General features: G+C 40.4%; 8 protein-coding genes and 1 long non-coding RNA gene across 10 annotated transcripts; 4 read left to right on the top strand and 5 right to left on the bottom strand.

Annotated features, from left to right (window-relative positions):
• The first annotated feature begins 2,651 nt into the window (after positions 1-2,651).
• On the top strand, positions 2,652-4,126 carry LOC6034804 (protein FAM50 homolog). Its single transcript, XM_001845024.2, has 3 exons — positions 2,652-2,832; positions 2,943-3,838; positions 3,900-4,126. The coding sequence occupies exons 2-3, from the start codon at positions 2,949-2,951 to the stop codon at positions 4,081-4,083; spliced, it is 1,074 nt and encodes a 357-aa protein (XP_001845076.1). The 5' UTR covers positions 2,652-2,832; positions 2,943-2,948; the 3' UTR covers positions 4,084-4,126.
• On the bottom strand, positions 4,109-5,606 carry LOC6034805 (26S proteasome non-ATPase regulatory subunit 6). 2 transcript variants are annotated; one of them, XM_001845025.2, is made up of 2 exons: positions 5,478-5,606; positions 4,109-5,409 (listed from the first exon to the last, which is right to left on the bottom strand). In XM_001845025.2, the coding sequence occupies exon 2, from the start codon at positions 5,364-5,366 to the stop codon at positions 4,197-4,199; it is 1,170 nt and encodes a 389-aa protein (XP_001845077.1). In that variant the 5' UTR covers positions 5,367-5,409; positions 5,478-5,606; the 3' UTR covers positions 4,109-4,196. The 2 variants fall into 2 exon arrangements, with proteins under 2 accessions (XP_001845077.1, XP_038104908.1); XM_038248980.1 differs by having other exon boundaries at positions 4,109-5,412; positions 5,478-5,567.
• A 295-nt stretch (positions 5,607-5,901) lies between these two features.
• Positions 5,902-7,236, top strand: LOC6034806 (abscission/NoCut checkpoint regulator). The gene is made up of 3 exons (XM_001845026.2): positions 5,902-6,080; positions 6,152-6,303; positions 6,360-7,236. Exons 1-3 carry the CDS (start codon positions 6,033-6,035, stop codon positions 7,156-7,158), a joined length of 999 nt encoding a protein of 332 aa, XP_001845078.2. The 5' UTR covers positions 5,902-6,032; the 3' UTR covers positions 7,159-7,236.
• A 13-nt stretch (positions 7,237-7,249) lies between these two features.
• Positions 7,250-9,329, bottom strand: LOC6034807 (nucleolar protein 56). The gene is made up of 2 exons (XM_001845027.2): positions 9,027-9,329; positions 7,250-8,894 (listed from the first exon to the last, which is right to left on the bottom strand). Exons 1-2 carry the CDS (start codon positions 9,027-9,029, stop codon positions 7,383-7,385), a joined length of 1,515 nt encoding a protein of 504 aa, XP_001845079.2. The 5' UTR covers positions 9,030-9,329; the 3' UTR covers positions 7,250-7,382.
• Positions 9,330-11,160: 1,831 nt separating this feature from the next.
• On the bottom strand, positions 11,161-11,562 carry LOC119765145. The gene is made up of 2 exons (XR_005276522.1): positions 11,488-11,562; positions 11,161-11,429 (listed from the first exon to the last, which is right to left on the bottom strand). It is a non-coding gene; the product is annotated as an uncharacterized LOC119765145 (long non-coding RNA).
• A 2,235-nt stretch (positions 11,563-13,797) lies between these two features.
• Positions 13,798-16,528, top strand: LOC6034808 (retinol-binding protein pinta). Its single transcript, XM_001845028.2, has 5 exons — positions 13,798-14,480; positions 15,614-15,818; positions 15,876-15,997; positions 16,055-16,150; positions 16,207-16,528. Exons 1-5 carry the CDS (start codon positions 14,263-14,265, stop codon positions 16,406-16,408), a joined length of 843 nt encoding a protein of 280 aa, XP_001845080.2. The 5' UTR covers positions 13,798-14,262; the 3' UTR covers positions 16,409-16,528.
• A 187-nt stretch (positions 16,529-16,715) lies between these two features.
• Positions 16,716-21,172, bottom strand: LOC6034809 (MOB kinase activator-like 1). Its single transcript, XM_038248365.1, has 3 exons — positions 20,832-21,172; positions 18,139-18,299; positions 16,716-18,074 (listed from the first exon to the last, which is right to left on the bottom strand). Exons 1-3 carry the CDS (start codon positions 20,843-20,845, stop codon positions 17,602-17,604), a joined length of 648 nt encoding a protein of 215 aa, XP_038104293.1. The 5' UTR covers positions 20,846-21,172; the 3' UTR covers positions 16,716-17,601.
• A 4,023-nt stretch (positions 21,173-25,195) lies between these two features.
• On the top strand, positions 25,196-27,539 carry LOC6034810 (FAST kinase domain-containing protein 4). Its single transcript, XM_038248345.1, has 6 exons — positions 25,196-25,381; positions 25,500-25,716; positions 25,781-25,959; positions 26,016-27,075; positions 27,135-27,204; positions 27,265-27,539. Exons 2-6 carry the CDS (start codon positions 25,500-25,502, stop codon positions 27,476-27,478), a joined length of 1,740 nt encoding a protein of 579 aa, XP_038104273.1. The 5' UTR covers positions 25,196-25,381; the 3' UTR covers positions 27,479-27,539.
• On the bottom strand, positions 27,516-41,741 carry LOC6054745 (IQ and ubiquitin-like domain-containing protein). The gene is made up of 9 exons (XM_038248338.1): positions 41,091-41,741; positions 40,822-40,967; positions 40,615-40,677; positions 40,085-40,352; positions 36,598-36,803; positions 36,393-36,533; positions 35,922-36,085; positions 28,146-28,284; positions 27,516-28,088 (listed from the first exon to the last, which is right to left on the bottom strand). The coding sequence occupies exons 1-9, from the start codon at positions 41,498-41,500 to the stop codon at positions 27,544-27,546; spliced, it is 2,082 nt and encodes a 693-aa protein (XP_038104266.1). The 5' UTR covers positions 41,501-41,741; the 3' UTR covers positions 27,516-27,543.
• Positions 41,742-60,948: the final 19,207 nt, after the last annotated feature.

Here is a 60,948-nt window from a genome sequence, read left to right as displayed (position 1 = left end):
GTGGCCATCTGGCCAACGGACGCTGCACCGAGGTAGATCACTAAACGCACTCCACCGTCTTGAACTCAGACTGCGCTTCGTACGTCGAAGCGGTCTGTTATGATGGAGCTCACGAGTTACGGCGAGCAGTTGGTATTGTATTTACCAATTGGTACACTCAGCTTGCACGAAACAATGCAAGAGGGGTCTCTGCACGCCGTCAGTATTTAGTCACTCACTTAAAGTAAACAAAAGTTTTTTCTTCAAAACTATATCGCACTTAAAACGTCCACGTCAGCGATCACGGTCTAACTCCACGAACTGGTGATTCACTGGTGTTCTCTGCTCTGCCGCGTACACGAGTTGTAAAGATAAATTCTAATTCAAACTCCGAAAAATCAACCGAAAGTAGCGTGAGCGGCAATACAGCTTCACTGCATTACAGGTATACTCAAACACCCAATTATTTGTTATTTCAATTGTTTTTATAAGAGTTAAGCAGTTCTGTTCAAGGATGTTACATTTGCAATTCAGAGATTTGGAGAACCTTTCAACTGAGATCAATTCATAAGCCTTTGCAGGGAGGATACATATTTCTACGTTTCGATTTTGCAATAAGCAAACAAAATTGGACTTTTATAATAAATCCTTGACCTGATGCACAGTTTATACTAACAGGCTATCGTAACCAATAAAACAAAAAAAAGAACTCTATGAACTACTGCCTCTATTCAAACTGTAGTCTTGATTCGCCCCAGGTGCCGTATCAGAGGTTTGAAACAAAGAAGTTTAATAAATAAATTAAACACAATCGTTGTTATAAACAGAGGTTAATAAAAGTAGTAACAAAATTTCCGAGATGGGATTTCGTCACAAAACGTTTTCGCTTCGCGAAAATTAAAAATGATACCGCGTATAAGGCTTTCTAGTCAGAAATTTACCAACACATTCAAAGTATGTTTACATGACAGCTGGACGTTTGTTTGCATCAGGTTTCCTATCTCTTTCTAGCATTTTTTTTGTCAAGCGACTTCTAGCTGGTTTATTTGATTGACTGCCCGATATGTCAGCTAACATACTTCGCAGGGCTGTGACAGCTACAGCTCGATCATTGTTTGCATCAGGACACTGTGACGAGGAGTTTGTCGTTTTTGAGTTAAATTATATTTTTTTCACTGGGCCTAGAAAGCCTTATAGAAACCTTAGGACAAAGTTCTATGTCAATAAAAGTTAAAAAACCAACATCAGAAAAAAGTGTTGAAAAAAAAGATTGATTGATTTTTTTTAATTTTCATACAAACACTGCAGAAGAGGTTTTAAAATTTTCAAATCTCGCTCCAGTAAATATCTGGAGTACTCCAAATACACTCAACCCCCGGTGGTTGGTCACTTTTTTGTTTGACACTTTTTTAGTTTGTACCCCGTTGGTTGGTCAAAGTCAAACTAAAAAGTGACGAACTGTCACTTTTTACACGGCGCTCACGAACACCATCAAAACAAGCGTTTAGTAGTGTGTGTGAAGTCCGTGTAAAAGGGGTGTCAACAAGGGTGTCAAACTAAAAAGTGACCTCGTTCGTTTGACAACAGTTAGTGTCAAACCATCGGGGTTTGAGTGTACACCAACTGTTGTCAAACGAACGGGGTCACTTTTTAGTTTGACACCCCTTTACATAGAGTTCACACACACTACCAAACGTTTGTTTTGATAGTGTGCGTGAGCACCGTGTAAAAAGTGACAGTTCGTCACTTTTTAGTTTGACTTTGACAAACCAACGGGGTACAAACTAAAAAAGTGTCAAACGAAAAAGTGACCAACCACCGGGGGTTGAGTAGAGATCCTAAATAGGGAGACTGGACGAAGTGAATTTGACGTACCCAAACAGACGCGAGTTTGACGTATCCAAACGAGCATTTGCCTTTAAGCCCAGCAAAACTTATCAGTGTTGCCAAGCTCAAAACATTCGTTGCCAGATCGATTTAGCAAGCTTAGACCAGTCTCCCTATTTAGGGTCTCTAGCGGGGGGATGGCAACCCTATTCCGATCAAAGCAAACTGACAACAGTCGACATTAGCACGGTTGTCAAATGAGAGCCCACAACAAAAGCACTAGCTGTCAAATGGTAGCCCATAACAAACCATAAGGCTTTCTAGGCCCAGTGAAAAAAATATAATTTAACTCAAAAATGACGAACTCCTCGTCACAGTGTCCTGATGCAAACAATGATCGAGCTGTAGCTGTCACAGCCCTGCGAAGTATGTTGGCTGACATATCGGGCAGTCAGTCAAAAAAAAAAACAGCTAGAAGTCGCCTGACAAAAATTTTTTGCTAGAAAGAGATAGGAAACCTGATGCAAACAAACGTCCAGCTGTCATGTAAACATACTTTGAATGTGTTGGTAAATTTCTGACTAGAAAGCCTTATTGTTGGGTTTGGTTTTTGATTTTGAGTTTAACCAGGATAACACACTTCGTGTTACCAAAATAATATGAATAATACTGATTCTGAGTGTTTGTTTTCTGAACTTCCAAGATGGCGGCTTCTTCGCTACCCCCTGGTCTCTAGGGTTGAGTGTATGCTCTAAAGTAGAAACTTGGCCAGCGACAACCCAAAATAGAGTACACACAAACGGAAACTGATTATAACAACATTTAAACAACATCATCCGCTTCTCACAAACGTGTACCAACGTCAGGTCGAACGTCGAAGCCATTTTTGTTTGTAAATAAGGAAAATTGCTGGAAATTTACGCTGTCTTTTTTATGCGCTGAAGTGGAAATAAATCAAGATTGAAACTATAAAATTATAAAACTAGCGGTGTACTAATCACATTTACAACGTGAACATTATAATCCGTAAGTATTGTGCAAATATGTTTGTAACTTAGTGAAACTTTTTTCACAAATTTGAAAACTATTTTTTACATTATTCCAAAGTTAATTATTAAATTATGTATATATTCCAGTGTAAGATGGCTTACTACAAGGGCGCGGCCAGCGAGGGTGGCCGAGCGATGCAGCTGATGAAGAAGCGAGAAATTGCCCAACAGGAGATCGAGTTCCGGAAGAAGAAAATCGAGGAAGACCTGAAGGTCAGCAACATCGAGAGTAAATTCGCCACCCACTACGATGCCGTGGAGCAGCAGCTTAAAACGTCGACCATTGGGTTGGTCACGCTGGACGAGATGAAGCAAAAGCAGGAGGACATTGTCCGCGAGCGAGAGAAAAAGCTTGCACAAAAGAAGGAGGAAAAGGACCGCGAGAAGCTTCGCGCGCTGGAAGCGAAACAGGCCGAAAAGGATCGCCAGAAGCGGCAGATTCAGGCTTTGTCGTTTAATCCGGATGACGACGAGGGGGATGATGATGGCGACAACGACGAGGAGGATGATGAGAAGGGGGATGAGCAGGAAGAAGTGCTGGAGATTAAGCCAAGAAAGTGGCAGACGGAGGACACGGCAGAGCCGCGGATTAAGAAGATTCGAAAGAATCCCGACGTGGACACGTCATTCTTGCCCGATCGTGAGCGCGAGGAAATGGACAATAAACTGAGGGAGGAATTGCGGCAGGAGTGGGCGACGAAGCAGGCTACACTGAAGGATCAGGAGATTGCAATCACGTTCAGTTACTGGGACGGTTCCGGCCATCGGAAGTGTGTCACGATGAAAAAGGGCAACTCGATCTACCAGTTTTTGCAGAAATGTTTGGAAATGCTGCGGAAGGAGTTTAGCGAGCTGAAAACTGTTATGGCCGATCAGCTGATGTACGTGAAGGAGGATTTGATTTTGCCGCACCATTACACGTTCTACGATTTTATTGTGACGAAGGCGCGCGGTAAAAGTGGGCCGCTGTTTAATTTTGATGTGTACGTATTTTAGATGCTTTATTATTTTGCATATTGTACTAATTTTATTTGTAATTCACAGCAAGGATGACATCCGTATGATCAGCGATGCCACCGTCGAGAAGGAGGAATCCCACGCCGGTAAAGTTTTGTTGCGATCCTGGTACGAGCGGAACAAGCACATCTTTCCTGCCTCCCGGTGGGAACCGTATGATCCGACAAAGGTCTACGACAAGTACACCATCAAGGACAAGTGCAAGAAGTAACAATTAACAATAATAAAACAGACGATTAGTTGTATTTAAGCAAGTTTTTTTTTGTTTATTAATCCGATGCAGTAGGTATGATAATTATAATTTTAAATGAAACTGCAGACTTTCTAGATGTTGATGACTCGGCTGAGCTTCTGCACGCGATTCAGCAGGATGTCGCCCTGCTTGATGGTGGCCTGATATTGCCAGTTCTTGCTATCGGGACGGTTCGTCTCAACGATTCCACCCACGCGATCCACCTTGCAGTGCAAACGGCCCGCTGCAATGAATCTGGACAGCTCGGCGTCGACGTAATCCACACTCACGCCGAACGCATCGGCCATGTACTGCAGCGTCAATGAACGGTACGACTCGAGCAGCTGCGTGTACGCCGAAATTCTCATCTCGCGCACGTAGAAACGGTAATGCGGATGAAACAGGACGTCCTTACGCAGTACAGTCTCGACCAGCGCAAGGTTCTTGAAAAAGTCCGAATAGTGGCAATTGTACAGCGAAAAAAGATACTCCTTGACGTCGGGCAGCTGGTGCAGGACTTCCTGAATTTCCGCCCCTTTGACGACCTTGTCACGCAGCTCGTTCCGCGGGAGGCTGATCATCGACACGTACACCGTATAACGCACAAAGGATGCGTAGTCCATCAGTTCGTAGCTGGTGAAAGTGCTGACCGTGTCAAGGAAGAAATTGGCCGCCGATCTAAAGTCACGAATCGCAACGCAATACGCGCCCTGGTAAACCTTCAACCGGTTACGACGATCCCAGTCGCCACCCTCCTCGATCAATGTTTTGGCCTTCTCGATATTGCGCGTAATCAGGTCATGATCCAGATAGAACAGCCCAATCCGGATGTTGTGGAACACAATATCCAGCCGGTGGCCCAGCGAAACAGTCTTGTCGTACGTCTTCCGGAAGGCAGAAATGGCTCCCTCTTTGTCGCCGATACGGCACAGATATTCAGACTTTTTCAAATTTGCCTCCCGCACTTCCATTTCGCCCAGATTTTTCTCCGCGTCCTCAATGACCGCGTCCAACTCTTCCACCTTCTTCCGGTTGAGCTCCTTCATCTCACCGAGAAGTTTCTGGTCCACCGTCCAGCCCAGATCCTTGCAAACCTCCTCGTACCACGGGCCCATATTGTCCGCCTTGATTGCCGTCAGCAGCTTGTCCACCAGCGCTTTGTCCTGGTTATGTTCCGGCAGAGTCAGCAAAAATTTGATCTGCGACAGCTCCAGGTTCGGGTTCTTCTCCAGACCCTGCTCTTCCAGGTTTTCGATCGGCATTTTGGGCAGAGGTTAGTTACGCACACGCTGTTAACAAAGAAATCTGCTGAAAGTAGTGGAAAAACACCAAATTTAACGTAAAATTCAGGGAAAATTACTTTTGTATCCTACCTCAAATCTTTCTAAATAAGCAATGTCATCGGCATGTTTGAAATTTGGCGTTGCAAAGTTGGCAGCGCTGCACACCAAATTGTTTTCACTGAAATTCAGTAATGCTTTACTGAATTGTCATCAACTGAAATTTCAGTAAAAGGGACTGCCGAATCGCATTCAGTTGATTTTGTTATTAATTAGGCAATAACCATACATTATACACAAAATATAGTAAAATCATAAATATTCCATTCCCCAAACAAGTCTACATGTAGCTACAATTTATTAAATAGGTTATGTTACAATACATTTTTACCTATTTTGCTAGAAAACCTGGAGCGTACTGTACTGCACAATCATGATTTAGGATTTAATATATTATTCTTTGCCTAACCGTGTAGGTCCACAATGAAAAGAAAAGTGCACAAGTTTTGTGAAACGTGTTTGTTATGCTTTGGTCTGTTTTTGAAGGTTCCGGATTTCAAAACAATGAGTCATCCACAAACTACCAAAATCATTCGAGCTTTGAATAAAATTTAACAATTTAAAATTTCTTTAGTCTTTCAAGATTTTATGGCTTGTAACGGGTGTACAAAGAAGTTTGGACTGTTCTTGAAAGAGGTAATTTTAATCAAAACTGAAATGCCAGCTGGCCCAGCATAATTTCAATATATAAATCGCATTTTCAACAGAACGGTTGTCCCTCTTGCAAATACTCATTCTGCTCCAAGTGCCTAAAATTCCGGATCAAATTAAATGGCAAAAATAGGGACGTTTGTCTGCGCTGTTTCGAGTTTTCAAAACTGGATACCAATCCAAACGCCACCAAGAATGTGACCGAAAAGTAAGTTTTGTACTATTTCTTAAAAGTCTTTTCAAAATTATGGTTGTTTTAAACAGAAATTCATCAATACTGGATGCAACAAGTGCTGAAACTGTCCAGCTGCCGGAAGTGATACAGCCAGTGAGCAGCTCGACTTCGCAGCCGGATGCTGACGATCTTATTCGAGAACGGTTAGCGGCCTTGAAGGATCCCCCAGCCGAGGAGGGAACCGCCAGTTCAAGTCCCACCACCAACCCAGAATCTTCGCTCACGGATATCGAAAAGAGACTTGCCGCTCTGAAAGGCGTTGAGTACAAGGATTATTCCGAAGCGAATAAAAAGTTCCTGCTGCAAAAGGACAATCGCACCCAGGAGGAGCAAATTCGCGATCTGATGAAGCAGTTTGCGGAGGAACAGGAAATACACGAAACGGTCAGCGAGTATCGGCTGGCGGCGGTTGACGACATTGAAAAGCGACTGGCGGCGTTGAAGGGGGAACCGGGCGATGCACCAAAGAAACCGAACGAAATCCCGTCGGACGACGAGGAGGAAACCGAGGAAGAAGCTGCGCGAAAGCTTGCGGCACGGTTCCTCGAGGAGGCCGCAATTGACGCGCAAAATCCGGCCAAGGAAGACGGCGAGGACGAGGACGTTTTGAACAATTTGGACATTCCGAAGCCGTTGGACCCGGCGGAGATCGAGGAGGAGCTGCCGTGGTGTACAATCTGCAACGAGGATGCCGTCGTGCGGTGTCTGAGCTGTGACGGGGATTTGTTCTGCCGCGGGTGCTTCCGCGAATGCCACGAGGACGATGAAGACTATCGTGCGCATAAAACGAAACCGTACAAGAGGAAGTCGGTACTCGGGGAAAGCTAATGGTTGAGTTTCGCTGTTTTTTTTTTACGTTGGACGGTATTTTGTTGATGAATAAATGGATTTCGGATAAAAAGCGCACGGAAACAGACTCTTGCTGGCCAGCAATTAAAGTTTATTAGTCTGTCTCTTGCAGAAGATTACTGCACTCTTGCACTAAGCATTCTTATAAAGTATTTATAGGAAAAGATAATATGAAAATTGTACTCAACACGTACTGCCCTCGCTCACTCGTCCGCCGCTTCCTTGTTCTTGTTTTTCTTCTTCTTCTTCTTTTTCTTGGGCTCACCGTCCGCTTCGGGTTCCTCCTCGGCGACCGTACCGTTTCCGTTGGCGGTTTCGTTCAGCGTTTCGTCGGCGGCATCTCCGTTGTTCTCGGCGTCCTCTTGCTTGCGCTTCTTGTTTTTCTTCTTTTTCTTGGTGCCGTTCTCCGTGCCTGCTGGATTGATCAGGGCGGCCGCCTCCATGGCTTCCTTCATCACCTCTAGGTTCTTGCGCGGCGTTTCACCGGACTCGTAGAACTTGAGCCGATCTTCGACCTGCTGTTTGAGCGCCTCGCCGAACACGTTGCTGGGGCTTTCAGTGAAGCAGTCGATACGGGACGCAATCGAACACTTGTTGGCCAGGAATCGTGAGATGCGACCCTTGTTCTTGGCGTTGGCTCGGCCGATGAACGAAGAGTTGAACAACAGACCGTACTTTGGGGTGTTGCTCTTGGTTTTCAGTGCCCGGAAGAGTGCCTTTTCAGCACCCAGGATTTGCACCGTCGAGGCGGGGTATTTGGCCAGATTGGTAAGACTTCCGGCCTTCGAAATGAGCCTGGCTCCAACCTGGTCGCCAATCAGAGACTGTAGATTCGGGGCAACGTTGCCCATTTTAGAGTGAAGATACGCGGCCAGTTGGTGACGATATTCGGACAAGTGAACCACACGCTTGGCAAACATTTCAATGTTCAACAGATCAATCACCGAAATGTCCATTCCCATTGACATTTTCGACGCATCGATTATGGCTTGTGCTTTTTCCGAGTCCATGACGATTTCCTCCAGTGCCTCCAGACTTTCCGCAGACAGTGATTTCCGGTCCTTTACGAAATGGGCAACTTTAGCAAACAGATAATTATCGGGAACAATTTTGACCAGCTCTGGGAAGTGGTAAGAGTACCACTCACGGATCCGCATAGAAAACGTATTAATATCCTTGTCCAGCTGATCGAGCAGAGCGATCGATTGAATAATCATGTTGTCCGAACGGTGCACGTTGAACTTGACCTTGCAACGCGAGTAGCTATGGCCAAGACCCAGCTGGGCCACGCCGGCACTCTTGTCCGAGAACCCTTTCACCAGCTTCGGGAAATGGTGCCGAATTCCGCGCAAAATCTCCGGAACGGCTCCAATGTGCGAGCACTGGATCTTGAGGGCTTCGCCCAAGGCCGCACCCAGCTTGGCATCGGCCACCCCCAGCGTAAACTTGTTACTCTTGGACGCCTTCGGCAGGACACTGTCCAGGAACACGGACAAATCATCCGGCACGATTCCTTCCGAAATGGCGTTGACATTCTCCAGCGCTGCCACTGCGGTTTTGAACGGCGAAAAGCCCAACAGCTTCACAATGGAATTGAACCGCGACAAGTCGGTCACGGACTGCTCTACCTGGGGCAGCAGCATCGCAATCTCCTCAAACTCCTTTACGCTAAACACCGCGTAGCCAGCGGCATGCTCGTAAAGCACGTACAAAGCCTAGGTAAATAAAAAAAATGAGGTTAGATTTAAGAAAACAGTTTTTTACAAAATTTAACAGGATCGATTGTAAACGATTTGTTCGTTTTACAATTTACCTCACCAATTAACAATTAACAAAGAAAAAAATACCATTTTACAAAAGTTTAAAGAAAAACGTTGTTTTGATATCCGCCACACTCAAACTCGACCCGGACTCCCTTCAAAAATAACTATCTCCTCCAACCAAAAAACCAACACACTTTTTCGTAGTTAATGGAACCGACTCGTGGTTTACTGCGTCATTGGAAAGCGAAATTACAGTGACAAAATCGCGAAAATCGATCGGGAAAGGGCGATCGATTCTTCAACAACACATTTTGGGGCCAAACACAAGACGCGAATGCGAGTTTGTGAGCGATTTTGACAGATCGCACCACGGTAGACACCGGAAGCCCACTGAAAAGGATGTGAGCGAGTGCACGATTAAGAGGGGTTGCGTGCAGGCCAAACATTGTACGCTCATAGAAGATAGCTATTTTTGGAGTTATTTTTACATAATTGGGTACTAAAGCCCTATGTCATTTTTTATGTACAACGGTAAAAAACACGATCAAAAACCATTTCTGATCACTTTTTTTCATTTTAATGCAAAAAAAAAAAAAAATAATGACAAGACAACATTTTTTTGATGGATCAACTGTGGTCCCCTTGGAACGAGCTGTCAAGTAGGAACTTTTCTGTCAAGAAGGACCGCGAGGTTAATTTTTCAAAATTGATTTAAAAATCCATTTTAAACTCTATGTGGTCGTACAAAGGGTCATTGTACTCAGAAAAATAAGCTTTATCGCTGTAAACAATCACGAATCTAAGCTTCATTTTAGGACCCAATTGTTGTCAACTTAATTTCTGGCCGCATAAGGCTTTCTAGGCCCACTGCAAAAAATATGGCGAGATAGTAAAATGGGTATTCTTTCGGCAACGTGTACTGATGCAAACAAGCTGATGGGAGCAGCTGTCAGTTTCGTGTGTGTTTGTTTTTGTGTTTAATTTTCGGAATCTTTGTCAATTTCCGGGTTTTTTTCCTTTCCTGTTTGCCGAATCGCAGGGTTACTAAAGAAACGAATTTTACTTGTTGCGTTTTTACTTTTCAACCTTGTACAACACAAGTTATCGAAATTTTGGACCGCTTCACATTTCTTGGTTATGTTTTTTCTGATGCAAACAAACCCGCAGCAGCCATGTAAACATACGTTGAATGTGTTGGTAAATTTCTGACTAGAAAGCCTTATTATAAAAGGGAGCTTTTTTTTATAACGTAACGCAATTTGGGGGAGGGTAGGGAGGGAGGGGTCGGAGGCCATGTTATGCTCTATACAAAAATTTTAAAAATTGTTTGGAAATTTTGTTATGAGGGGGAGGGGTCTAAAATCCGATTTTTTGCGTTACGTAATAAAAGAACGCTCCCATACCACTCCTGTTCTAAAAAATGTCCCATAAGGCTTTCTAGTCAGAAATTTACCAACACATGCAAAGTATGTTTACATGACAGCTGGACGTTTGTTTGCATCAGGTTTCCTATCTCTTTCTAGCAAAAGTTTTTTGTCAGGCGACTTCTAGCTAGTTTTTTTGACTGACTGCCCGATATGTCAGCCAACATACTTCGCAGGGCTGTGACAGCTACAGCTCGATCATTGTTTGCATCAGGACACTGTGAGGAGGAGTTTGTCATTTTTGAGTTAAATTATATTTTTTTCACTGGGCCTAGAAAGCCCTATAAGGCTTTCTAGGCTACTCTCAAAGTCAGAAGTATCCCTCAAAAGGGTACTTTCAATCCTCAAAAAGGATACTTTCTATCCTTTTTTAAAGTTCACCCGGCGTCACCCTTTCAAAAGGGTATGTCAAATTCAGTACATTTTCGATACCCTTTTAAAGGGTGACGACGGGTGAACTTGAAAAAAGGATACTTTTTACTTTGAGTGTAGCGAAAAAGATATAATTCAACTCTAAAATGACGAGTTTCTTTGTCACAGTGTCCTGATTCAAGAATCGAGTTTGAACTACACGCAAAATCCAGATAACACAGATCTGTGTAAAATTTGACACAGATCGCCCAAAACCTGGAATACACAGAATCTGGGTAAAAGCCTTGTACACAGATCCGTGTTCAGCCGTTGTCTGTCAAATCTGTGCAATTTTTCAACCATCAATCTGTCTTAAATTTTACACAGATCTGGGTAATTTTTATCGCACCTGGTTTTTTGCCGTTTTTATAATTAAAACACGATTTTCGATTGATTTTAAAAATAAAACATCATTTATTCTCGTTTATTGACCTAATAAATATACTAACAAAATATTTTTGGCCACATTTGATGCACTTTTGCCCGTTTTGTGACTGCGATTATCGTAATTTTTGGGCTAGAGTTGGCTTCTCCCGATAGCGACGAAAACAACATAACAATGACGACGAGGATGACGTCGTAAAGTGCCACCCAAGCTGGCTTCCGGAACCTGTGGCCACTTTTACTTTTACCAACAAAAATATTCCGGAAACTAAGAAAGAAAAATCAAGGTTAGGTTAGGTATTCAGAGTTTCTAGAAACATTCTTACCAGGTTCCACAAACAATCATTTCATTGAGTACTGGTTAAAGTTTGGAAGATGGCCAAAGTTTGAAATAGTAAACTAATTTTAAATAAAGAAATAACTCAATTAGAGAAATAAAACTTACCAGCTTGACGAAGAACTTTAATGGCGCCTGATAAAAAATGGCAACTGTTTTTTACACAGGTTTGAAAGAACGGCTTTTCAAAAATCTGTGTATTTTTTTGCACAGATCTGTGTAAAAAAATACTCAGATTATGAAAGCTAGAACTGAACAACAATCTGTGTAATTTTTTTACACAGATCTGTGTTATCTGGATTTTGCGTGATCACCGACGACTATCACTGTCTCGCAATTGGGGGAAGGGGGGGGTCGGAGGCCATGTTATGCTCTATAAGGCTTTCTAGTCAGAAATTTATTATGCAGCTTCCACCAAACCGAAGTGCGCATCTCTTCTGTTGCGCAAAACAATCTGTTGCGCCATACAAAAATGGAGCGGTTTATCGTAAGCGTGTACATCAGCCTGTGGCGCAACAGGCTTTGACAGGTTGCGCTCGTGTTTCGATTTTTGTCTGCTTTCACAATACCAACACATTCAAAGTATGTTTACATAACAGCTGGACGTTTGTTTGCATCAGTTTTCCTATCTCTTTCTAGCAATTTTTTTTTGTCAGGCGACTTCTAGCTGGTTTTTTTGACTGACTGCCCGATATGTCAGCCAACATACTTCGCAGGGCTGTGACAGCTACAGCTCGATCATTGTTTGCATCAGGACACTGTGACGAGGAGTTCGTCATTTTTGAGTTAAATTATATTTTTTTCACTGGGCCTAGAAAGCCTTATTAGGTTTTACGCCGACTCAATTTTTAGGTTAGAAATAGCGAAAAAGATATAATTCAACTCTAAAATGACGAGTTACTTGTCACAGTGTCCTAATGCAAGAATCGAGTTTGAACCTCGTGCTGAACAGTAATTTGTTTTAGTGCTGGATGGATACTTGGGCAGTTCGACCGTAAACACGATGCCAAGGCGAAGAACTTCGAGGCCAAAGACGGAGTGTTTGCGAAGGTTCACCACGGCAACGAGTGGAGCTGGGTGTCAGGTCAGGTGAGGTCGTGGAGCGGATCGGGACGGTCATGTACCATGGCTTTCTACCTAAGGTACTCGCGATTGAGTGTGTAGTAGTGCGGTTGTCAAAATCGATATCTCTGACTCTCTCACTCCACTGACACTGACTTTGTTTATGTTTGATATACAGCCTTGGTCATGTACAACGTGTGGTTACCATATCGTCAGCAGTTGATCAGATCCCACAGCAACCAGTTGCGCAAGCGCCACGGAGGTGCTGACGCCACTGAAGCGGAGTCTCAACCAACTATTCCACTGGATCTGCTACTCAACACGTGGGGCATCAAACCTTCCGGGCCATCGGAGTCTCCGGAACCGGCGGGTTCACCGGAAGTTTCGCTGCCGCACCCGGACAGCCCGCTAACGTATCCTGAGGATGAGCAGCTGAACGAGTTGCAGTAGGAGTTCCTCCGCGAGTTGATGCAGCGCCCGAGCGACGTCGTCCAAGACGACCCCAATCGCCAGCTGTTCCTGCGGTGGCTCCTGCCGGACGACCAGTCCACAACCGGAAAGCGCCGAGTCGCTACGAGCCGTACCATCTATACTAAAAAGGGAGGTGTTGGGTGGGCACCCTGCACCACACTCTGCGACAGGGTCGCCCGGACGTCAACAGCTGTCAACACCAGCGAGCGGAAGCGAGCTTGGCTGTCATTACTCGCCCGACAGCCGACAACTACACCACGTGGAAATATTTTAATTTGTAGTTTTACCGTAATAAAAGTAATTAGTTTGTTGTATAGTACCACCTCGCGTTTCACTATTACAACAGAAAGAGATAGGAAATCAGATGCAAACAAACGTCCAGCTGCCATGTAAACATACTTTAAATGTGTTGGTAAATGTCTGACTAGAAAGCCTTATTGGTTTTTTAGTGTAACCTTAAAACTTAGTAATAGAGTAATCTACGTGCGAATGTATGCAAGTACGTATACGAAAATAAAGTGAGGTTAAAATTTGTCAGACAGCAAAACTAGAGAACCTAGAGCTCTAGGTTCTCTTAGCAAAACCAAATGGTGCGATAGTGTGCGTAGGCGAAACGGCATAAAGCTTTATATAAATAAACTGGGTTTTAACCAAAATAGGGTACGACCGTCGCATTTACTTTAACCCAAATCTATAGTTGAACAGAGTAAACGTGCTTCATGATGAAAACAAACTTTTGAAACATTTTGCAAACAATGCAAAAAGTCAGATAGAGTTTAGATAAAATTTGCTTAAAAAATAAAACTGTTACATACTGAATTAGTACTAAATAATCTCTAACCTGAATGTTTATGCTTGATATTTTACTATTATGTTTAACTGGGAAAAAAGGGAGGATGCACATTATGCTTTGCCTACTTCCAGCTCTAGTTTAGTATATATACTAGCCCACTACTGAACCAAAGCACACATACTCTCTCTATCTCTCTCTCAACTCTTCGATTAGTACACAATAGCCCCGTTATCAGTGCTGGCGAATGATAATCTGAACTCAATTTTAGTTGCACAATTCGATAGAAGAAAGGACACTGTCCCGCCGTGTGTTGTCGGTCAGTCAATAATCGCGAGTTTAGTTAAGCGGGTTACACCAGAGCGCAAGCCGTAAGCCGTGCATGATAATCCAGTTGGTCGCTTGAATTAGGAAAGGTGAGGCTTGGCGAGCTGCGCAGCAATGAGACAAATTTACGTACCGTCGTTATCGGAGGAATTTTACGCGAGTGCCGATCAGCTGCTGGGAGAAACGGCCGTAAAGAGAACCGAATCGGTGGCGGAAGTTCAACGCTGGGCTGAGCAAAACAATGTACGAATGCACCGCGATGTGCGTATAATCATCTATTTTTTGCGCACCACAAAATATGACCTCGGGAAGACAAAGAACAAGATTCAAAAGTGAGTAACTTCTTAGACGGCTACAAGTGACTTGTTTTAGTTATAAAATATAACAGTAGGCCGTACAAAGCTTAGCAATTTATGTTAAAATCTCGAAATTAAAAAAATACAGAATTCGAACACTGTTTAAAAGTTTGACCTGAATTTAAAAAAAATGATTTTAGGTTTTATGAATGACGGTACCCTTTGTACATTACCCACCTGAATAGACTGTAGTGAAACGCTTCGCAAAGTATAGGTCGTGGGCGTAATTGGACTCAAAGTTAAACAATAATAATAAGATAAGATTGAGATCACTTTCGACAATGCTAATGGAGATACCGATTAAACGATTAATCAATAGTGCTCGGGCAATTTTGGGTACGCAGCTTGATAAAGTACAATGATAACTAAATAAGTAATAAATTTCCTGGTTTATTCGAGAAACATGTTGCGTCAACCAATATTTCAAGTAGCTGATTTTGTTGTTGCAGCACTTGTTAGATAACTTGGTTCTTTAAAAAAAAAAAAAACATTGTGATTACTTGGGGCGTTTTTTCAGCCCCTCTGGCTTGCTTTCGCTACCGCTGCTACCCAGTTGAAATTTTTCTTGAACAATGCCTTACCATGTGCGTACTCTACTTAAAGAAAGACCGTTTGTATTTGGGGTAAGATATTAAAAATCTGTCAACCCTATCTAAAGTTTCGAGAAAGTTGTGTGCAAAAAATGTCTATGGTCTTCCGATTCACCCCAGATTTAGATTTTTGGAAAATATAATTCAAAAAACCTCCACAACTATTACATTTTGTTGGAAATATTCGGATAGTACGGATAGTGCGGATAAATATCCGGATATCCGCACTTATCATTATCCGGATATTCGGATATCCGAATAAGCGGATAACCGCATCCCTAGTACACGCAATACATGCGCACGTAGGTAACTCTCTTGTATTTATATATGTTTATAGGACCTTCTAAAAAAACTCGAGAATTGGAAAACTCAAGAATTTCAAGTCACTTGTGAAGAAATTTTAAAATGTAAGCTATGAATTAATTTTTGAATATTTTTTTATTGATATTTTATTTAACAAATATACAAGGTTATCGTATCAAATAACGCAACAAAATTAAATTACAAAATGATTTTCAGGTACTACACAATTCGCAGCGCACGCACGGAATGGTTCCAAAACCGGGACCCGTTTCTGCCGGAGATGCAGGAGCTGCTCGACATCGGAGTATTTCTGCCACTGCGCCAAAAGGACACCCAAAACCGGCAGGTGGTCATCATCAGGACCGCGGCCCACAGCCCCAAGTACCACACCCAGGACAACGTGTTCAAATTGGACAAAATGGTTGGTCAAACAAATGATTGCAAAAATTACATTCCGATTAACTGAGCGTCACTACAGGTGCTTGATTTGCTGTTGCATTTAGACGAGACCATTTCCGTGTACGGAATCGTAGCCATTTTTGACATGAAGAACGTGACGCTTGGCCACGCCCTGCAGTTAAATCCGTCGTTGATTAAAAGGTATACTTTTTTTTTTGTTAAAAATGAGTAAATCGTTTATTTCTAACTTGTTTGTAGAACCGTAGAAAGTTGGGAGAACTATCCGTGTCGGCCCCAGGTTCTGGAATTTGTAAACGCACCTGTCCACGTAAACTTCGTGCTGAACGTGTTTAGGTAAACAACTATACATCTCTAAATATTACAGATACTTGAAGCATTCCCCATTGCAGAAGTTTCATGAGTGAGAAGATGAAATCTCGGGTGAAAATTTCCAAGCACGAAATAAAGATGGCAGAGTTTGTGAATTTGCCGTCCGATCTCGGCGGAACCGGCGAAAGCTACGCCGAGCTGGCACTCCACTGGAAGCGAAAGGTGCAGGAGTATGCCGCGTGGTACGCGGAAACCGAGCAGTATCAGAAGCGGCCGGCGTGATAAAAGTGAAATTACTGTTTGCATTTCTTAGGGGTAAAGATGTTTGAACATGAACAAATGTATTTTTTTTGTGTAAATTACGGGGTTTGTCCAATAAATGCATTAAGGTTTTTTTTAAAACAATTTTAATTTACAAGTTGAAGCAAAATCTCTCTTTTTATCTGGTGGCGTGCTGTAGATATTTTTCGAGATGAGTCCACGGATGTTTGCGGCGTGGTTTCCTTCACAGTTGACGCATTTAACGCACAAGCGGTTTGAAAAAATTTACTTGTTATGGATTTCTTTTAGTTTATGAAAGTAGAATTTATTTTTTTGCTTTTATTTTTTACAAATTTATAATTCCATTTCATATTTAATTATCAGTCGTCGTACATCAAATCATGCAATTTGATTCGTTTACACTTGTATAAATGTAGCTGTTATTAGTTCGTAATAATGCCTCTGTTGGTGATCTTAGCAGTCATGTAAGGAGCATTTAGAATTTATTGTAGGTGTATTTGTGTGGTTCAGTGATACTTGCCAAAGACCATCTAGCATGAATAAATAGGCAATTATTGTGAGATCACTAGCAAGGCAGGGCAAACCGTTTTGCAGAACGCTTTGAACCTAAAATGCTACTGAAAATGCTATTACTACTACCGCAGGCAGACTACACCTCGAGCAAAGAAGCATGAGTTGCAAAGGTTTGAGATTTGAGAGTTTAATCAAAATAGACGCATGACGAAATGAATTGGACTGACACCATGACGGCACCCTGTTGTTATTGCATTGCGCGCGTGAGCGTGAACTGTTGCTTTACTTTCAAAGTAAGTTCTCCTCTTAGCCGGGCTGATCTCGTGTACGTTGTCTCAAATAAATATTTACAAATGTATTGTGAATTGTTGCTGTGTATCTTGCTCAAAGGGTTTTTGTTTCGCATATTCACAAAATAACATTTTTTTAATCGCTTTAAAAGTATCGTAAACTAAAAATAACACATTAAATAACTAAACATAAATGTGAAATAGTGGACGAAGTGCTTAATTCTTTCGCGAACCAACGTACAAACATAGGAAATATTTCTGTTGAGTCGAGAAATGAGTAGATGATTGTAAAAACCATGTAAAATATTACAGTATATCGTTTGGGTGATATCGCTAATTAAAAACAATATTCTGATGTTCATGATGTTAGCTCGCGGCTTTGCGGTCGACTTATCGGCCATCTTTCGTGATTAGTTTATCAATCAGATCCTGCAGTGGGGCGAGTTCTCTCCGATCAATGAGATTGAACTCCTGTACAAAATAAATAAAATGCTTGAACGACGTGTTCAAGTGGGCCTCTTCGCTCAGCCGAACTACCTCGGAAAAGTGCTGATGATAAATGTGGGCGTACACCCGGAACAGTCGCTTCAGAATCGTTTTCGCAATTTGAATGAAGTTTTTCGGAAAGGGAACGCCAATCTTTGACGGGAACAGCGTTTCGTCGTCCAGCTGATCCTGCACCCATGTCATCAGGTAGTCGATGTACTTGGGCGCACTGCACTTGATCGGTTTCTTCACCGTTTGGCCATCCGCCCAGTGGTACTCGTACTTCGGCCCCGCGGACATGATACTGCACGAGTCTTCAGTGCAAAACTCCGTAATCGTTCCGTACAGCATGTTGATCTGGTTGAAAAAGTCCACAGCTAACGAAACAAAAATCACAAATTACTCAACATTATAAAACACCCCTCCCACAAAGAAACTTACTGTTTACAGCGACCCACTCGTTGAGATCTTCTCCGTCCGGTAGCTGTACGGCATTACGTAGGTTGCCCGATCCTAGCGTGGCAGCGGCATGTTTCATTAAATCATACTGATGGGTGCCCTCGGGAATATTCTTCTTCGGTTTGAAAGTTTTACTGGAACGACTGGACAAATGGGACGTAAAAAACTTGTTGAAATGTCTTTTTTTTTACTTAATTCAGGGGAAATCCTCTTATGCTTGGCAGGTTTTGACCGAGTCACGTAGCCTAGTGGTAACGCTTCCGCCTTGTAAGCGGTAGATCGGGGTTCAAATCCCGGCTCGGACCAACACAACTGGTGATCGTTTCTTTCTGGATTCGATTGCTTAGTAAAGGGAAGGTAGTGCATCGCCACAAGCTGAACCTTATCAACGACACCTTAGGAAGGCGACCTATGAAATGTTAACATTAACCTTAACATGTTAACATTAGTTAAATTAAAAACTGCCACAGAATCCGCTTTGTAAATGCCGGCCCCGATACTCTTCAAGGGTGTGTTCCCCTCAGGAACAGGGAAAGATTTACTTTTTTTGGCAGGTTTTGGATTGGAATCTAAAAAAGCAAAGCAATCCACTTTTACGACCCCCGGGTCTTTTGTGGTCTCTTTTGTAAGTTTCTGCTCATTTCTAGGCGTCCGAAAGTTATGTGTGGTGAGTAGGGCGTCAAAAAAAAAAAAGATGAAAAGTTGTCAAATCTTTGGTGCTCATCTCTAGAATGATAGATTAGGATGTCAGGAACAATGTTTTCATACAACAAAAAAAAAAAAATGGAGCTCGAATGAAAAAAGTGCTTTTTGCCTTCCTCACCTCAATGAGGAAAGGCTATAAAATCACTCGAAAAATAAACTTTTTTACTTGACCTCTAGCCCACCCACGTTTTTTGGCTCGTTTTGGAGAGTGATTTTTGAAAATTTTCAGCTAAAAAATACAAATTGTTCTCCGTGAAACGCCCTGCCATGCTTAAATACAAGCTTTTATGGACCATGTATGTACAAGAAATTTGTTCAGTGGACATTAAACATTTGACTGACTTTAGTATGATTGTTACGCACATTTCTGAAAAATACTCGAAAAATGCACTTTTTTCATTTATGCTCCGCGCGCGAGTTGTAAACCACTTTTGGGTTTTTTTTTGTTGTATGAAAACATTGTTCCTGACATCACAAGTAACAGACAGCCATCGAAGAAGACTCCGGCGTCTGTGCGGCTTCGCCAACAGATCAGTCAGCCACAGAATCGCATTCTTGAGTTTTGGATCGGTCATCTTGAGGACTTTTGAGGGGCGTTGAGAGGGTTTCAAAAAATTTCCAAGAACCATTTTATCTCGACGCAAAATGTCGTATTCGTTGCCTTAGTAACAGCAAGACTGATTTGCTTGCTAGACTTTCGGCTTTGCATATTACGTCCGACTTGTTGGTTAGCCGGGAACGAAACTGTACTGTGAGTGTTGGTGGTTAGAGTAGGACGTTATCAAATGTCAATAAATATCTAGGTTTTTAGTTCATAATGACCAATAAATTAAAACGTTACTTAATCCACCCTAAGGTGGTTGATGCTTTCCTCACATTCAGAGGGTAATACTATCCAAAATAGATACAAAAGGGCGGACTTTTCAATGGTCTATCAATTTGATTCATTTTTCATACCATCTGATTGGTTAGTCAGATCTCCATAATTCAGGGCACTTATGTGCTTATAACTTTTGATAGGGTTGTCAGATCTGCAATCTATCGAACTCTTTGGAAAGGTCTTTTGATCATGATAGATCCGGACAACGTTTTCATCGAAATATATGAGATCCGGCCTCTAAAAAGTGCATGAATAATACTTAAGTGCGCATAACTTTTGGAACTCGTTGGAAAGGTCTTTCGAATACCTTTCTAAAAATGTATAACATGACAAGGTTTCTTACAAAAACCACCCTTTTCACAATCTTCCGGACTTTTGTTAGATTCGTTTTTTTAGCATATCTTTTGAAGTACTTTACTAAACTTTATAATTTTCAATAGCGACTTATGGGACCCCAAGACGGATCGAATGAGATCAATACGGTCCAAATCGGTTCAGCCAGTGCCGAGATAATCCAGTGCAATTTTTTTTATCAACATCTCACCACACACACAGACATTTGCTCAGAATGTGATTCTGAGTCGATAATATACATGAAGGTGGGTCTAGGAGGTCTAATTAAGAATTTCGTTTTTCGAGTGATTTTATAGCCTTTCCTCAGTAAGGTGAGGAAGGCAAAACCTTTAGCCATTTAGTAATTTGATCATTTAGTTGTGATGAGACGTGCGTTTTTAGGCCTTTATGAAAAATAAGTTCAGTTTAAGTCCAGCATAGGAAAGTTCGGTCAATGAAAAATATTTGTGGTAGAAGAAAATAGACTTCCTTAATAAAAAGTAATTTCGAGTTTGAATCTAACATAGCACCATACAATAAAAAAATACTGAAATGTTGGCGAGGAAATAATTGTAAATATAAAAGTAAGAGGAAAATGTACGTCAACAAAAATAGAAATCTCCCAAAGCCTATTTCTTCCATAATGACCTATTTTCTGCGACATACGGGAAACCTTGGCACTGAAACCGATTAAGTTGCCAGATTTATAAAGGTTTGAAAACTTTTATGGGGATTTTGAAAGATTTGTTTTACTTACAACAGGAAACTCATCTTGTCGTCTGCGGAGCGATGGAACTTTGCAAACTTTTAATATTTTTTCACAGTTCGTCTATCGTTCTTTCTCGAAACCACTATCGGAGTGCTGTGAGAGGACGACGCAGCAACCGAGGGTCAAACTTCGTTGATTCCAAAGATCCCGACGGCGGCAACGAAACAGCGAAATACAAAAACGGATGGACCGCCGATTGTTTTGCTGATTTGTGCTCAACGAATGGGCGTTTTATGAGAAAATGGTGTGAAATTGAAAATAATAATCGCCACAAGTCCAAGACGGTCACTCTCCACTTCTTCTTTGTCGATTCATTGACATTTTTCATTTGACGCTAACGAAAAGTTGGTTAATATCGTGTAATTTTCAAATGCCATAGGGAAGGGATGCCAGATACGCACCTCAATCTGTACATTTTTGGCAGACTTTTGGAAACTTTTTGAAGTTTTTGAAGTATTTAGAGAAAAGGACCCGCATAATCAAATACCAAAGGTGAAACTGTCGAAATCATAAGAAAATTATTTCTGGTATGGTTACCATTTGTGATATTGTTGATATAATGTCACGACCATATAACAAAATTAAAATGGTACTATTTCCCGAATTGTTACACTTATCTTGACATATTCGAATGGTTGATTTTTTTTCCTACAATTTAATGAACGGTATCTATTCGTCATACGATTAGGATGGTTCGAAACAGCTATTGTTAGAACATTAGCCGGTATGATAAAAGTTGTGATACTCGGTATGATTTAGTCAAAGAAACCTAAGCGGAAAATTTCCTAAATTTCCTAAGTCCTAATAATTGAAACAATTGCACAACAATTAATGGTACGATATAATTATTCCTCATATGTTTGGTATTATTTCAAACAGTTTTTGTATGATTGAGCCAAAAATTAATTTTAGCGAAAATTTTCTTAAGTCCCGATGATTTAAACAATTGTTCAACAATTCATGGAGAAATATAACTTTTCGCCATATGGTAAGGATTTTTCGGAACAGCTATTGTTAAAACATAAGGGTACCATAGCCAACTTGAAGCTCAGCGAAAAACTCTAAAGTCCCAATAATCCAAACAATTGTACAACAATTCATGGAACGATATAACTGTTCGCCAAACGCTTAGGATTATTTGAAACAGGTATTGTATGATTGAGCCAATTGAACTACAGCAAAAAAAAATCCTAAGTCCGAATAATTCAAATAATACTTTAACAATTCACGGAACGATATACCTGAATTCAGCGAAAATTTTCCTAAGTCCCAACAATTCAAACCATTGTTCAACAATTCATGGAACGATATACCTGAATTCAGCGAAAATTTTCCTAAGTCCCAACAATTCAAACCATTGTTCAACAATTCATGGAACGATATACCTGTTTGCCATATAGTTTGTATGTAAAGAATTTATTTTCGTGATAATTTTTATAAGTCCAAATAATTTAATCAATTGATTGACCATTATCAGAACGATAACTGTTCGCCATGTGATTGGTCTATAATTTATTTGTATGGTTCTACCATACATGATACGATATATTTATGATAAATTTTGAGGCCACATTTCATAATAAAATGCATTTTAAACCGCCAAACGTAATGTAACTGAGATAGCTCAATTAGATAAGGCGGCAGCACCACGGAAGAATCAACAGGAGACATCATCATCAAGCGGTAACAAATCCCGGACATTACAAAAAAAAAAAAACGCTCACCATTAATAATCATATACTTACCATTCCCGTTAAATCCATAGTTCCCAGAACATTTGTAAAGTTTATTTTTTGGCTCCTCCCTTTTCAAATGGTGTCGGTAAGTGTCGGTAAAGCAGTTCACCATTTAAAATCATATTTTATTAATTTGTGGTACGGTTCACATAAAATAAGAATTGAACAGTTTGGGGTAGGGTATGACTATGATCCACGAAAAAAATCCCTTGTAAAAATGTATTGTAACATTACCTAACGACCTATTTAATAAATTGTAGGATTGTTTGGGGCATGGAAAATGTACGGTTGCACCCTATTTGGTGTATTATTAAGATCATTTAGGAAAAATCATTCGACAAATGGTGACTGTATGGTTGTTGACTATGCGGGGAGAATGTCTAACGCGAGTGTGTTAACACAAAAACGTGTTCGGCTATGTTTGGCTCTGAGAAAACGGAAAGAATATCAGTGTCAGAGGTTTTTTAAAGGTCCTATAATCTATTCTGTTTTATATATTTATAAGACTTATTGTCGGTACCGTGGTAAGCGTGATTGCCTCTCACAGAGTCGGCCTAGGTTCGATCCCAGAAGGTCCCGGTGGCAAATTTTGAGACGAGATTTGTCTGATCACGCCTTCCGTCGGACAGGGAAGCAAATGTTGGCCCCGGTCTAACCTAGAGGTTAGGTCGCACTATGGTACATTGGGTGGCCAAGTTTCAAAAAAGTGACCTTCTCCAAATATTTTTTGGTATTTTTTTCTCGAAAGTAAACATTCTAACTAAGAAAAATCCAAATTTTCAAAGCTCTAAGTTTGTTCATTACGGAGATACGCAAGCTGAAAATCAAAAAATGGAGTAAAAAACTAGCGTTTTTCGTAAAAAAGGCTGATTGTTTAATTTTAACATAGCTCAGCCATTTTAAATGTTTTATTAGGACAAATATACATCGTTGGAAAGGTAATGAGATAAGCTTTGAAACTATTAAGTCTCAAGTTATATGGCATGGACTCACAAAAAGAAACACACAGCAGTAAATAATAAATATTTGACTTAAAATGAATTTATTACGCTTAACAAAATTTTGTTGGAGGGAAGGAGGAGAGGGGGGGGGGGGTAAAAGAAAGAGGAGGGAGGGGTTGTGTCCTTAAAGTGGGGATGTATTAGCTTATCCATAATTTAATAATATAAACTTGCAATACAATATATATGCAATTCTGTTGCACTTGCAAATGTATGAAAAGATTATTTATTATAAACAATCAACTATTGAAAAACATAAAAAGTCATAAAAATCGACGTACACTCAACCCCCGGTGGTTGGTCACTTTTTCGTTTGACACTTTTTTAATTTGTACCCCGTTGGTTGGTCAAAGTCAAACTAAAAAGTGACGAACTGTCACTTTTTACACGGCGCTCACGCACACTTTCAAAACAAACGTTTGGTAGTGTGTGTGAACTCCGTGTAAAAGGGGTGTCAAACTAAAACGTGACCCCGTTCGTTTGACAACAGTTGTTGTCAAACCATCGGAGTTTGAGTGTATATCATTTCAATACTATACAATTACCCAAATTTGTATGAAAAAACATTTAAAAAGCAAAAAAATAATTTGGCCGCCTGTTTGTATGGAGATGGCCCATAGTGGGTCGTTAGCTCAGTCCAGGTGTAGGAGTCGTCTCCCTGGGTCCTGTCTCGGTGGAGTCGCTGGTATGCAGTTGAACTCACAATCCAAAGGTCGTCAGTTCGAATCCCGGGGTGTAAAAAGAGGTTTGCAATTGCATCAAGCCTTCGGACACCTAGTTTCGAGTAGGAATCTCGCAATCGAGAACAACGCCAAGGCAATGCTGTAGAGCGAATAATTTGATTTGATCTTTTTTATTTTTTTTAAGGAATTATTAAAAAAAACTCTAGAGTTGTATTTGGGGCATGATTATTCAGGCTTGAAAATTGTAGCTGATGAGAGCTGATAGTTTGATAATTTTACAGCACTGCTCAGAACCATCTGATGCAGTCTCCAAACGTCAGCTGAACCATTATGCGTCGAGTCCGTGATCGTATCCATGGTTTTCACGCCAGTATCATACGGGTGAGGCACTTCATGGTTCCAATCCGGATTGGTTCAGCTGCCGGAAGCTTTGAGCTCCTGGTCGACAACTGGTTTTACGTGCCTCGGGAAATGCCGCGCGTGGTTCACCTCGGTCTTCTTGTGCGGCCATCGCTAGAAAATCTAACAAAATCTTAAGCAACAATCTTAACTTCTGTCCATTCAGAACCTGGACCGGTTCTCGTCTTTCACGTACTTACCATTTTGAAAACTAGCGATGGTCCGATGATTTTATTGGCAGCTAGATTGGCAGGCATTGAAACTAACGCCTTTTGCTTATCTAAATATTGCCGCCGGAACTGCTACCTCAGTTGACCAACACTAAGTAAAAAAAAGTGCTTCGAAGCATCTTGATTGATTCACGCTTGAGTGAAGAAAAACAGGGTGATCGTGCCCAAATGTCTGTACTAGTGATCTGTACGGTTTGCCGAAACTCTGCTAAAAAGATTATCAACTCCATACAAGAAACGATTTTTTTCTGAATTAAGAGTGTAAAAACCATAAACAAAAGGAGGCGAAACACGCCGACCAGGAAATTTGACGTTTTGCGAAACCGAAAGGCAATGAGGTAAATCGGCAAAAAAAGTCTCGAAGCGAGCATTGTGAAATTTCTGCGATTTTCGGCGTAGATTCCGGTGCATTGGGCCGACGGACGGAAGTAAGCAGCTCTGGATTGTAACGAACTTTAGTGCGTAAACTGATTGGACGGCATTGACAAGGTATGTATCGAGATTTTGGTGGTCATGTATTTCCTCCCCGCGACCAGGGGTTAGATTACATAAAAATCACATCACTTGGAAGTCTTGTCATTAAACACGGCTCCTTCTTGTCTTGCAGATGTTTGGCATAACCAGAATCAGCCGGGGCATCGGTATGGGCATATTCAAGCGGAACTTTAGCGCACCGGTTGCGCCTTTTGCTTCTCATGTGGCGCCCGACGGAGACGGGGGTGGCGCCAAGCCGTCGGACCTGCCGGATCCGCAGCAGCCGGCGGCCGCCGGTCGTGCTAGAAAAAGTGCTGCTAAACTGGCTGCAGAGGGTGGTGTGGCCAAAAGTGGGTGCTTTTTTGAAGATGGTGTAATATGGGGAATAAAACGCTTAACATGGTACTATTTCAGATCCTATCGTGGCTGCCGCGTTTGCATCGTTGTTGCAAGAGGAGAAATCTCTGGAAGGTTCCAAGGGATCGTCTGGGACTGTTAGTGATATCGATGATCGTATTATTAATGCTGGCACCGTAAACGATCTGCTGGGAATTCCGGGACAGTCCAAGATTAACCGGAAGCAGGCATTGAAGGTATGAGCTGATCATGTTGTGATCTTATCTCGCTCAATATGCCTTTTTATCCTCAGATTGTTTCGATTTTGGCCGAATGGAGTTCGATTCAGAAGGTGAAGCTTTCAGACTTTGAGAATGACACTCGCTTTGTCCAGCTGTGCAGCGTGCTGGGAAGGACAAACAATCGCAACAACAACGGCAAAGGCGCGGCGAGCGCTCGTACAACACCTGCTACGTCACTCCACGTGGATGATTTGCAGACTGTGCTCGGTGTGACAGCGAACGATGAAGCCGCAAAGTTGATCGCTGGACTCACGATGCCGCAGATGATTAAGGTGATGACCTCGCTGGCACAAAAGAAGAAGCGGAGTACGCCTCTGCTTAGGTCACTGGCCTTCAACATAAGCAGCAATGCGACCCGGTTAAACCTGAAAGAGTGTGGCGATTTGCTCTACGCCATGGCAAGCCTCAATTTTCGGGATCCTGTCCTAACTGGCCGAGTATGCGTTGACGCTGAAGCCGAGCTGGCAAGTAATACAGACAAGCCGGCCCCGGTTGGGTCAATTCTGACAAGTTTGAGCATGCTCCGGTATCGCGACACGGCCATTCTGGATTCGCTCTCGGAGTGGATGGTGTCAAACAGTGAAATTTGCAAACCTTCCCACATGAGCGCTCTGTTCCTTTCGTTGGCCACGCTCAACCACGAGCCGTCAAACATGGATGCTGTCAAGACAAAGCTGGTAGCCAATCTTTCAGAGAGTGACTTTATCAAATCTACCGACTGGTTGAACATGGTCTGGTCATTCGCGGTGCTAAATTGTGCCTCCAGCAAACATCTGGCGTCGGTGCTTAAGCCTAGCTTTGTCGGGTGCTTAGAGAACGAAAGAAACGGAGAGCTGACCCCGGCTATAAAGATGAAGCTGTTGAACCTGAAGGCTTATGCTGGCATAATTCTTGGTGACGCTTCGGTTTGCAAAGAAATCAACGAAAATGATCCAAAGCTTTTCGTGCCTACCGAAGCGTCCAAAGAAAAGCGAGTGCTCATCGCCGGAATGTTGGACGCCCTCAAGAGTCTACTGCCATCGGAAAGTCACGTCAGCATCAACAAGCGAACACTGATGGGATTTGCCGTTGGTAAGCAATCTGATAAACAATTTCCATCGAAATGATCTCCAAACAATCTTGGTTTGCAGACGCTGAATGTGTCCTGGACGCCAAGTGCTTACCGCTGCCCGTAAACAAGGAACATCCAGGGGCGAAAAGGTACCTCCATCAAATCACTAAAATCTTCACTCTATTTAACCCGCAAACATCCAATTTCAGGATTGCCTTGCTGGTGCACGATTACCACGACATGTGCCAGGGACCGCACACGGCCCTCAACGGTGTTCAAAGCCTCGCCTGCCGACTGCTCCGAGCGGCCGGCTATTCCGTACTATCGGTGCCGTACCACGAGTTCAGCACCGCAGACAAGTTGCTGAAGCGAGTAGAGTATTTGCAGAAGGCGTTCAAAGCTATCGTTAGTGAGAAGCCGTAAGAAAATCCGTATCTAGTTGAATGTTTTACGCAGAGTATAAAATACAGAATGAAACAAAAAGGAATTTATTTGCACGAACCGCCCAGCCCAACCTTCCACCAGGTGCCTGACTCTACGAACACTTGATCAATGTCACGAAGCTGCTTGAACGTGTGTTTGCTCAATGCGTGTTTGTTGGTTATTTCTTTGAAAATGCTCGCCTCATAATACCGGTCTAAATGAACAATCCGTAAATGTGCCCGCGCCTCAGATTCCGTCAGGCAGATACAGTTCCACGGACTCCAGTCACTTCGTATGTCCCAACGTACAAGTCGCAGCTCGGCGCGGTTCGTTTCGTTCGATATCGCAGAATGGCCATGCCAAATACGTTCCACGATGTGCTTTATGTCGTTGTCCTGGATTATAAACGCATAAGACGCCAATGCTCCTCGTTTTTTCTCGTCACGACGAATTGACCGCAGAATCGACCTGTAAATTGCAATGTCCACAGCAGGCCCTTGCAGATCCGTGCAGCGTTCACAAATTGATGCGGAAGTTTGGCGAGTGTCTAGTGGGAACTTGGCTAAGACTTTAACACGGCTACACTTCTTACACAGTCGCGTGTTGGGAGCTGTGAATTAGGAACCCAGTTAGAACGCGACATAAACATCAAAATCATTAACTATACCTTTAGCAGGTGACTCGTTCTTGTCGCTGGTAATAATGTCCATTACAAGGGTCAGCTGTCGTTTTCTGAGCAAGTCTAAGCCATTCTGATTGACGTTGCAGATCAGCAGTTGGCGCTCTCTTTGAAGAAGCGATTCCAGCTAAAATGCAGTGACAAGGTGTTACAACATGACCAATATGACAACGATCAAAGTATGTATCATCAAGCGTTAATAATTTTATTTTTCAGTCCGGAAATGTAACCGACATTATAAGGATTTCCAATTTTTCAATACCCACAATAAAAAAAAATCTCCGGAACGGCTGAACCAATCTTAGCTCGCTAGGTACTTTTCAAAGGATGAAGATAAGTTAAGCTTTAAAAAAGTAATACCAACAAATTTTAAAAACATAGCACAACATAAACATAAAGTACCCCTACAGATCAAATGAAACTTGGTTTGCTCTTTAAACAGGATTCTGAGTTATGTTTTTTTTGGATATAAAAAATTGAGTTTTCAACGCGCCGAAGAAATCCATGATAATTTAAAAATTAGAGTGAAGGTGCAGCTGTTCCGGAATACTTTTGACCTGACAACATGCATATCACAGTTTATGTTTTTCAAAATCAAGCTTATTGAAGAAGCCCAAAACATGATGAACTAATCTAGTCTATTTAGGACGGGTTCTAGGTTGAAGATCCCCAATACTATGTTTAGACTAAGGCTTGATGACTAAAAATCCGTGTGATCCCATGGTATATATATAATAAACGAAATTACAAATTTCACTTTGCTATCAAAGTGCTTATGACTGGCACGTTTAAAAACATTCACAAAATTAACGGTGATTTATCAAATCTTCATGAGCTTCTATTTTTTTTTGTTAAACGTTTAAAAGTTTACGAAATATCAAGTTTCTTCACGAATAATATCGGTCTGAGTATTCTACGAAATCACCACTCGAAATGTACTAGCTCTGATCAAGCTCAAATTTGGTGGATCTATTAATTCTATCAAAACATATAAAAATCCCGATTTTGAATCAAATTGGACCATTCCTTCTTGTTTGGCACCGGCCCAAAGTTTTGCGATTTTTGTATTATTTTCAAAAAGCCTCTTTTGAAATAGTCTTGGGAACGAAAAATGATAGAGCAAAACTCTACAGCTATTTGAAAAGTAAATTGGACGCTGAATCGAATGGCTTCATCTGATTTTCGATTGCAATCAAACTTATGGTACGTTCGTTTGAAGAGCCGGTGCGGCACTGAGTGACGCACTCGTCGGTGCCAGTTTTGGTTCAATCGAACGTCATTTGTCAGTGCGCGTGGAATTCGCATGAAACTGAAAAAATATCGAGTGCGGCACTAGAGTTTAAGTTCCAAGATGGCGGCGAAACTCGTGCAGAACTAGCGCGAGTTGCTTCAAAGAAACACTTCAAGAATCTATGACATTTCCCCGAAACCCATATTACCGAAGGGACATTTCCCCGAATGCCATTTCCCCGAAAAGACACTTCCCCTAATAGTCATTTCCCCGAATTCCATTTACCCGAATTTTCCATTTCCCCTAATCGTCCACATCCCCGAATGCCATTTTCCCGAATGGGCCACAATCCCGAATGCCACTTACCCGATTAGTCATATCCCTGAATAGTCATTTCCCCTAATGCCATTTCCCCGAACGCGGTCAAGCGGAAATGCCCGGTGCCCCGGAGCGCGCGCGCTCCTGGGCACCGGGCATTTCCGCTTGACCGCGTTCGGGGAAATAGCATCTTTTAAGAATAAAATTGATGGCATTTTTATCACATCAAATTACATATAATATTTCTTGAAAGGTTCGTATTGGCTCTGAATGATCAACTTTCTTTTTGGCTTCATTCAGAACAGACGTAGCATTTTTGGGGGGAAGGGGTGTTGAAAGGTTTGGTACTATTCATTCAAATACAATGAATATTGTGATAGAAATTTTTTTTTATATATTCTCAACACAAATACTTTTTTTCTTAAAGACCTGATAATAATAATGCAATAGAAGTTTTGTTATTTTTTATGATTCAAAATAATATACCGTGCGATTTTCGTAGTACAGAACCCCGTTCACACTGATCATTTTATTCACATTGCTGGTTTGGGATTTGGCGAAAAGTATAATCAACAAAAACTTTAAATAAAATTGTACCTATTATTTCGATTTTTGGGTTTTTGAACAAAATTCGAATAAAGACAAATTTCCTTGCAAATTTCTCAAAAACAACATCTAATTATGCGGTTGAATACAAATGTTAATTGCACTAAAAAAAATCTAGTAAAGTCCAGACTCAGATAATCGAACCACTGAAAAAATAATTTTTCGATGTCTAATTTTCTATTGTCGAGCATAAGTAAAACTTTTAAATCCAAGATGGCGGCCAATATGGCGGTGTTGAAATACTGAAAAGATGCATTTTATTATTTAATATGCAATCAACTATTCAAATTTGACTAAAATGGGGTTGCAGAACTCAAATTTGTATTTAAAAGAAGGAAAAAAAAAGAAAAAAAATTGTTCGTGATTCGATTATCCGAAGTCCCATACAAACCTTCGGATAATCGAGTCTGGACTGTAATTGGGTCCTAAAATTAAGCTTAAATTTGTGATATTATTGTTCACAACGATAAAGCTTATTTTTCTAAGTACAATGACCTGGCAGAAAAGCTCCTACTTGACAGCTCGTTCCAAGGGGATCATAGTTGATCCATCGAAAAAATGTTGTCTTGTCAATAACTTCTTTTTTGCATAAAAATGAAAAAAAAAAAGTTATCAGAAATGGCTTCTTACCGTTGTTCATAAAAATTGACAAAGGGCTTTACTACCCAATTTACAGCATACCCGAAAAAGCTGTTTGTTCGGTAAAATTGAGAAAGAAAATAACTGTTATTCATGGAAAAAGGCTTTAGTGAAAATGACGATTAGGGGATATGAAAATTCGGGAAAATTTAAATTTAAATAAACGGCAATTGGCGTAAGTGTCACTTCGGGGAAATTGCATTCGGGGAAATGGCCGATTAGGGGAAATGGCATTCGGGGATATAGCCGATTAGGGGAAATGATATTCGGGGATATGGAATTCGGGGATGTGGCTGATTAGGGGAAATGGTATTCGGGGATGTGGCCAATTAGGGGAAATGATTTTCGGGGAAATGGCATTCGGGGAAATGTCATTCGGGGAAATGAGCTAGACCCTTTGACAGCTCTGAGTGCGGCACTCAGTGCGAAACTAGCCATCAAACGAACGTACCATTAAATGCATGCAATTTTCTCAATATACATGCGATTTAAATTTGAATTAAACTTCACCATCGTGTTCCCTAGACGATTTTACTAAAGAACCAGTTTTTCGAGTACCTATTGGACGATTTTTTAAGCTTGCAGTTGCAGAATATATATATATATATATATATATATATATATATATATATATATATATAAATTAGGTGTTTCATCCAAACAAAAAAGTTCTCAGAATCAGGCAAACCGAGGTTCCCCTAGTAGAGGATACCCATAGGGACTCTCATGCCAAATATCAGCCCATTTGGTTGAGAATTGGCCTGTCCCCAGCGGTTCAAAGTTTACATGTAAATTACTATGGGATTTTTATGCTTTTCGTTCAATCGTTCCTACAGGTCTGGGGACAACCTGGATTCACTCGGAATAAAGACAGGTGTGTAAAGGATGGTCCAATGAACAAATTCCAGAAGGAATTAGGGTTGTCCATTCTGTCCCCAAGGTGCGCATTGGATCGACGTCCGGTGTCTCCAGAATCAACGATTCACCCTTCAAATGTACGCATTGTCCTTAGTATGCTATGACGGCTAGCTGAAAATTACGACGCCCCATGTCAGACGGTGAAATCGTCCAATAGGTACTCGAAAAACTGGTTCTTTAGTAAAATCGTCTAGGGAACACGATGGTGAAGTTTAATTCAACCTCGGTTTGCCTGATTCTGAGAACTTTTTTGTTTGGATGAAACACCCTAATATATATATATATACTATAGTAAACATGGGAAGATGTGCTTGTTCTTTTTTTCGTTAAAAAGATATGCGTCGCATCTCGTAAAAGGAAAAAGAGAGGGCAAACAAACCACGATTTGCTTGTTTGGTGTGTTTGTGTGACAACTGCTCGTGTTGAAGAGAGCGAGTGTGTGAGAGGCAGTCAACGTCGATGATACGACGGTCATCGTCACTGCACCGCCGTCATTGATGACTCTCTTGTTCTGGGCTACGGGCAATGCCCGGCTTATGAGAGAGAGAGCGAGGAGATTGATCGACGAACTGTGGCGCTTGCTGAGGGGGAGCGGGAGGATGAGTTTCGTGTGCAGAGGCTGACTGCTGCCCCACCGTTTCCAGGTGGGAGAGCGACGGAAATTTCTGTTGCGCTTGCCGACTGCATTTGGCGGATGCTGCAATGATGTTAGAGTTCGCTGTTCGCTCGCGTACTCGACAGTTGGTGCCTGCAAGGACTGGGGTCGGAGAGCAAGAAATTGGGAAGGTTGAGGATCAAGGGGGTTTCGCTTCACCTCAGGTATGCTTTTCCTTTTCAGATGTTAAGTCAGCAGTTTTCTTCAAGGTGAGTCTGATTATTTTTGCAATGTATAATTATGACATGTGCACACATGTAAAAATATTAAATAATAATTTTCATGAAATTTTAAACCCACCAGAAGTGGTGATCCATGTTAGTACTATTTACTAAATATTATTTTCTCTACCAACAGGTAGCGAGTTGTGGCGCTATAACCACGGCAAATAGTGTCCAGGGCATTTGTGGAAATACAATGTCCCATCCCCGAGGGTCCCGGAGCACCAAAACTTCTTAGCATGGTGCTCCCAACGATTTATTGCTTAAACAAACAGGAACGTGAGCGGGGGGATCCCCACGTTTCTTCCTCCCCTGTAGATTCAGAATTGTGTTGTTGTTTGAACATTCGTGCTCAAACTCAACCCACTTCAACGAATCATCTTTGCGGTAAACTTTACGCAGTTGGCCTGGCCGCTTTAACTTTTGTGATGTTTCAAAGCAATTTATTGCATTGGGGCACTGCAATTGTTAATAATGACAAGAGGATGCTAGGCGTTAATCAACCTAAGGCATTTTCCAGGATGCCCTCGAAAGACTGGCTGCGCTAGGGTTAGATTAGATTAGATTAGATTAGAAAGATATGCGTCGCATCTCGCGACGCCCGAGACGCATTTTTTTCCGGGATCCACCAGAGAACCTGGAACCGGTCCCAAAGTGGTTAGATTGGTCCAAACATTATTTTGAACATCATAAATCAGCTTAACCCTGTAACGCCCATGGTTACTCCAGAGCACCACTTATTTTTGTCTTCAAAATTAAATATCTTTGTGACTATGCACTTTTTCAACCATGTTCAGCCTGCGTTAGTTTATATAGAATGTTAACTTGTAACCAATAAAATTTATATATATAGAATGTTAGCTTGTTACCAATTAAATTTATATATAGAATGTTAACTTGTAACCAATTAAATTAATATATAGAATGTTAACTTGTAACCAATAAAGTTTCATCCAATTTGGTCGATCCAGTTACGAGTAATGGTGATATAGCTGTTCAATGTTGGAGTTACACCATTTTTCACTTGCTTGGTAGTCCGCGGGATAATTTCGTGGATGGAAGTTAATGTGTTAATAAGTGCTCAAAACTTTTGAAAAAATTGTCAGAACTTTTGGGCTTACTAGAAAGATCTGTCAAGACCTTTCAAAAAATATATAAAAAGGCGAGGGGTTTTTTTTTACAAAACTCACCCCTTTAAAATTATCTAGACTTTAGCCAAAATCATTGCTTTAAGCATAACTTTTGAAGAACTTTACTCAATTTCATAATATCTGAAGCAGCACGAGATAAGGGTGGATAAGCATTTTGCTCCAGGTAACTTTTTCACAAAACTCGAAGTGTATAACAATAGCTGGCCTCCCCAGCTATATTTCAACACTGCGGGTTTGGTAAAATAGGTGCCTGTTGTTTCGGATTTTGCAAATAGTTCAAAAAGGCAAAGGTTGGTGTGAGCACACACTTAATTTTATTAAAAATTTGTTTTCAGGGAGTTAAAATATACATTTTCATCTATTATCAAAACAAATTTTAAGACATTTGGTTGTATCATTGCCAAGGTATAGCTATTTGAAGTTAATAGTTTCAAAAAACGGGTGCCACAATATCTCAACACTGCCTTAACCAAATGGGCTCAAATTTTTGGTGAAGACTCGTTAAACCGGTCCTGTGTGCATGACGAAGGCCGATTTTCAAGAAACTCATTTTATAAAAAGATGGAAATATTGTTGTGTTTTTTCATATAAACAATCGTCAGTTTTTGATTTTTGTATTTTTTTACAAAGCAACATTTCAAAATCGGGCTCCGTCCTGCATACGGGATAAGTCTTGAGAGTCTTCACCCCGAATTTCAGCCAATTTAGCCCATCCCATCTCGAGATATCGTGGCATCCGTAAATCAACTCGTTGTTTAGAGAAAAACTTTCAGACAAATTGACAGCCCGTTTTGCGCACGGCAAAATGTTGAGCTTAAAATCGTCTCTAACTAAGTTTAATATCATCATGAAACTATCAGGAGTAATTGAAAAAAAATTTTTTACTGGATTTAATAAATTTTCTGTAAGTTGAAATTTTGTGAATTTCTACATGTATGTATGAATGAGATTAGAACTATCCAAATCGGTTAAGCCAGTCCGGAGATAATCGAATGCATTTTTTAGGTGGACAGACTCACATCCAGACACACACACATGTTAAGTTTTAGGTGTTCATTTTTCTAGTGATTTTATAGCCTTTCCTAATTGAAGTGCATTTTTTTATCCTTAACTAATCAGAGGGTGATAAAAAATCATCCGAATCATGCCAATTACGAGAGAAAAGGTCAGCTCTTATTGTGCATAAATTTCCCCAACCATGCATTCATCCGTACAAAATGTGTGCCAATTGGCACGTGTGAATGGGTGTGTAATATTGTCTAATTTTCGAATAACACAGTTTCAGCCGCGGCTGATGGGCTGCTGCTCCCCACAATGCAACCAACCACTGGCGGGTCTAATCAAACCGCTTCGCCAGTCAAATCGGTTGTCTTTGGACTATTTTCCCCGTAATTACACAACTTTTACAGCCAGGCTCGGGGATGACCCCGACACTTTGCCTCCACCATTAGCAGCCGTATAGTAGTTTAGTTCGACCGTCGTCGGTGGTGGCCGGTGCCGATGATGCCGGGCGGTCGCGCCAAACGAAAGCAAAATGATCCATCAATCTATTCCAAATTATGGTGTGAATGTGGCTGAGGTGCACCTTAATAAATCTGCACTAGGGTGACTAGAGGACGAAATCATCACGCTCGCCAAGTCAAACCTACGGGTCATATATTAACTCTTCTTCAAAGCCATTTCAGCAACCCAAAAGTTATGAATGAACGAGTAGAAAATAATGAAACAGTTTTAATTCAAAAGAAAGACCTAATTTATAAATTATTAGAACGATGTTTCAAAGACATCTCTTGAGAGAAAAAACTGAAGTCTGGCAAATGAAACACTCAATAACCTAATTTTCTCGTCACCCTAGTGTACACCTGCGTGGGGCTGAGAAATTAAGCCAAAGATCAGCTGGTTTAGCTGCAAAGTGGTTGCAAACCGGAAGGAAAAGCCCAATCGATGATTTATAACACACACACATTGAGTTGATTTCGTTTTTGGATATTATTGGATAAACTCTGGGTCAACATTAAGACTCACCTCATCTACCGCCGGATGGTCCTCCTTTGCGATAACGTCCGACAGGTGGTTCAGAACTTTGATTCGGTCCGTATTGCTCAACGTGTCGTCCACCAACTTTCGGTAATAGTTGGCGAGAAAACGTACCCGCTGATTCCTCAGCGTATCCATTTGAATGGTCAAATCTGCACAAGAACAATGAAAAGCGAATAATTTCGCTGCAATTTTTCTTCCCGCGCCGCGTGGTGTGGATGCCCCGTGCTGGTGGAAATAATATTTGAGATTTGGTTTCCACATTTGGTTATTGTTTGGTGTCATTATGTTTGGTTAAAACTTTTCCAATGATCATACAAGCAATTTGAATATGAAATTCGACGTTCATTAAACTTTCATTATGTTTGAAAAAAGGCATTATGGAAAAACTTGTTATTCATCTGAAATTTCCACCAGCTCGAGAGCATAACAGCGGTAGGCCGCGCACATTCCGCTTACTGTTATAGCCGACCCATTTCACAGGGTCGCCTAATTTTTTCAAAATTTGCTCATTGCGAACTTTTTTCGCTTCCTGTTGCAGTAATTGTCGCTGTCGCTCGATGCCGTTTAATAGTTGTACTTCTTTGTCCAGAAGTTGATCTGTTGAGGCAATGAACTGTTAGCATGCACATTTTCACTGTAGGTAAGATTGAGGGCTTCTTACGCATTTCGGCGATCTTTGGAGCGCCGGAGTACTTTTCGCTAATCCGTTTCAGTTCGTTTTCCTTCCACAGCTGAACCTGGGCGTAAAGAGCATCAAAGTCTTCCTTAGTTTTGGGGAAGGTTTTTACGATGCATTCCTTCCGGCACTCTTCTTGGCGAGCTTTCGAGCGCTTACCTTCGCGGCGCTTCTGTTCTTTTTGGAGACGTCTAAAATAATGAAAACATGTCGATTCGCCATTAAAGCCGCTTCCCAAGAATTTTATTTCCCTGAAATGTTTTTTTTTTTACCCAGAGATGTGTGAATTTCTATGAACATCACAATCTTTAATTCTTATAAAAAGAAGAGTGCCTTTCTTTTTAATATCTTCAAATCTTATAGCAATAACAATCTATCCTTCATTTGGTCAAACAACAACGTGAACCATTTCCAGAATAGTTTTATTCTAGGATATGGGGCCACCTTTTTTGAGAATTCTAGGTCTCCCCATCCCAATCTCCCCATGTGGACAATTGGGTCCTAAAATTAAGCTTATATTGGTGATATTATTTTTTACAACGATAAAGCTTATTTTTTAGTACAATGACCCTTTGTACGACCACACAAGTAACCATCCAGCACTAATTAAAGTAATTAATCAGCAGGATACTGGCACTTCAATTGCTGATTAGTCACCCAACAGCATTTGTTAATGCAAATCAGCACTGGTTCAACTGCACAGTCAATAGCTGTTATAATGCTGATTTAGAGCTACGCCTAGCAACACTTCCAAGATTATTCATCAAACTGGCAACACGATTCTGATTTTGAGTGAAGAGCGAAAGAGAGAGTGAACAAAGGAAAATAAACTTCTCGCTCACTCGTCGTCATGTCCGAAATTTGGAAATTAGCAGAAATTAGCATAGAGTTTTTTCTTTTCAGTTAAGTTTTAACTCGGTTTTTCATGTAAGCATGTGAAATAATTTGATTGTTTAAGATTTTTACAGAGTTGCTTTATTCATTTTCAAGCATTTTCACGTTCATGACATGTTTGTAGGAAGAATTTGTGTTTAAAGTGGTTTATTTTGTACATGCATAAATATAAATATGTTTGATTAATAAAGAAAATCAATTGATTTTGATGAATTTAAACCTTTTTTTTAATGTGATCAAGAACAAAATTTATGTATTTTAGCCTATAGTCTGAAACAGTAAACACAATTGTGTTTACTGTCTTAAGATGTCTTAAGATGCTTTGAAGTTGCACTGGGAAATTACTTCTCACTTAGCCGTGCGGACACGGGCTCAGGACCATCACCACAACTGCGATGTCAACTTCCATACCCCTCTGCAGAGCATCATCCCCACAATCAGTCGATAATGCAGTTATAAGCAAGTTAAAAATAGAATAGAAATCGTGTGAAGGCAAGGGAGAGAGGGAGAGCGAGAGCAATTTTTGTTTTGCTCTCTGTTTTTTTTTGTTTTGGCATTTTCCGCAGGGGTGGACAGAAACAGTCGAGGCCAGCACTAAACCAGCCGAGTAAAGTCCAAACGCGGCCATTATTCAGCAGTCAGCACTACAGTAGCTGTTAGTGCTGACATAAAAACTGTTCAGTTTTTACTCCCAGCTGTAAAAGCGCATTAAATGCTGAAGTGTGGCTATGTTTAAGTGCTGGATGGTTACTTGGGGCACATTAACTTCGCCAGTGCCTTCTTTACAGAGAGTATCCTACTTGACAGCTAGTTTCAAGGGGACCATAGTTTATCCACCGTAAAATGTTGTCATGTCAATTTATTTACATACAAATTTACTTGGGCTTTAGGACCTATGAAAACAAATCTGTAGAAAATAAAATAAATCACAAAAAAAATATTTTTCGCCTGCAAATTTTATTCACCCGCGAAAAGAGAGGGGGCGAAACTCGCAATAAAAAAATCGCTCCCGAATTTCTCGAAAAAATCAATCAGTTGAAGATTTTTTGTGATTTTCCTGGTTAGCACCACTTAAAATTATTTATTTCGTTTTGTTCACACACATTACCCATCTACAATAAGTGACAATTCATTTTTCGACGTGAGACGTTACACCTGCAAGTCAAAAACAAATCAAATTATTCGCTCTACAGCATTGCCTTGGCGTTCTCAATGGAGCACCCGCAGTCGAGCAGTTTTTGACAGTTCGCTCCATAAGAAATACATTGTAGAAAAAAGCAAAAACTGCTCGAATGGAAGTGCTCCATTGAGAGATTCCTACTCGAAACTAGGTGCCCGAAGGCTTGATTGTTGAGGCAATTGCAATCCTCTTTTTACACCTTAGCTTCCATCCACCCCGGGATTCGAACTGACGACCTTTGGATTGTGAGTCCAACTGTCTACCAGCGACTCCTCCGAGGCAGGACCCAGGGAGACGACTCCTACGCCTGGACTGAGCTAACGACCCAACCTAAAGGTTAGACTGGGGCCAACATTTACTTCCATGTCCGACGGAAGGCGTGGTCAGACAAATTTCGTCTCGAAAACTGCCACCGGGACCGTCTGGGATCGAACCCAAGCCGACTGGGTGAGAGGCAACCATGCTTACCCCCACACCACGGGTCCCGGCAAGTGTGGTAGTGAAAAAGATGTTTCGGCGTTTGCATTTGCTAAAAAATGCTGCTTATTTTAAATGAACTGCGGCTTTTTGGTAAAAATAATCGCAAATACGGTAAAATGTACCATGCATCCACAAAATTGCATGGTAGCAATTACGAAATCATAATCATTCTCTCCATATTGGAGGGTAAAATTACCATACCGCTCTCGACATGGTAAAACTGACTGCGTTAATCACACATCTCACATCATCAATTTTCTACTGAAATTTCAGTAAACGTATGGAGCGTGGACAACCGGCAACTTAACCACCCCCTCCCCCCCCCTCCCTTCTAGATTGTCTATGTGGTTTATGGATGGTCCCTTATTAATATAAAATACATATTTAGAAAGAGAATAATTCAACAATGTGCTAGTTATTTGAGGAACACAAGTTTTTGATTGAAATTGGCCTCCTCAACACAACAATAAATAAAACGCTACCAATCAACTGAAAAGAAATATTCAAAATTCCATGGGAAAAGTCACCCCGATACGCGGGTAGGTACGCAAATTGCAACGATGTGACCGATTTGCCTAGGCACACTCTCTCTTCCGAAAATTGGTGTCTCTCTGCAAAAATGAGAAAAATTGGCCAGGGCACTTCGGTGGCGAAGGCAGAAAAACTGCCATGAAACGATCGCTGAACGATTGCGTCGCAAAAATTTGTAGGGTTTGGGGGTGGAATTCCGGTAGTCTTTTGGAAATGTACACTAATACTATTCTACTAGTGAACTATTCTTAAATTTTTATATTAAAGTGCAATATACATTCGACAAAGTTGAAAAAAGTCCATTTGCAAATGTTTTTTTAAGTTCAATGACTTAAATTGTTTTCAAAATTACAGCCATCTACCTTAAAAAAAGGGAAGTACACTCACCGCCATTCTGCAGCACACTGCTTGATTGCTTTCTCCCACATGTAGCGCCTAAAATTGCGCTGAATTAGTGTTACCTTCCCGATTAGATCGATGCGCTTCGTCATTTCATCGTAGCTCTCGTAGCTTCCGGTGCTCACGGTCCGATCAGTGTACTTTGAGGCATAGGAAAGCTCGGTCGCTTCACCGTAGTTGGTTGTGGCTCGATCGCGGGGTGTATCAATTTCGATGGCCTTTTCCTCCACGGTTTGCGTATCACGGCTTTGGATTCCTAAAGCAGATTTCGTTAAGCAACCCGAGGATTGGGGTTGAAATTAAAAAGGATTAAAATTGTACCAGCGGGATATCCGGATTCGGACGGTTTTGAATGATTAGATTGTAAGATGCGTTGTGGAATGATGTTGAGAGACTTTTACTTTGCCAAGGAATATTAATTGTAAACTTTTTTAGGTATCAGGCAATCAAAGATTTTTTAGCTTCATTCTATAACACAAAGAATAGCGATCAATGATTTAGAAAATTGTTCAAAATACCTGCAAATTTAATTCTTTCAAGAGGAGGTCCAGTCTGGGTGAAGGCATCGTGAAACTCGATTTCTAGAATAAAAAATTGTGCATAATAATTTTCTGCTCAGCTAGTGAGTTTACAGATGTAATAATCAAAAGAAATGGGAAGATGGCAAAAAAAACACGAAAGAGAAGGAAAACCAAAATGGAAGCAGGTAGATGAATTGATTTTACTTGTGATTTTATCTACATAACCGCCGACGAAAGGTTTAATGATGGCTTGATTTTCGATTTCAACCACAAGGTCACGGCTGGCACTGCCCTCTCCGGACTCGTCAGCTGGCACTCGGACAGTAATTATATCCGGCAAGCTGAAATTGCTGGAAGACAGAGGACAACAGTAATTAGTAATCCCGGCCACTTGTTATTAACTTTGATTGGTTAGGGTGCACGAGATCGTTGCCAGGTGTCTTATTCGACACCTAGTTTGCCGGGGAACTTACTTGTAGTACTGCTTTGGTTCCAATCGGACGTTGGCCAAACAAGCATTTTCGGTTAGTTCCAGCTCCATGTCGATGACTCCGTAATCGTTGTCACATAAGTCAAACAACCGCTGGCTGTCCTTCAGTGGGTTTGTGCTGTTGACTTGCTTTAGGACGAGATATTTTTGCTGGATTTGAAACTTCGTCGAAATGTCTTTTTTAACCTCGTCGATCGTGTAAATGTTCGGATATGCGTGGGTTACTATGTGAAATTTCAAGATACGAAACTTGACGGTAACGTCTTTCAGTATTAGAATTTCATCCTCGTCGTGACCTTTCTGTTGCAATTCGCCATAGTCAACCTCCTGGTCTTCTAGGTCATCCACAGAAGTGGTTACTTCCGGAACCTTAGTGTCTGACTCCTTAGACATCGCTCTAATCGTAGCTCTAAACTGCTGCTTCCGAAAATAGTGTTTCTCTGATGCCACCAAACTAGTTATATGGTACCGGTATCGATTCTCGGAGTTATATTGGTTGTTACGGTAGCATAGCTTAGCAACAGCTATGCTGCAGGAATTGCCATAAACTCGACTTGACTTGAAATGAGGGATGTGCAAATATGGGACCAAAGAGCCTATGAAAATATATTTATCGAATTCCTCGGAAAATTTTACATAAAATATCAAAAATGGTTGAAGTTATGTTTTCAATATTTCGAGATACGATTTTTTGAATTTAAAAACCGTGTTTTCCGACGCGCCGCGCGCCAAAACGGGAAAAAAATCTACTCTTTTTGCCTTCCTCACCTCAATGAGGAAAGGCTATAAAATCACTAAAAAAATGAACTTTTTTATTAGACCTCGTAGACCCCCCTTCGCGTATACCTATCGACTCATAATCAAATTCTGAACAAATGTCTGTGCGTGTGTATGTCTGTAAGTCCGTGCACCGAAAAATATGCACACGATTATCTCCGGACTGGCTGCAGTTATGAGCACTTAAGTGTTATTTATAAAAAAAAATTGAGGCCGGATTTTAAAAATTTTGATGAAAAAGTTGTCCGGATCTGTCATGCGACCCATCGTTAGATAGGTAGTCAAAAGACCTTTCCAACAAGCCCAAAAAATTGAAGATCTGACAACCCTATCATTTAATTTAATTCATTTCATTTTAATAAAGCAACCTTACATTGGTGCAGTTGTTATCTTGAGCCAGAGTTCGGAAAACCACTCACACTCACAAATCGAGTATTCTTCCTCACAGCAAACACTCTCGATACTCACCGTGAGTATGAGGGCTGAGTAAATTTACTCATATTTGAGTAAAATGAGGGCGTGAGTAGGCCGTTTCCAACCATTTGTTATTTACAAAATCAATGACCACATCAATCAAAAATCAAGCATCTTCATCAATCGGTTGTACATTCGAGGTACCGTAATCTGGGGTGAACCGGGACTACAGTCTGAATAGGGACAGCAGTTTTTAGTGCACTTAAAGCTTTTAAATTTGAAAATGGATGTACACATTTTGTTGGCCTGAGTCTGTTCTAACCGAAACCAACCAGAAAAATCGAAATATTGTGCTCCAACATGGTTATAACTGCTGTCCCAATTCGCCCCATGTGTCCCGATTGACCCCAGTTTACGGTAGCGTAAATGTCTACAAATCCGAAGGTTCTGTGTTGGTGTGCTATAAATATATATATATTTTTTTGGCATCAGTCTGGATTTTTTTTTTGTATTGCTGCAAAAGAAACCTTGGATTGTCAAAGTCCAGCGGTCGGTGGGGGAATATTTTCATAATTTTAAGATCGGTGGTCGGTTGATTCCGTTGTAGATTGACTTACCACAGGGTAAATCGGAGGCCGCACAGCCGAGGGGCAGCTTTTGCAAGTGGATGTTGGCAGCCATACCAAAAGGATATGGACTTGTTGCTGTGGGTAATGGTCACTACCGGCCTTCGATAACTGTGTACGGGTGAATGGCCGTGTTGCTGACGTAACTGGCCACCCCGGTCGTTGACAGTTGTACCAATATTTCTTGCCTAAGAACCAGGACACGCCGGTGGAACATCAGCAGCCGCCGGTGGCCCAAGCCTAAAGCTGTCCAAAGCACTGGATCGGCTTTTTTTTTTAATTTTCAGTGAACCTCCAAGCCAAAGCCACCGGCGGCTACTGCAACTTCTTCGGCATGTCCCGATTCTGATGCAAAACACATTTGTACAACTTTCAGCAACACGGCCATCCACTGCTATTAAAGCTGTTAAAATCCACCCGCAGAAGCATCCCCCGTTTAAACAACCTTCGACCTATCAATCGGTAGGACAAAACTCGCTGAAAAAAAAACAGACATAAATCAGGATCTGAACCACTGTGATAAAAAAAAACTTCTAATTGATAACACTGCGCCTCTACCATCGAGACTACTTTTCCGCTGTTGAATGAGCAAGAAATTCACCAATGTAGAGTTTGACATCTCAAAATTTGTTTTCTAAAATAGCCCTCGTGAGCGCTCAAAGCCCTCTTTGTGAGTAAATGAGGAAGGCCCTCACACTCACCGAGAGTGATGAGTAATTTACTCGCAGGTAACTTAGTTTTTCCTCATGGTTGAGTAATGGCCTATCTACAATCACTTAGCTTAGAAAATTTCTCTTAGCTTAGGAATTTGAATCAATGGAAATGAATCTGAGTTTCTACAATGGAAAAGTAATCAAATTAGAAACTGACGTTTGGTTTGAAAATTTTCAAAATCTACGGTAAGTTGACGTTTCCATATCAAAGGTAAACAAACAACTGCATAGCAACGTATATCAGCCCAGCAAGGTTTCTAAGTTGATTGTGGATGACGAACGTAAGTTGCAGACTTTCCTAAGTAACTACTTTACTTAGATGTTCTAAGCTAAGTGATTGTAGATAGGCCATAACTTGTGAGTGAGTTTCCGAACTCTGTCTTGAGCTGAGATATGGAGTACCTTTCAACAGCTGATTTGTTCAAAATGGGGAGAGATTTTACTGGTACTAAGGAGAACGAATTGGACAGAGAAGGGAACAAATTGCAAAAATAACATTCGAAATAGCTAATAGATGTGGGATAGTTAAAGGAAAGGATGACAACCCTATCAATAGCTATAAGTACTTAAGGTTTTTTTTTAATAAGCTTTTTTTGAGGCCGGATCTCAAATATTTTGATGAAAAAGTTGTCCGGATCTGTCATGCGACCCATCGTTGGATAGGTAATCAAAAAACCTTTCCAACAAGCCCAAAAGATTGAAGATCTGACAACCTTATCAATTGCTATAAGTACTTAAGTTTTTTCTTATAAACTTTTTTGAGGCCGGATCTCAGATATTTTGATAAAAATATGCGAGGAAGGCACCAACCACCTTCAGGTGGATTAAGTACTGTTTTTCACTAAAACTGCGATATCTTTAAAATTTGAGCGATGACCTATAGTATAGGGAAAAGTGGGGCAAGTGTAACAAGCTAAGGAAATGCTCGTTATAACCCATTTAAAACGTTAAAAAATATGTCGGATTTTTTTATAATTATCTTAATCCAGGTCAATTTTTTTTAACAGTTGTTTATCAGTTTTTAAGTACTTTTATGTTTTTATTTCCCAATAAAACATGTAGTTGCAGCAATTTGTATTTGTTTTTCCATACTAAAAATCCATATGACACACTTGCCCCACACTTGAACAAGATTTTTCAAAAGCTCTCAACAAAAATAACCAAAAGTTAAATCATACTTTATAATAGGTGCAAGTCATTGGTAGGGACACTGCTGTTCTAGGAAAAATTACATTTTGATAAAATGAGCCTTAAAACGAACCCTAATCCTTATTTTGTACTTTCCAAATATTATAAGAAAAAAAAAGGTTTTGAAAAAAACTTCATTAAATCTTACGCCCCGAGGCGTTTACGTCGTTTTGGCGGTTATGTGGTAGTAAAATCAGCTAATTGCATTGCTAGCAACAATTCCTCATACTGAAAATAATCAAAATTGTAAAAATTACGGCCGTACGAGCGATTGTTCCTCTTGCCCCATATGGTCGTCTTGCCCCAACTTCCCCTACATGTTTGGGTACCAAAAGTTGCGTCTTGCAATTACAAAAATGTTGGTACCCAAACATGTATAGGTCATCGCTGCAATTTTTAAAGTTATCACAGTTTCAGCATTTTTTTTTAATTTCAAAAAATTGCATCTCGAATAATTGAAAACAAAACATGACCATTTCAAATCATCAATTTAAATTTTACCTTTTTAAATGTTAGGCTAGATATTTGAAACATCTTACTTTTTTTCATAATCCTTCCTATCTGATACCCTTTCGTTTGCGCCAAAGACTGCTAAAATTAGTTGAAATGGTGCGGAGTTATGATTTTTTAGAAACAATGGTTTTTTTGCGAAAATCGACGAAAATTACCATTTTTCGGGCCACCCTAACACGGCGTAGGTCACCCTAATAGCCAAACAAAAAAATAAGGGTTTTATTATTTCGGCCAAGCAATCCCCAGGAGAATTTTGAGCCCGATCGGAGAAATTTTTTTTCGAACCAAGCTGTTTTCGTGGGGAATTGCTGGTTATGTAGATTCATGTTGCATGTGGCCCAAATTAATATTAGGTTTTATTATTTAATTTAAATGCCATAAAAAGAATTTGCAACAAATTGAACAACGTAACAAATGTTACATGCGAGTACAATAGTCGGACACTATTTACTTTTCGAGATTACTTCAAAATAAATGAAATGAAAAATCAAGTCCGGTTTATCACTTTGCAGAAGAGAAAAAAAACCGTTTATGAAGCGTTGTCATGTCATAATTCAATAAAATAAAACAACGTTTAATTAGCGATAATTGCATCGTTTTTAAGTATGCAACTTGGAACCCGGAGTACCCACAATGCTTGCTGACTGCTGCTGCTGCTGACCACCAGTTGCTAGCGTTGTGGTACCATTCCGAGAAAATCCCACGCACCATGACGATGCGGCAAACTGGAGCACAAATCGTTAATTCTGGCCGATATCCGGCACTTGCACACCATCAGCGGGGAAAGAGTCGGTCTTGTCCAGTGCCGGTAGGTAACAGCTTCCCGTTAGTCGAGCAATTTGTTACTAGCAAGTTGAACACATTTGTACAAGAACCTTTTCTTAAACGCCGTTAAATAATTAAAAATTAAAACCATTTATCACGCGCTGCAAATTCTTACGACTTATACGGCCGCTCGCCATACTTCGGTCAATGCTTTTAGTTTAATATTTTTGCTTTTTCACATTTTTAATCATGCCTCTCATGCCACCATGTGGTGAACAGATTTTAGTTTTTTTTTGCTATCCTCATCAAATCAAGGCAAAATATTGTGTAGGAAATTGAACTGGTTAACTAAAGTTTGTTCAAGGTGCTGTAAGTATTTGGTATAAATTTTGTTAACAGTGTTTATTAGTACTCAGTGTTTATTTAAAACACAAAGTTCTCAATTCTTTTGATTTATTAATTTATTTTGTCAAACATGCTTCGACTAAATCGGTTTTGAATTGATGCAAAAAAAAGTATTATGAATTTAACATACGATTTAAGCTGAGTAGTTCCCCAACCTGTTTACTTTTCAATCAAGATTGAAATTAAGATTAACTAAGAAAAGCTTCTTTTATTCATAGGTGGCATGACTGGTGTATTTTTTATGCTGCAGCTTCTCATACTTGTGGTTTCCTCTAATGCCGGCTGGAGCAAAAAACTTTCGCTGCATTTTATTGACCTGCCAACAGGTGCATGATATAAATAGATAAATCCAGGGCTAGAATGTGGCGTGCAGGGTATAACATACATGACGAGCGACGGAGTTATTTATAACAAGCATTAATTATGGGAGAAAAGGTGGGTGCGAATATTAGTGCCAGACATGTAATTTGTATGCTTTGTGTAATGCTCTGACCACAATAAAATGCCTTACACGCGACCATACGTGGTCAATCAACAGTTTTGCGAAAAAAACTTGTTGGGAGTGGTGATAAAGCCATTAACTTTCTTGTGTACAACAGTGGTGATAATTGAGACATTCTGAACTGATGAATGTTGTTGGGACCTCAAAAATAAAAATCAATTTGCGCTTAGGTTAAAAATTTCGCTTAAATTTCCCCAAATTGGCAGTGTTGTCTGAAGAAAATTCAAGGGTTCTTCAAAAGTTCGACCGCTCCAAACTCGTCAAAATAAACTCATCTCCTGTTGGAGGCGTAGTTCTGACAGCGAAACTAATTTTAAAGTTCACGCGAAACGCCGCGTGAAATGAAAGGGTGCGAGACGAAACTTCGTTGAAATATTATCGCTCTGGAGACAAGTTGAATCCAAATATGTGCGGCGAAGCGGAAACAAAGTCCATTTGTGAATGATATACATTCAGCTGATATTCCACCTTATTCGTTCCCCGCGAAGTGGCGAGTTTCGCACGAACCGTTCTGAGTATTCGATTGTAATCTTTAGAATTGATATGATATATTTAGTGATTCGAGTTGTTTCATGTGACTTTGTTATAACATATTTTCTATAAATATTTTTAGATGAAAAATGTGGGCAAAAATCGAATTCAGAGTTCCTCTTTCTGATTTGAATAGTGATCGGATAGAATTTCTTAAACTTATTTTAAAGTTACAACTCAACGAGACAAATGAAATTGGTACTGGGACCTGGTTAGGACCGACAGACAAAGTTTATGACATACAAGAGAAGTCAAAGTTTACATAAAGTTGTTCAATTGCGCATGAATTATTTAAAATTTTCCTCTTTATTGAGTGACCAATCCGGTCAAATAAATTGTACTTCCGCCGTATGAATCTTTCCCCGGTGACGATAGTTATCGCACAGATTGCCACACAATGATCGACTTTTTAAAATGATCTAACGGGCTTGTGGTGAAAACTGTAACTTCTGTCTATCTCTGTCGTTTCGGAGCAAAACACAGTCAAGCTTCCATCATCCTCGGCGTACTTGCCAGGGACCGTGCGCGTGCTCCCACATTTCTCAGCATGCCGCCCGCTCGACTTTTCTAGAGCACTCGACCATCAAATGTTTCCAAGTTCAGACCCCAACCAACAGCTGAGGCGAGTGCCATACGAATGTTAAACACAATTCCCACAGCGCGCAACCCACTGATGGTAACAACCCAGCCAGTCGGGCAGCGGGTTGACTTCCGAGTTATTCTCTGCGAAATCAGATTTTGTAGAATTTTAAAACACCCTTTTACAAATAATTTAAGTGTACAATTTTCTGGGTACCTTGCTATTGAACAAATATCTAAGGGAAAATATTTTGTTTATCTTTCCTGCAAATATTTTTTGAAAGTACACTCTACTTAGTACAGCCATCCTACAAATTCGGAACAATTTAAAGTTCGCCAAATATTTAAATACAGAAATTCGCGTTACTCGTCTTTTTCAATCTTTTAACGACCCAACATAAATTTTATGGTTTGTTTCAAAGTTTTTAGGAAAAATAAATTTGAACTACCCTCAGAGATGTAAATATCTTAAATTTACTTGAAATCATGACTACGAATATTAAAAATTGTTTTTTTTTTGTTAAAAGAGTCAACTTACACAGTAGCTTAAAAATATGTAAAATTTTACAAAACCTTGCTTACACTTCATTCGCCTTCACAACGTAAAACTGAATTTGTTATTCTGCTTTCGTTCGTTGAAAAAAGAATGAATGAATGCAACGCAAAGTCTTTTACATCGTCATGAAAGGCACTTACTTCGGCTCTCATCAAAACATAAACTTCAAAACACAAATGAAGAAAAGAATCTTCAAAAAGCATGTGCTCAAAGAATATAAAAATATGTTTTAAATTCCCAGAGAACTGCACTGCCATTACCAGAACACGACCAAATACGTTTATTACAAATTCCATTTCAAGTCCGCGCGGAACCCTCGCAAATGGCTATAACAGTAGGTGAAATTCGTTTTCTTTTTATTTGAGATCTTTTTTTTTTCTGCCGCGTTTCATAACTTAACATTTAATTGACCAATAAAATTGAAGAAAACTTACAGATTCATTTTCATTATCAGTGCACCACCAGTAAGCAGCACTTTTCAATAGGTTCAAGTTAATATGGATGATGGCTGAAAAGGGTGGTGAAGGCAATCAATAGCACCCGTAAGTGGAGCATTTTGACTGTTGGGTACAATATGCGTATTTGCCGCTAATCAAAATTTAAGTGTTCTGTCCCGATTCATGCCCACCGTCTCGGGCGATCATCTGTTGCCAATCGTTTGGCTTAAGGCCATTGCTAACCGGAACAACTAGGTGAAAATTTCACTTTAACTCGAATCTTGGTGTACGCAAATATGCTTTTGCTTTTACCAAACATTGTTATTCCATCGAAAAAATGAAAAAAAAAAAAAAAACCATCCGCCTATCGGACGATGTATGGCGCACTCACAAAGTTAGCTCCAACAATCACTTAAAAATAATATTTTTGTTATGGTTGCTGAACATGGCAACAAGTATAGTGTTATGACGGAAGAAAAAGGTAATAAAATATGCTTCACTTTCTTCTCGTTTCTTGTCTATCAAAATTTCACACGTGTTTATCCAAAAAAAAGTGCAACGTACATTGAAGTTATTGCTGTCCCCAATCCAGGCATTCACCTTTCTCTCTCAATTTAAAAACTGTTGCCAGCATAACTTGGAAGTGTCTGCCTCTGAGCGTGTACGACAGTATGGCACTTAGTAGTAACGTTTAACAGAAATGGAAATTTCGATACACAGTAACTGACTGCCGGTGATTGTTTTATTGTGACAACAGAGTGTTGAGTTGCTATTTTTTCTTTATCCGCTTTGCTCGGTGTCATGGTTGACGTAACGTGAACTTGAATAATTGATCCTTGATGGTAGATAAAAAAGCAGTTTCCTTTTCAATGCTTCCCAGCCATTATCAAGTTCGTGCAATTTTGAAGGAGACAAAGCCAGTGTAAATTGCCTGTTGTAAAACAATTAGTTTCTTTTGGATTATATGAGAGTTTGCTTGTCAAAAATGAAATTTATTAAGCTTACATCAGACAAAGCAGGTAGCATGTATCACAGTGGAGCCATTGTAACAACTCTATAATAATATTATAAATCTTTTTTTTAAATAAAATATAGCATACTAATTTGGGTGGTAATCAATCTCTCAATGATCTTGCTAAAACTCATAGCCTAGGGGCGATATAAGGAAGATAGAGGTATAACATAGGAAAAGAAGAAGAAAATAATAAATTAATCGAGAAATTAAAAGTGAGAGTGTGTGCAACATGGAGTTAAACTTTCTGTGCAGTTGCTGTGAAGGTTTCCATGGCACTTCGAAAAGTTTAACTCCATGTTGCACGCACACACTCTCACTTTTAATTTCTCGATAGTTTTTAAGGAACGAAAGTAATATGATCTTGGATTTGACGTTTTGACGGGCCTGGGTAAAAGCATAATTCTAGTTTCATTTTTAAAACAAGCAATGCGCCATGGATTTCCTATGAACATATGACCTTTTGGAAAAGTAATCGAGAATTTTGAAATTATTTATACATCTGTTAAAACAAAATTGTATGGACTGGGCTTTTTCCGGAATGGTCTCCAGCTTTTATTTTTTTCCTCAACGATTAGGATGCTAAAAAAAACTGTAATATACTAATTTGCATAGGATAATTATACAAAAAGTATTAAAAGAACAGCCTTGATCATACGATTTTTGTTTAAGGTAAAACGGGTAAAACGGAAAGGCAGGGCCATACTGACACAACGACTCGAATTTAATTTAAGTTGAACAGCTTTTTTCCAGCCGGAGAAAGTCTGGCCTGAATATATAAAAAAGTTTTAAAGTTGGTGTTGGAAAAATGATTTTAGGGACCGTACAAAAATTATGGATCAGTAAAAAAAAGATTTAAAATCAATCAAGTCTGAAAGGGTTTGATAACGTTCGATTACCCAAAGGTTTCTAAGGAACTTCGGATAACACTGGAACGCTCAAAGAATGTTCAACTTACACGGACGCCCAAGCCTCTCAAAAAAGGTGGAACGGTAACTTCAACTCGCTGGTTCTCGGGCATAACTCAACCAATCGGGACGATTCTTGTTTCCAGTGATTTGTAAGAATGTTTAGATGATCCAACTTGATTTGAACAAATCTGTAATTTCTGCGACCGAAAAACATCGTTCCACCTTTTTAAAAACGACTGCCTCCGCGGAATTTTAGGCGAATTTTTTTTACACGCGAAAAAAAAAGTTGGAACGATGTTTTTGATCGCAAAAATTACAGATTTGATCAAATTAAGTTCTGCAAAGTTCTAGAATCATCTAGACATCCTTACAAATCACTGGAAAGAAGAATTATCTTGATTGGTTGAGTTATGCCCGAGAACCATTGAGTTGAAGTTACCGTTCCAACATTTTTTGGAGCCTTTGGCGTTGGAATGATAATCGAAACATGAACAAAAGTTTTTTTTTGTGTTTTGTTTTTCTATAGTCACTTAGAACATCAAATTCAAGTTCAAGTTTAGAACATTTTCGAGGCAATATCTGAGATCAAAACCTAAAAAAGATAAGAAAACAAAATAGTTATTCAATTATCCGAAGGGAAATTTGTCCGCAATTTGAATAAGGAATGCAATTTTGAGTGTTTTTGTGCCAAAATGTTTTTAATTTTCATAAACTTGAATAAACATGAACTTTTTTGTTCATCATTTTATCGGCTATGTTGATTACTAATTGATCTCGGTTTATTTTAGTTTTTGCCTTTTTGGTCAACTAAGTTACGTATTAAAATGTTGTGAAATTGTAAAATGTTTGTAGTTTATTCTCCGAAAGCTTGCTAACGTTTATGGTACGAATAGCAGTTTTGCGAATGTTTAGTTTTATGTACAATTTAATTCAACTGGGTCTCTAGGTGAGACTAACCCCTAGGAGATATAAAAATGTTATGTTCCTTCAGCATAACGACCTTAGCGCAACAGCTTTTTACACCTGAGCCACACAAACCACTCTAATGGTGAATCGGAAGTGTGCAGAAACATCAGTAAACACAATAAAAAGATGGTTATCATTTCAGACAGTAAACACTTCTATTAATTAGTTTTGCGATAATGTCGTTGCTTGGCACAACAGGGCACAACAAAAGAAGTGAATGCTTATTGTTGCACTGCTATAACTTCGCATGGTTCTTTAGATGTTTGGCCAACCAAAAGGGTCACATCGCGTGGAGGTTCGCCGCCTTCTTATTTCGTACAAGAAGTCTCTTTCTGTACACGAATGGAAAGAGAAGACGTGAAAAAGAGATCATCCTAAGGAAGAGGTGCTAATTCCGCCTTCCATCTGTGTGAAATCTAGATACCCTCTCCAGTACAATGGCAAAAATTTTGATTATTCTGCAAATGTAATGGTAACGGTTTCGGCAAAAGATCGTAGCACTCCGTGTAGCATGCTTAAGGGTGCGGAATTCTGGGTTTTTTTTGCATTTAGTTAACGGATATGGAACACTTTTTTGTGAACTGCAAAGTCTCTTGTAGAGAACAAAGATATATCTGGAGTTTTTTTTGAAAAGGTCAAATAAACCAAATTTCCAGTTTTTGCTTTTTGGGTGTTTTTGAAACCGCCTTGAGTCAGGGGTATTGAAAAACACCCAAAAAGCAAAAACTGAAAATTTGGTTTATTGGACCTTTTCAAAAAAAGGTGCAGGTGGTTATGTTCTACATGACCAATATGACAAAGAACTTTGTACAAAACTCCTAAAAAAATATTCTATTACATTTTATTTTTAAATCATTGCCTGTTTATTTAATCCTGAATAATTTATTCTAATTAAATGTTTCCAATCTTTGGCACCTCTGTGGAAATAAATTGCAAAACACGAAAATATTGCCAAAACAAGTATGGTTCGGAAAATGCCACGGAACCGGCCACTCTAGGTTGTGGTCACTACAATCAAAATGGTTATTTTCATGTCCAGTATCAAAAACCATGAATTTTGATACCCATATTGCCCCAAGTCGGATGGTTCGATTAATGTCCTCCCGGTAGAACCTTTCCTTGGACACTGGCCACTCCGGGTGTGGCCAATCCGGTCAAAATGGCCATTTTAGTTACCAGTTTCAAAAACCATGAATTTTGATACCCATATTGCCCCAAGTCGGATGGTTTGATTAATGTCCTCCCGGTAGAACCTTCCCTTGGACACTGGCCACTCTGGGTGTGGCCAATCCGGTCAAAATGGCCATTTTAGTTACCAGTTTCAAAAACCATGAATTTTGATACCCATATTGCCCCAAGTCGGATGGTTCGATTAATGTCCTCCCGGTAGAACCTTTCCTTGGACACTGGCCACTCCGGGTGTGGCCAATCCGGTCAAAATGGCCATTTTAGTTACCAGTTTCAAAAACCATGAATTTTGATACCCATATTGCCCCAAGTCGGATGGTTTGATTAATGTCCTCCCGGTAGAACCTTCCCTTGGACACTGGCCACTCCGGGTGTGGCCAATCCGGTCAAAATGGCCATTTTAATTACCAGTTTCAAAACCCATGAATTTTGATACCCATATTGCCCAAGTCGTATGATTCGATTAATGTCCTCCCGGCAGAACCTTCCCTAGGGCACTGGCCACTCCAGGTGTGGCCAATATTTGGTGCACATACTGTGTCTTTCAATGTGTGCGTGTGTGTGTGTGAGCAATAAAATTACCACCGTGGATCCGTCTTTGACGAAACCGCGATAGGCACTGAAATTTTCTGAGGCTAAGTGCTAGCTTATATAGTTCGCATGAAATGTGGGAACATGGTGCAAATGTTGCTTCCTCTCCTGCTTTCGCAAAACTCTCACGCGAGAGTTTGGCACCACTGTTGCCACATTTCATGCGAACTATATAAGCTAGCACTTAGCCTCAGAAAATTTCAGTGCCTATCGCGGTTTCGTCAAAGACGGATCCACGGTGGTAATTTTATTGCTCACACACACACGCACACATTGAACGACACAGTATGTGCACCAAATTGGGAGGGATTCTGTTCTAATGAAGATTGATAGGAAGGTCACCGGAAAACCAGAATAATTTGGGGCAATGGGGTTGGGACCACATTGGTAGAACATTGGCCACACCCGGAGTGGCCATGGCCCTGGGGAAGGTTCTTCCGGGGGGACATTTACCGAACCATACGACTTGGGGCAATATGGGTATCAAAATTCATGGTTTTTGAAACTGGTCATGAAAATGGCCATTTCGACCGGATTGGCCACACCCGGAGTGGCCAGTGCCCTGGAGAAGATTCTATCGGGAGACATTAATCGAACCATACAACTTAAGCCGGGACCGTGGTGTAGGGGTAAGCGTGATTGCCTCTCACCCAGTCGGCCTGGGTTCGATCCCAGACGGTACCGGTGGCATTTTTCGAGACGAGATTTGTCTGATCACGCCTTCCGTCGGACGAGAAGTAAATGTTGGCCCCGGACTAACCTAAAAAGGTTAGGTCGTTAGCTCAGTCCAGGTGTAGGAGTCGTCTCCCTGGGTCCTGCCTCGGTGGAGTCGCTGGCAGGCAGTTGGACTCACAATCCAAAGGTCGTCAGTTCGAATCCCGGGGTGGATGGAAGTTTAGGTGTAAAAGAGGTTTGCAATTGCCTCAACAATCAAGCCTTCGAACACTTAGTTTCGAGTAGGAATCTCGTAATCGAGAACGCCATGGCAAAGCTGTAGAGCGAATAATTTGATTTGATTTTGATTTTTTTGACAACTTGGGGCAATATGGGTATCAAAATTCATATTGGTTTTGAAACTGGCAATCAAAATGTCCCGCCCGTGTGGATCAATCGGACCGCGCACTGGACCCACAATCCAGAGGTTGCTGGTTCGAATCCCGCGGCGGGCGCTCTAAAATTCTAAGTGTAAATATGGGTATCCGGCGCCGTCGCTCCGTGCCGTACTCAAACACTTAGGAGCCCAGGGCGGCGAAGCCCTTGTAGTTAAAAGGAAGACACTAGTGGTTGGTACTAGCGGCCGACAGCTATAAAGTCAACTTCGTTTTTTTCAATTAAAATGGCCATTTTGACCGGATTGGCCACACCCAGAGTGGCCATTGCCCTGGGCAAGGTTCTTCCGGGGGACATTTACCGAACTATACGACTTGGGGTAATATGGGTATCAAAATTGCCCCAAGTCGTATGGTTCGATTAATGTCCCCCCGGTAGAACCTTCCCCAGTGCACTGGCCACTCCGGGTGTGGCCAATCCGTTCAAAATTGCCATTTCCATTACCAGTTTCAAAAAACATGAATTTTGATACCCATATTGCCCCAAGTCGTATGGTTCGATTAATGTCCTCCCGGTAGAACCTTCCCGAGGGCACTGGCCACTCCGGGTGTGGCCAATATTCTAACAATGTGGTCCCAACCCCATTGCCCCAAATCATTCTGGTTTTCCGGTGACCTTCCTTACAATCTTCATTAGAACAGAATTCCTCCCAATGTGGTGCACATACTGTGTCGTTCAATGTGTGCGTGTGTGTGTGAGCAATAAAATTACTACCGTCGATCCGTCTTTGATGAAACCACGGAAGGCACTGAAATTTTCTGAGGCTAAGTGCTAGCTTATATAGTTCGCATGAAATGTGGCAACAGTGGTGCCAAACTCTCGCGTGAGAGTTTCGCGAAAGCAGGAGAGAAAGCAAAATTTGCACCATGTTGTCACATTTCATGCAAACTATTTAAGCTAGCACTTAGCCTCGGAAAATTTCAGTGCCAACCGTGGTTTCATCGAAGACGGATCCACGATGCTAATAGGGACGTGGCGTTACATCGTGCTGCCACCTGGTTTTTTTAAGTGCAAGAGTGGAAAAGTGCTGAGTCATCGTCTAAAAATAGACGGCGTCCTATCTCGCCCAGCAAAATGAAGTCGATAAAGTAGTCGGTTTCGATGCGAAAAAGTGGAAAATGTGGTCTAAAAATAGCGACGCCATCCCCCTATTGTATTGCCCATACACACACACGCACACATTGGAAGACACAGTTTGTACACCAACTTGGAAGGAATTCTGTGTTAATGAAGATTGTAAGGATGGTCACCGGAAAACCAGAATGATTTAAGGCAACCCCATTGCAATGGGTTTGAGACCACATTTATAGGATATTGGCCAAACTCGGAGTGGCCAGTGCCCTGGGAAAGCTTCTTCCGAGGGGACATTAATCGAATCATACGGCTTGGGGCAATATATGTATCAAAATTCATGGTTTTTGAAACTGGTAATGAAAATGGCCATTTCGACCGGATTGGCCACACCCGGAGTGGCCAGTGCCCTGGGAAAGGTTCTACCGGGGGGACATTAATCGAACCATACGACTTGGGGCAATTTTGATACCAATATTACCCCAAGTCGTATAGTTCGGTAAATGTCCCCCCGGAAGAACCTTCCCCAGGGCTATGGCCACTCCGGGTGTGGCCAATCCGGTCAAAATGGCCATTTCCATTACCAGTTTCAAAAACCATGAATTTTGATACCCATATTGCCCTAAGTAGTATGGTTCGATTACTCTCTGGTTCGATTAATGTCCCCCCGGTAGAACCTTTCCCAGGGCACTGGCCACTCCGGGTGTGGCCAATCCGGTCGAAATGGCCATTTTCATGACCAGTTTCAAAAACCATGAATTTTGATACCCATATTGCCCCAAGTCGTATGGTTCGGTAAATGTCCCCCCGGAAGAACCTTCCCCAGGGCCATGGCCACTCCGGGTGTGGCCAATGTTCTACCAATGTGGTCCCAACCCCATTGCACCAAATCATTCTAGTTTTCCGGTCACCTTCCTATCAATCTTCATTAGAACAGAATTCCTCCCAATTTGGTGCACATACTGTGTCTTTCAATGTGTGCGTGTGTGTGTGTGAGCAATAAAATTACCACCGTGGATCCGTCTTTGACAAAACCGCGATAGGCACTGAAATTTTCTGAGGCTAAGTGCTAGCTTATATAGTTCGCATGAAATGTGGCAACAGTGGTACCAAGCTCTCGCGTGAGAGTTTTGCGAAAGCAGGAGAGGAAGCAACATTTGCTACGTGCTTTCAGCCAATCAGCAGCCGGGATTTTTCTTGCATTCATTTTTTTATTTTCATCTTAACTTTTAAGTACTTTAACAAAGTTTTATCAACTTTGTGAGGTAGTCAATTTGTACTTTAAGACTTCCCCTTTCGTTTGGTGTGTAAAACATAAAGATTGTTTGAATGGGGGGGAAGATATAAGCATTTGAAAAACGACAGAAAATCGTTACACTTTCGCTTCGCGAAATTTTGGATTGACACCCATAGACAGTGCCCTTAGGACAAAGTTCTTTGTCAAAAAAAAAAAACTCCCGATATATTTTTTAATATTGGAGTAATTCTCGCTGAAAGTGGAAAGCTATTTACACAAGGTGCTCAAAAATCAAAAGCAATGTTCTTTTACAATAGCCCCTACCAGGTTATGAAAGAAACCATGTTTGGTTGGTTAAATTTGTCCTCACCTCGGCGCCACGAAGCTAAAACATTTATGATCGTGGAATACACGCAACTGGAAGAACCCAAAACCAAAAATAGTGGTCTATTATCGAAAGGTCATTTTCCGCCAACTCACACAGCAGTTGCCCCGACCCCTCTTCGATTTGCGTGAAACTTTGTCCTAAGGGGTAACTTTTGTCCCTGATCACGAATCCGAGGTCCGTTTTTTATATCTCGTGACGGCTGGCGGTATGACCCCTTGAATGTTTGAATATGCGAAAAATAGGTGTTTTTCAATAATTTTCAGCCTGAAACGGTGATGAGATAGAAATTTGGTGTCAAAGGGGCTTTTATGTAAAATTAGACGCCCAATTTGATGGCGTACCCAGAATTCCAAAAAAAAACGTATTTTTCTTCGAAAAAAAAAAAAACCTAACAACGTTTTGAAAACTCTGCCATTTTCCGTTACTCAACTGTAAAAAAATTGGAACATGTCATTTTATGGGGAAGTTAATGTACTTTTCAAATCTATATTGACCCAGAAGGGTAATTTTTTAAATTAGAATTTTTTTTTAAATTTCGTATTTTTCTAACTTTGCAGGGTTAATTTTCAGAGTGTAACAATGTTCTACAAAGTTGTAGAGTGGACAATTACAACAAAAGAATAAATTTAAACATTTTTTAGTGTGTTCTTCGATGAAAAATACGTTTTTTCGGAATTTTGAGTACGCCATCAAATCGGGCGTCTAATTTTACATAAAAGTCCTTTTGACACCAAATTTCTATCTCATCACCGTTTCAGGCCCTCCGTCACGAGATACCAAAAAAAAACGGACCTCGGATTCGTGATCAGGGACAAAAGTTACCCCTTAGGACAAAGTTTAACACAAATCGATGAGGGGTCGGGTCAGCTGAGCTGGCGGAGAATCACTCATAGACAAAACTGGATCATTTACCCTATTAGGTGGCGTCAAAATTCTTTATAATGTATTTCAACATCCCTTCCTGTGTGGAAGCGTCGGAAAACATATAGAAAAGGCACTTTGAACTAACGCCCACCGAGGGTTTCCCTTTCCATCGTAAAGGAAATTATAAAATGGATCAATTGAGCATTAGCTAGGCCCATTATTAGTGCAATGTAAATGTTTTCTTACCATTAGTTTTGTGTATTTCTTTTTGATGATCGGTTAAAAACGATGATAATCGGTCGGTTTCGATCAAACATATGCTGAAATCGACTACTTAAAACGAGCAATGTAGAGGAGAACGCAAAGTGTGGAAAGCAACCTGGAATCGCTTTTTTGATCGACTGATTCGTTCGTCAATCTGGAAATTAGGGTAACGAGCATATAATCACTTTTAATAGTTCCTGCAGCGTGCTACTTAAACGTCCGTCCGCCCGCGGGGTTATATGGGCTGCTCTTGGAAGGGTTAAAGTTGCACATCTATATTGTCTGATGAAAGGTTGTCGGTTACTGAATTTCGTGGGATGATCCATATGTAATGCGCTCGTCACTGCAATCAAACAGGCACTCAGTTTGAACTGGAATAAAAAGTAGATCAAATGAAAAAATGTTTGAAGCCTATAACTCAATGTGCCTTTTGCGGTTAGCTGTAGAGTTCACCGATATTGATGAACATTAATTTGAACCAAGGTATTTTTCTAAGAAGAAGTTCATTTAAATTTTATGAGGTTATTTTTTACAGATTTGTTAAAAAGCTTTAGTGTTCCTTTGCAATATATTTCTCGGATTAGTGAACAAAGTCCTTTTTGCATCGATATTCGACCTACTTTTGAAAAACCAATATCAAAAAAGCTCGTGATTGTTCATCTACACGTCCTTCAAGTACCCCAAACTTGAAAAAAAAAATGAAATTTTGTTTCATTTTCGAGAAAAACGATGGATCTTACGGCTTTTCAAAAAACTCACCCGAGATTTGAATGTATTTTTTCTAAGGCGACAATTGAAAAGTAGTAAAATTATTAACAATCAAACTATCAATAATAGCACCACATAGTTTTGGCATTGCAAGTATGATTTCAAGTTTTTTTCTCCTCTTGTTAGGTAATTCTCTGCCCCGACCCCTCTTCGATTTGCGCGAAACTTTGTAATAAGGGTTACCCCTTTCGTCCCTGATCACGAACTCGAGCTCCATTTTCGATATCTCATTACGGAGGGGCGGTACGACCAAGTCTTTTTTTGAACATCCAACAAAATACGTTGTTTTGATAATTGTCAGCCTGAAATGGCGATGGTTTGGAAATTTAGTGTCAAAGGTTTGATGGCGTACTCAGAATCCCGAAAAAACAAGGGAGGGTTTTTTTTAGAGTTTAACAAAGTTCTACAAAGTTGTAGGGCAGGCAATTACAAAAAAGATGTATTAACATAAGAGGTTTGCTTGTAATTTTACGAAAAAAAATGAAAAAAGGATCCCGGAGCACCAAAATTTTTTAGCATGTTGCTCCCAACGATTAATTGCCCAAAAAACAGGAACGTGAGCGGAGGATCCCCATTTTCTTCCTCCCCTGTGGATTCAGAACTGTATTCTTGTTTGAGCATTCGTGTTCAAACTCAATCCAATTCTACGAATCATCTTTGCGGTTGACTTTACGCAATTGGCATGGCCGCTTTAACGTTTGTGATGTTTCAAAGCAATCTAGAGCATTGGGGCACTGCAAATAATAATAATGAAAAAAGGATGCTAGGCTTTAATCAACTTAAGGCATTTCCAGGATACCCTGGAAAGACTGGCTGCGATAGGGTTAGATTAGATTAGATTAGATTAGATTAGATTAGATTAGATTAGATTAGATTAGATTAGATTAGATTAGATTAGATTAGATTAGATTAGATTAGATTAGATTAGATTAGATTAGATTAGATTAGATTAGATTAGATTAGATTAGATTAGATTAGATTAGATTAGATTAGATTAGATTAGATTAGATTAGATTAGATTAGATTAGATTAGATTAGATTAGATTAGATTAGATTAGATTAGATTAGATTAGATTAGATTAGATTAGATTAGATTAGATTAGATTAGATTAGATTAGATTAGATTAGATTAGGTTAGATTACATTAGATTAGATTAGATTAGATTAGATTAGATTAGATTAGATTAAATTAGATTTGATTAGATTAAATTAGATTAGATTAAATTAGATTAGATTAGATTAGATTAGATTAGATTAGATTAGATTAGATTAGATTAGATTAGATTAGATTAGATTAGATTAGATTAGATTAGATTAGATTAGATTAGATTAGATTAGATTAGATTAGATTAGATTAGATTAGATTAGATTAGATTAGATTAGATTAGATTAGATTAGATTAGATTAGATTAGATTAGATTAGATTAGATTAGATTAGATTAGATTAGATTAGATTAGATTAGAT

Source organism: Culex quinquefasciatus, chromosome 1 (genome assembly GCF_015732765.1).
Source record: "Culex quinquefasciatus strain JHB chromosome 1, VPISU_Cqui_1.0_pri_paternal, whole genome shotgun sequence".
Lineage (NCBI taxonomy): Eukaryota > Metazoa > Arthropoda > Insecta > Diptera > Culicidae > Culex > Culex quinquefasciatus.
The sequence above is the reverse complement of the archived record's forward strand: the minus strand, read 5'-3'. Positions and strand labels throughout refer to the sequence as shown.

Excerpts from the sequence above, each read along its gene's own strand:
- LOC6034804 (XM_001845024.2), top strand. The coding sequence starts at position 2,949 with ATGGCTTACTACAAGGGCGCGGCCAGCGAGGGTGGCCGAGCGATGCAG. Across the intron at positions 3,839-3,899 it reads CCGCTGTTTAATTTTGATGT|CAAGGATGACATCCGTATGA; the intron begins GTACGTATTTTA and ends TGTAATTCACAG.
- LOC6034805 (XM_001845025.2), bottom strand. The coding sequence starts at position 5,366 with ATGCCGATCGAAAACCTGGAAGAGCAGGGTCTGGAGAAGAACCCGAAC.
- LOC6034806 (XM_001845026.2), top strand. The coding sequence starts at position 6,033 with ATGGCTTGTAACGGGTGTACAAAGAAGTTTGGACTGTTCTTGAAAGAG. Across the intron at positions 6,081-6,151 it reads TTGGACTGTTCTTGAAAGAG|AACGGTTGTCCCTCTTGCAA; the intron begins GTAATTTTAATC and ends CATTTTCAACAG. Across the intron at positions 6,304-6,359 it reads ACCAAGAATGTGACCGAAAA|AAATTCATCAATACTGGATG; the intron begins GTAAGTTTTGTA and ends TGTTTTAAACAG.
- LOC6034808 (XM_001845028.2), top strand. The coding sequence starts at position 14,263 with ATGAGACAAATTTACGTACCGTCGTTATCGGAGGAATTTTACGCGAGT. Across the intron at positions 15,998-16,054 it reads AATCCGTCGTTGATTAAAAG|AACCGTAGAAAGTTGGGAGA; the intron begins GTATACTTTTTT and ends ACTTGTTTGTAG. Across the intron at positions 16,151-16,206 it reads TTCGTGCTGAACGTGTTTAG|AAGTTTCATGAGTGAGAAGA; the intron begins GTAAACAACTAT and ends TCCCCATTGCAG.
- LOC6034809 (XM_038248365.1), bottom strand. Across the intron at positions 18,075-18,138 it reads CGAGTGGGTCGCTGTAAACA|CTGTGGACTTTTTCAACCAG; the intron begins GTAAGTTTCTTT and ends TTGTTTCGTTAG.
- LOC6034810 (XM_038248345.1), top strand. The coding sequence starts at position 25,500 with ATGTTTGGCATAACCAGAATCAGCCGGGGCATCGGTATGGGCATATTC. Across the intron at positions 25,717-25,780 it reads AGAGGGTGGTGTGGCCAAAA|ATCCTATCGTGGCTGCCGCG; the intron begins GTGGGTGCTTTT and ends GTACTATTTCAG. Across the intron at positions 25,960-26,015 it reads ACCGGAAGCAGGCATTGAAG|ATTGTTTCGATTTTGGCCGA; the intron begins GTATGAGCTGAT and ends TTTTATCCTCAG.
- LOC6054745 (XM_038248338.1), bottom strand. The coding sequence starts at position 41,500 with ATGTCTAAGGAGTCAGACACTAAGGTTCCGGAAGTAACCACTTCTGTG. Across the intron at positions 40,353-40,614 it reads TGAAAGAATTAAATTTGCAG|GAATCCAAAGCCGTGATACG; the intron begins GTATTTTGAACA and ends AATCTGCTTTAG. Across the intron at positions 28,285-35,921 it reads ACCATCCGGCGGTAGATGAG|CTGGAATCGCTTCTTCAAAG; the intron begins GTGAGTCTTAAT and ends ACTGCATTTTAG.